Source organism: Cajanus cajan, chromosome 10 (assembly GCF_000230855.2).
Source record: "Cajanus cajan strain Asha chromosome 10, NIPB_CcT2T_4, whole genome shotgun sequence".
NCBI classification, from domain to species: domain Eukaryota; kingdom Viridiplantae; phylum Streptophyta; class Magnoliopsida; order Fabales; family Fabaceae; genus Cajanus; species Cajanus cajan.
This window is the reverse complement of record NC_138526.1, coordinates 40,667,003-40,739,091: the sequence shown is the minus strand read 5'-3', so window position 1 is coordinate 40,739,091 and position 72,089 is coordinate 40,667,003. Positions and strand designations below refer to the sequence as shown.

The 72,089-nt window shown below is 34.8% G+C and overlaps 1 protein-coding gene across 1 annotated transcript; it reads right to left on the bottom strand.

Moving 5' to 3' along the window:
* Window positions 1-35,238: 35,238 nt before the first annotated feature.
* Window positions 35,239-40,200, bottom strand: LOC145952667 (putative terpene synthase 2). The gene is made up of 7 exons (XM_083065544.1): window positions 40,028-40,200; window positions 37,678-37,960; window positions 37,190-37,562; window positions 36,864-37,082; window positions 36,602-36,743; window positions 36,276-36,521; window positions 35,239-36,089 (listed from the first exon to the last, which is right to left on the bottom strand). The coding sequence occupies exons 1-7, from the start codon at window positions 40,136-40,138 to the stop codon at window positions 35,793-35,795; spliced, it is 1,671 nt and encodes a 556-aa protein (XP_082921670.1). The 5' UTR covers window positions 40,139-40,200; the 3' UTR covers window positions 35,239-35,792.
* Window positions 40,201-72,089: the final 31,889 nt, after the last annotated feature.

The window sequence follows — 72,089 nt, the reverse complement described above, 5'->3', positions numbered from 1 at the left end:
GTTTGAGTAACAAAGAGTACATGTTGCCTCAACTGTTGAATGTTGCATGAAGCAATATAACATTTTACAAGCAAGATGCCTATAAACTTATTCACAAGGATGTTGAAGATTATTGGAAGGTTATAAATAAAGAGTATCTCAATTTAAATGATATCCCAGAACCGGTGCTTGATTTTATTCTTAATTTGACCCGAATGTGTGAGGTTTCATATGAAAACCACCAAGATAGGTTCACAAAATGGGGAATTACTGAAAGAATACGTCTCTTCACTGCTCGTGGATCCTATGTGCATCAATCAACACCGGTAGGAGAAACCATATATTTCACATATTATAAATGTGTTATGATCTTTGTGCTTTATGAGTAAAAACGTTAACATGTGATCCCCTTCAAAAATCTAGATATATAGATGCTTGGGTGTTTCATCAATCAACTACGCAATATTTTTCATAAAAAGTACTTTGTATAACCCAAAAATGTCTTCCAAGCTTTAACATTAATGTGTTTCAACCCAACACGCAGTACGTTATCCCATCTTTTAATTTGTTAATATATGAGGCACACCCTTTTAATTCCCATCTTTTTTCTGTTATTTATTTTTTCATTCGTTTATTATAAGCGATGCTGTCTTGTTTTAATTAGTATGTAGTGAACGTATCTGGGTCGATTCGGCATAGTTAAGTTTTATTTATTTATTTATTTATTTACTTATTTATTTTTAAGAAAAGATAATTTTATTAAAATTAAGATGAAACAAGTTAACCTCCATAGCACAAGGAAGGATTGCTAGTCTCAAAATGGGGCTTATTACGCTCCTGCAGCTTCAGATTTTAGGAAAAATAAACCCTAATTAAGAATGTAATTAGTGAATTTGCATATAATCAAACAGTTTTTGCTTTTGGGTTGTTATCACCGAAAGATATGAGAATATCTTTTATTCAATTTAGATAATTATTTGTAAAATATTTTTGTTAAATATTAGTATTTTAATTTTATCTTATTAATTAGTGGAATCATTTTAGTTTTAGTTGTTTTTGATTGTTTTTCTTAGTTTCGAAATACAATTAGGAGGAAGGAGCTAATAGTAAAAAGGAGTTGAACATTGAAAGTATTTGCTTAGAGTGAGAAGAAAGCAGACTTTGAGTGACTTTATACTCATTCAAAGTGAGCCATTTGGGTTTTGTGAATGAGTCAATTTAGAAGATATATGCTAAAACACCATGAAGAGTTCGCTTAAGTGAGCCAACTAGTAGCTTTGAGCAAGTGGACATCAAAAGTCCAATTAAGAAAAGCCTATTTAAAATCTTATAAAAATAGAGTTTGTAAAGAATAAAAAATTTTCACATATTGTATATCTTAAAGTGATTTGAGAGAATAAAGGGCTCGTTGTTGGGATTAACGTAGTAGACTCTACTTTATGTAACACTTCCTGTACTATCCGTACCACCATGCCGAGCTCGAGCTCAGCATGACAGCGTGGAATGACCTCGGAACATGCATTTGGAGATCTCGGTCTAGACGAGATCCGCAATCCAACCAGATCATGCCTGATCTCAGGAGATCTCGGTCCAGACGAGATCCGCTATCTAATTAGATCATAACTGATCTCAGGCCCAAGGCCTAACGCAACCCTAATTCACACTAAGGTACGTGCATTACTTATACAAGACATATACTCATACAAACCCTAACTTTGACATCGGAGTCTCTTTTGCAGGTACCACCCCCATCTTGGAGCACCAGCGTACTAGTGAAGGAGGCTCACCAATCTTACTTGGAGGATCATCTTTACGACAAATTCCCAATAAGAACATTTGGCGCCCATCGTGGGGCCGATCAAGAACAGCTCTTATCGGCCATTCGTATGGTTTTCACCAGAAGCCATAGCAGACGCGCAACAGATGACCTAGATCACACAACTACCATGGATAGCGAAGCAACATTAAGGAGACTGATCGACCAGGTCGAACAGATGCGGCAACAACACGCCGCCGATCTACAAAGCATGCGTGCCAAGCACGAAACTGACCTAGCGGCAATGCGTACCGCTAATGAAGCCGACCTAGCGGCATTGCGCGCCGAGAACGAGCGTATTCGCGCTCAACTCCCTCGGCACCACTTGGATCAACCCCCTCCGCAGAGTAACCTGAATGAGGACGAAGGACACTCGGTTTCTCAACCGCCAACAGCGGCTAGGGCACCGACTCCCAAGCCTGCCACACACCGGTCCCACGCACCGACGAACAGGTTGGCGCATGACATTAGCAACGCCCCCGCCCACGCGGGAAATCAGACGACCTTCCGCCGTCATCCTTTCATGGACGGTATCATGGAGACACCTCTCCCTTTTGGATGGAAGCCTCTCCACCTCGACCGTTACGACGGCACAATAGACCCGGATGAGCACATCGATCTATACACCACACAAGTAAACCTCTATACTAATGAGGATGCTATACTGTGCAGGGTTTTTCCGACCTCGCTCAAGGGGGTTGCACTCAATTGGTACACCCAGCTCCCCGCTGAGTCAATCGACAGCTTCAGCATTCTGGTCAGGCGATTCACGGCGCAATATGCAACAAGCCGTCCTCATCACATCACGTCAGCCGCCCTGGCCAGTCTCAGACACAACAACGACGAGCCACTCCGGACGTTCATGGAATGATTTTTCGCCACCTCGGTTAAGATCAGAAATCTGAATCCCGAGGTCGCCCTGCACGCCATGCTCATGGCACTCAAGCTCGGACCATTCGTCGACAGCCTACGTCATGAGGCTCCCCGCGACATGGGCGAGCTCCGCGCCCGCGCTGCGGGCTATATCCAGATGGAGGAACACTCCGCTTTCCGTGACCAGGTTCGCGGCAAGGGACCAATGAAGCCAGAACAGGGTCACAAGGACAAGGTCAAAGTCAACAATGACAGCCAGTTCAAGAAGTCGGCTAGGGTAAACAGGGGGGAGATATGACTTCTATACTACCCTAAACACGCCCCGAGTACATATCTTGGAAGAGGCCAGTAACAGCAACCTGCTCACCTTGCCACCACCAGGTCACACCCCCAACAGTATCAACAAATCCAAGCACTGTTGGTACCACAGGAATCACGGTCACACCACTGAGGAGTGCCGCACACTCCGAGACCGCATCGAAGAACTCATTCAGGAAGGCCACCTCGGCCAATATGTCTAGCGACAGCAGGGTCACCGAGGAGGCTATGGTAGACGAGGACGAGGCAAAGGTCGTGGTTCAGGAGCTCGCACGGACCAACCCTCTAGCTCTCAACAAAATGTCGGCGGAGCAGTGCAAGCCGAGGTAAGCCAGGAAACAGGGTCAGCTCCCCTACGGGGAGTAATCAATACAATTGCAGGTGGTTTCGCAGGGGGAGGCGCCAGCAGCTCGGCCCGGAAGAGACACCTGCGCAATATCAACAGCGTCCATTTCGCTACCTCGGCTTCGCACCAAAGCTCATCGCCGATCACCTTCACTGACGATGACTATGCTGGCGTCAGTCCCAACCAGGATGATCCCATGGTCATAGCCGTGGAGGTAGCTAATTGGGAAGTTCACAAGACACTGATAGACCAAGGGAGCTCGGCAAACGTCCTGTATTGGCCGACCTTCCTCAGGTTAGACATCCCTCACTCTCTCATCCAACCTAACACAGAGCCCCTAGTCGGTTTTGCAGGAGAGCGAGTACACACTCGGGGATACGTGGACCTGCTGACGACCTTCGGAACCTCCCCGGATACAAGGAGAATTATGGTCCGATACCTCCTTGTGGAGGCCAACACCTCCTACAACATCATCATTGGGAGGCCGAGTTTAAATCAACTCGGAGCAGTGGTGTCCACCTCGCACCTCACCATGAAGTTCCCAGGAAGTGACGGGAAAATCATCTCCGTCAAAGAAAATTAGAAGATAGCCCGGTAATGCTACGTCGAAAGCCTGAAAGTCTCCTCGCCCGACGAGCGTCGCCGCAGCGATCCTCCCACAGTGGCTTACATCAGTCACGTGGATATCACCGACCTAGATCCGAGGTGTGACTCCCGTGAAGAATGACCAAGTCCCATCGACGAGCTCGACGACCTCCAGATTGGGAAACTCCCCGGGTAGTGCACAAAAATTAGCAGGCAGTTGAACCCGGAATTACAGCAACAACTCGAAGCCGAGATCCTCAGGAATGCCGACCTCTTTGCATGGTCTAGTGCTGACATGCCAGGTATAAATGCCGACTTTATCTGTCACAAGTTAGCAGTCCACAAGGAGGCAAGGCCTATGGCCCAGAGAAAGAGGAAGGTCGGTGGCGAGAGGCAGGAGGCAATCGTCGCTGAGACACAGAAGTTACTGAATGATGGCTTCATCCGTGAGGTCAGATACACCACATCACTGGCAAATGTGGTTCTGGTGAAGAAGAGCTCGGGGAAGTGGTGCATGTGCGTCGACTACACCGACTTGAACAGAGCATGCCCCAAGGACTCATATCCCTTGCTGAGCATTGACAGATAATGATGTACCCACCTGATGAGGTGCATACATCCTTCATCACCGACCACGCCAATTACTGCTACCGGGTGATGCCTTTCGGTCTAAAAAATGTAGGGGCCACTTACTAGCGACTGATGGACAAGGTTTTCCACCAGCAGATTGGGCGGAACATGGAAGTCTACGTCGATGACATGGTGGTCAAGACCACCTCGGCCACTGACCATGCTACCGACCACGCCGAGGTGTTCGCCCAGATCAGGAGGCACAACATGCATCTCAACCCGGAGAAGTGCGTCTTCGGCGTCCAGGGAGGCAAGTTCCTCGGTTTCATGATCACTAGTAGAGGAATCGAGGCCAACCCTAAGAAGTGCAAAGCCATTATCCAGATGCAGAGTCCGCAAACGGTGAAAGAAGTCCAACGCCTAGCCGGGCGGTTAATCTCACTGTCCCGTTTCATCCTCAGACTTGTGGAGAAGGCAGGGCCAATCTTCACTCTGCTACGGAAGCCAAAATATTTTCGATGGACGGATCAGTGCGAAGAAGCTTTCCGAAGTTTCAAAGCCTTTCTCACGACTCCGCCAATCCTACAGAGGCTGGATCACAAAACTGACCTCCTCCTCTACTTGGCCGTAGCAGAAAACGCCATCAGCGCGGTGATAGTGCAAGAACATCAAAAAGTGCAGACACCGATCTACTTCATCAACCAAGTCCTCCAAGATGTAGAGAAACGGTACCAAATGATCGAGAAGTTGGCGCTGGCTCTCGTCACCGCAGCACGACGTCTCCGACCTTATTTCTAGAGCCACCAGGTGATAGTCAAAAACTGACTACCCCATAAAGCAAATCCTGAGAAAGCTGGAGCTCGTCGGGCGAATGATTGCATGGTCGGTCGAGTTGTCCGAGTTCGGCATCCAATACGAGAGTCGTGGCGCCCTAAAAGCTCAATGCCTGGCCGACTTCGTAGCCGAGCTCACGCCCACTACTGCTGAGGAACCCCAGGTATGGACTTTACACGTTGACGGGTCCTCCAACTCTAAGGGTGGTGGTGCAGGTATCATATTGAAAGGACCAAACCAAGTCACCTTGGAGCAATCCCTCAAATTCAGCTTCAAGGTGACCAACAACCAGGCGGAGTATGAGGCACTTCTCGCAGGACTGAGGCTAGCTCGCGACCTCGGAGCCTGAAGAGTGAGTTGCAACAGCGACTCGAAGCTCATGGTGGAGCAGCTCAGTGGGACATACCAAGCAAAAGATACTCTTCTACAAAGGTACTTCCACATCGCATCCCACCAGATCTCGTCCTTCGACGAGTTCACCATACAACATGTGCCGTGAGAACAAAATGCCCGAGCCGACCTCCTATCAAAGCTCGCCAGCACCAAAAGACCTGGACAGCATTGGACTATCATCCAGGAAACCTTGCAATCACCCAGCTGATGGAGCTAAGTTGAAGAAGATTGATGAACTTCAACTCCTCCATGCTTAGGACCGAAATGCCTTGAGGTTGACCTTATGATAAGTTCGAATTCTCCTTGAAGAAGTCTTCAATGGAGGAGAAGCCTTGGAAGGAGGTTCGGTTACTTCAAGCTTGGAGTAGAAGCTTGATGAACCAAAACAAAGTTTGAAGAAACTTTGAGGGAAAACCTAGAGTGGAGGTTCTCTACGGTTTTAGGGACTCTTGAGTTGAGAGAAAATATGATTTCAATTCTCATTAATGTCAAAAGTGAGTACAAGTGTAGGAAAATCAAATATATAGGATAGAGGTAGCTTCTAGGAGAAGCTAACCTTAACCATGGTTCACTAGGAACCATGGTAAGGTAGACTTAACTCCCACGGTTTAGCTAGCTTCTAGGAGAAGCTAACCTTGACCATGGTTCACTTAAGAACCATGGTAAGGTAAGCTTACCTTACTTGAGTTTAGAAGCTTGCAAGACAAGCTTCAAAACTCAAGAAGGATTACTTAGAAATTTCGGCCAAAGGAGAAGAATAGAGCTAGGCGGCCTTGAACCAAAAATGCTCCATGATTTAATTTGAAAATCCTTGATTTGGTTTAGTTAGGTTCATCATATGATGATGAGACCTAGCTAAATCAAATCTATGAAAAATTAGGAGCAAAATGAGTCCAATATGCAAAATTTTGCCTAGGCCCAACTCAGGCCCAATTTCTAAGCACACCCTCAAGCATTGCTAAATGTCACCCCCTTTTCCCTACTGAAAAAATACAAAATGAATGTATCAACTAGGGAGGTTAAATGGAGTTAAACTCTCCAAGTAACCTACCTTAAAATCAATATACAAACACTAGTTAAAAGTAAGTAAAGTGCCTCACAAATACAAAGACAAAAAGTGAACCTATACAAAGAAACTATGTACAAATATATGAAAAGGTCTTGAAGATCATCCCATTCCTCTTGGTTCTTTTAAGATATCACCTCTTGGATTCCTTGGCCTTGGCCATAGTCTATCACCAGCCTGGACGAAAAAGTTGTCAACGCTAGTGACAGCAAAGACCCGGGGTGGATGACAGGCATCTAGAGTTACTTGAAAGAAGGAATCTTGCCCGAAGATAAAAACGAAGCTCGGAAGATGAGGATGAGATCGGCCAAGTTCGTAATTATCGGCGATGAGCTATTCAAGTGTGGCGTTTCCACCCCACTGCTCAAGTGCTTGACCGCACCATAGGCAGCCTATGTCATCGATGAAATTCACCAGGGCATATGTGGCATGCATTCCGGAGCACGCTCAATGGCGACCAGAGTACTCCGAGCTGGATACTACTGGCCCACTCTGAAATCAGATTGCCAGGACTACGTACAAAATTGCAAAGAATGTCAGCAGTTCGGCAACACACACCGGCAACCGCCCGAAGCTCTTCACCATATGATGTCGGCCTGGCCTTTCTCCCAGTGGGGAATGGACATCCTCAATCCATTCCCCCCTGCGAAAGGACAGCTCAAGTTCCTCCTAGTGACGATCGACTACTTCACCAAGTGGATCAAGGCATGCCCACTCGCAAAATTCACCACCGATAATGTGCAAAGGTTCACCTGGAGGAGTATTGTTTGCAGATTCAGAATCCCTCACACCCTCGTTACCGACAACGGCCGACAATTCATTGCACAAGGATTTGAAGACTTCCTCCGCGAGCTCGGTATCAAGCATCTCCCAACCTCGATGGAACACCACCAGACCAACGGCCAAGCCGAAGCAGCCAACAAGGTCATCCTCCAGGAACTTAAGAAGCGGCTTGGAAACGCCAAAGGACAGTGGGCCGAAGAGCTTCCCAACATCCTCTGGGCGTATCATTGCACCCCCTAGGCAACCACGCAAGAGACACCTTATAGGCTGACCTACGGAGCTGACGCAATGATCCCAGTGGAAGTCGGAGAGACATCCCACCGACGCCAAGCCTTCAACAGCGAGCAAAACGCTCGACAGTTAGCAGCCGACCTCGACTTGGTCGACGAGCTCAGAGACGAAGCTCAAGTCCACGAAGAAGCCTGCAAGCTCCGAGCTTCAAGAAGATGCAATACGCGAGTGCGACCTCGCTCTTTCCGAGTTGGCGACCTGGTGTGGCGTTTACTAGGCGAAGCTCGAAAAGACACATCAGATGGAAAGCTTGCACCCACCTGGGGTGGCCCATTCCGAGTTGTCGAAGACTTGGAAAACGGAGCATACCAATTGGAAGAGCTCAACGGAATACCCATACCACGAACTTGGAATGCCACGCATCTCAAGTTTTATTTCAGTTAGATTTTGTACGAATGAGTTGTGCACTCTTTTCCCGCCTCAGTCTTTTATCCCAAAAAACAGAAAAATGGTTTTTGGCTGAGAGGGATTTTAACGAGGCACATACAAATAATCAATAAAATAACTCATTATGTTCCATCCATATCTTCGTAGTTTTGCATCATTTTACCATAAAATGTTTAATGCTAAATAGAGGTCGAGTCCGAACCTTAACACGACTTATTTTACTTTATACCGAGGCCAGGTTTGAACCTTGGTCCAACTTATTTCACTTTCATCCGAGGTCGAGTCCAAACCTCGATATGATCAACTCAAGCTTGAGTTCGAACCTTCACGAGAGTTACTTAACGAGAATCCGAGGTCGAGTTCGAACCTCGATATGATCAACTCAAGGTCGAGTTCGAACCTTCACAAGAGTTACTTAACGAGAATTCGAGGTCGAGTTCGAACCTCGGTATGATCAACTCAAGGTCGAGTTCGAACCTTCACAAGAGTTACTTAACGAGAATCCGAGGTCGAGTTCGAACCTCGGTATGATCAACTCAAGGTCGAGTTCTAACCTTCACAAGAGTTACTTAACGAGAATTCGAGGTCGAGTTCGAACCTCGGTATGATCAACTCAAGGTCGAGTTTGAACCTTTACAAGAATTACTTAACGAGGATCTGAGGTCGAGTGCGAACCTTGGCATGATCAACCCAAGGTCGAGTCCGAACCGTGACGAAATCTACTCAAGGTCAAGTCCGAACCTTGGCGTAACCTACTCAAGGCCGTTCGAACTCGGCACAACTTATTTTATTTTACGACAAGGTCGAATTCGAACCTCGGTCCAACCTATCTTGCTCCGAAACTCAGTCTGAGCATCACACAGTACAAAAGTACACAACAGACATTGAACGTGTCTCAAAACGCGCAAACAGGAAAAAGTCAAGCCTAAGCGCAAAGTCAAAGAAAAGCGCAACGGCAAATAAACAAAAATACGTATATACCCAGCAATGTTTGCAAAGTTCAACACTTGAATTCAATAAGAAAAATAAAGCAGAGAAAATTAAACTAGGCTATTACAAATTTAGCCTACGCAGAGGCATTCTCACTAGAGTTGTCCTCGAAATCATCCTCCTTTACTAGCTTCCCGAAGCGGACGACCTTCTCCATATGCATGGCGGAGAAGTCGAACCCTGGCGCAAGGAGCCTGGCCTAGCGAGTGGCCTTGAGGAAACCCCTCTTATACTCCACCACAATAGAACGCTCGGTCTCCTCGAGTTTCCTCTCTAGCCCCGCTTTAGCCTCCTCCACCTTCGCGAGGTCCACCCTCAGAGCGGCATTCTCCTCCACTTGGCCGCCAAGAAGCACCTCGTCACAAAGACGCTTCTCGGCCGCTGGCACCAGCTCGGCCTTCTGCGCGGTGACCTCATCCTCCAAGGCATGCACACGAGCTCGGGAGGAACTGGAGAGTTCCTGCAAGTCACGAACCTGAGCAGCATAAGTCTCGTTAGATCATAGGGCAATATCCAGAGACTTCCGAAGCCTCTCCACCTCCCTCTGGGCAGCTTGAAGCTCAGCCTCGTTACGCAGATTAGCCTCCCCGAGAGTGCCTGCCAAGGCCCGATTCTCATCCTTCAAAGCTTTGCTCTCCTCCCTCAAGGCCTTGGCTTCTTCCTTCAAGGGCTGAACTCGGCCCCTCAGTCTGACCAAGTCCTCCTGCTGCTTGAACCACTTATGCTTCCAGTGGTCCACAATGGCCATAGTCCTCTACAGGAAGACCTGAGCAGCGTCAAAGCCTTCCACGGGCCCGACCTCTTCTATCATCTCCTAGTCCTCCAAGCTCAGCGAACCCTGGGGGAAGAACTTCTCGGCGGTCACCCCCGCGCTCCACAGCGAATCCATGTCAGCTGAGGCACTCACATGGTCCAGTCGCACATCAGAGCGATCCTTCCCGAAGCGGTGGGCAATGTATCAGCTCCGGGAGGCTCCTTGTGGTGGACCTGACGATGGCACAGAAGCTGCAGGCGTAGCTGTTGGGACCTCAGAACTTGGCCCCTTGCCCTGAGCCTCGACAGCAACAGAAGTGGCAGCAGACGTCCCCTGCTCAGCAACAGGAGCACCTGCCTCAGGCACCACCGAGCTCGGAGCCGCCGGGGTCTCAACAGCGTCCCCCACCTACAAAAAATGGTCGTATAGAGGGCAAAAGAACAGCATAGAAAATAGAAGAAAAAGGAAAGGCAAAGTGCTCACCACAGCGGCCTGGGCGTCTTGCTCAGCAACCTGGGCCCCCACCTCGGCAGTGTCCCCTCCCTGCAAAGTGTGATAGCACCTCAACAAACCAAGAAAAACCAACATAGACGAAAAGATCATGAAAACAAGACACTTACCTCGGTAGAGGGAGCAACTTGCTCAGCAGTCTGCGCGACGACCGTTTGGGGAGCCCCTTCAGGCGGCGAACTCCCGGTGAGGTCAACCGCCTCAGCATCGGTAGTCTTAGAGGTCACCTCCTCGGCCTCTGGAGGGGCAGAGGTCCCCCCGACCTCCTTCTCGGCCCTCTTTCTTTTTCGGTTTGTTTTCAGAGGGGCGATGTCCTCCTCCCAAGGCTCGGGGACCTTGATCTCGGCAACATTGTAGCAGTGCTTCAGCTCATGCCACTTGTTTTTGCCCATTATGCCTGCAAAAAACAGAAAACAAATCACATCAGCAAAAGAAGGTTTCACAAACCCTAGCAACCTGAGGAAAACAGAGTACTCACTCTCTAAGCCCCTCTCCTTGTATGTTGAGTTCGCAAGCAACATGACGAGCTTGCAATCCAGCGGACGAGGAAGCGCTGCAAGGTTCTCAATGGCGGCCGCCTCCGAAGCCGTCAATTTCAATTGGCCCACCCCGTGAAACCTAGACGGCTTGGGGCACCAATAGAAGGGGAACTTCGGCAGCCCGCTGAAGTAGAACGCCCCATCCTCCAACGGGTCGACATCCACTAGGGCAACCCGGAAAAACTCTTGTTTGAAATTTTTGTATGACTGGGAGTAAAGAGTGAATAAACCTCCATTCCTACTCCCACTCAGGGACAGTATGCCATAAGGCGGAACACCTATCTTCAACTGATAAAAATGAATAAAGACGGGAAGAGACACCTCTATCCCTAGAGCCGAACACAGGACTTGAAAATCCCTAAAAAAACCCTAACTATTTGGGTGCAACTGGCAAGGAGCCTAGTTGATAAAATTCAAAAAATCGCACACGAATTGAGTTAAGGGAAGGCAGACACCTAAATCCCTAAAGAAACATTGGTAGACATAGAAATGGGGAGGGTCAGTAGACTTCCCCATGTACACGCCCTCTCCGGCCCGACAAGGTTCAAGCCGGATCATTCGGGAGGTGGAAGGGTCACAAATCCTGTGCGATTTCCAAACTGCATTGACCTCAAGGAAAGATCGAAACACACTTTGGGTTTCCCCATCTCGCGCCGAACCCAATCGTAGCCAGGGATGCCTGGAACGAGGTCCTTAAGCGGGTTCACCACCTTCTTCTTCTCGGTGGCGGCCGTTCCGGTAGCCACTGCCTTGCCCCGCGCCTTACCCTTGCCCTTGGCAGGCGCGGAAGATCCAACACCACTCTCTCTAGCCATCAAGAAAGAAAGAAGATTTGACAAGAAGGAGAAAGAAGATTACAGAAAGGAAGTACCTGGTACTCTCCCTCAGAAAACAACCCTAACAACAACGGGGTTACCGGAAACGAGAACGGGAATAGCAAGAACGAAGGCCCAGGGAGCAGTGTGCGCAAGGAGCCAAGGAAGAAAAAGAAGTGAAAAGAGTAAAGTGAATGAAGAGGCGCGAGAGAAAGAGAAAAAAGACCTCCTAAATTCAAACGGTCATGCCACGTGTCGGAGAGAGAAAGCATAACTAGAAACTCATTTAATGAGCCCCACAAGACAGTTATGACACATGGCACCTTGACAGGCAGGCGTATGCGAAAGGTCACTGCTCCCTGACGAGCTCGGTCTTAAACTCCTCGACCCACGATCTTCGGAGCTTGGAGGGCTAGTGTACTATCCGTACCACCAGCTCGACATGACAGCGTGGAATGACCTCGGAACACGCATTTGGAGATCTCGGTCTAGACGAGATCCGTAATCCAACCAGATCATGCCTGATCTCAGGAGATCTCGGTCCAGACGAGATCCGCTATCTAATTAGATCATAACTGATCTCAGGCCCAAGGCCCAACGCAACCTTAATTCACTCTAAGGTACGTGCATTACTTATACGAGACATATACTCATACAAACCCAAACTTTGGCATCGGAGTCTCTTTTGCAGGTACCACCCCCATCTTGGAGCACCAGTGTACCAGTGAAGGAGGCTCACCAATCTTACTTGGAGGATCATCTCTACGACAAATTCCTAGTAAGAACACTTCCTATTTTTATTCAATAAATATTTTTATTTAGTTAATTATTTTTCTTTTGTTCTTAATACTTGTTTTGTGATATCCTCTACCCCACATGTTTAATTAAATAAACATAATGATCATAAAAGGAAATATGAAAATGGAATAACTTCAAATAAAGATAAAGAGTATCACATTTGAAATTCAAATAAAATTAAACCAATGCCTAACTATTACAAATTTAAAGAATATATGTTTTAAGAAAAGTAAACTAGAATTCTTAAAATAGAAAGCATGAAACATAATCCAAGATCCCTTGATATCACATGTATTAGAGCTATCCTTTTAATCAACTAGATTCCTCCAAATGAAACCTCTTGCAATCATATATAAAACATCCATTAGGAAAATAAAGGAATGAAAACATATCTCACTCTAACTACCGGTATAGAATAAGGCTGGGTAGCCACACACAAATATTATATAAAATCAACAATTTAATTTCTCATTAATCCATACAATAATTGTAACTCAATTTATATCTCATTCCATCATGACATTAATCAAAATATAGTTCAAAAACGAGCTAAATGTTATAATCATACATAGACTAGACTTTCCTAAACTATATGCATGTGGCATCAATAAAAATACTTTTCTCTGCCCAAAAGCTGACTAGTCTAGGAGTACATGTCATGTCAGACCAAGTCATCACAACAGTCTCACTAGAAGGATATAGTATTAGGGTCTTATCGAGATAGTTGAGTTGTGTAAGATACGTCTCATGCACACAATGAGCAAGATTGAGACTTCCCAAACCAAGCTATCCCAAAGAATAATCTCCAAGTTTTTATACAAGGAGACATTCTCTAGCGGTGTATATCGCATCATACCCATCACAAAACACAAATGCCAATGATGCATGACATTCAAGACTCAATGTAGTTACCACACATAATCACTTATCACTTATAATTCATATCACATCACGTTTTGTGACTCATCAATCTCCTCAGGCACCGCCACGCCTGATCATATCATTTACATCACTTATGATTGGTGTCACATTATTAATCACCACTTATGGTCAGTGTATAAAATTCACCCTACCACTTATGGCAAGGGAGAATGTGTGTGCAACATGCACAAATTCTCATGTCATGTCACCTCATCCATTCATCATCTCCATCCATGCCAATGCACAATTAAATATCAAGCAACATCCACTCACATTTGTACATCAACACATCTAAATACACATCATTCTTCCAATAGTCGCTAGTAGACAGTGATAAATCCAGAAATTTTAGATAGTGGGGGCAATATTTATTTATGTATTTGTAGTATTAAAAATTTTATGTATAACTTTTAAAGGCATAAATATATATCATAACTATTTTTTTTACAAGCTTTTATATCTATGATTATAATTAAAGATGAAAATAAATTAGATCAGACTAGATTTTATTATAATTTAGTAGGTTTGAACCTAACTTTCTTTAAAAATATATATCCTAAGTATGACTTATTTATCTATCCAAAGTATAACTTATTTATCTATCATAGACATTTTTTAAATGTTTGGGTAGAACTATAATCCTAAAGACCTACTTTATAATAATTTACTATTAAAAATATAAAAATAAATATGTTAAATTTTATAAAAATTAAGTTTAATTTATTTATGATATAAACATGTTTTTAATATCTAATATATATTTTTAGATGATAATTTATTTTAAAATATATTTTATAATAACAATTCCAAATGGAACATAAATCTTTCGATTTTTTAATCAACGTATACAATAAATAGAAAGCACAAAAGGTAAACATGCATACTGCAAATTTTATTTTATCAAAATTTGATTTTTTTAATATATTACATTATATATGTGAGTATTAAGATATATATATATATATATATATATATATATATATATATATATATATATTATAATTAAACTTTTTTTAAAAAATTGATTCGTTATTAAGGAGTATTTTCACATAAAAGAATTAATCTCCTTTAAAAGTTTAACATATATTAAATAAATAAACATTTTCTCCGAATTTATATTTTATACATATGATAAATTAAATATATTTATTTTATTAGAATATAATTTTATTTTTTAAAATATATTATTTTTTAAAATAAAAAATTATGTATGTGTCAGATAGTAGTGGGGCAAGTGCCCCCACAGTCCAAAACGTGGATCTTCCACTACTAGTAGACATTATACCCTTCATAGCCATCATCAAAAGTCATCAATATATATAACATATTCATAGCCTACGTCGGGCTTCATTAGGCCGCGCTTGACTCTAAGTCACAACAAAGAGCACATAACATTTTCACGCCCGACCTAATTATAATTACGTTGAACGCTAATGAACCATAGAGAGCACACGACACTTTCATGTTTCACCTGGCGCTAATGAATCATAGAGAGCACACAACATATTCATGTCTGGCGTGATATGTTCCATGCCTGATGTAACCCTATCTGGGTTTCACATTCATTAGTATGAATGCAAGCTCGATGCGAAGGACTCAAGCCTAGCACCCATCGCATTTTCCATAAACTTAGCACAGACAGACCATCACCAACATTTATAATCAAACATACAAACATCATTTTATCAATCCAGTTGGTCAAAAACACTTATTTTTACCCAAGAACACATTATATAGTCTTAATTCAAGATTTACATACCAATTAACAATAATCAGATCACTCAAAAATTCTAACCCATAGAGACATTCCAGTGAATTCAGTTATCATTATTAGATCATCAATTTTAACAAACAATACAAGAAACACAACCATAAACCAATACAAAGCCTAATTGAATTGTTGGTTACAACATCAGAACAAAAATTGGGAAATCTTAGAAATCTAGGGATTGCTCCTGTTACCCATCCTCTCTTGTAATCACACACATGAATTAACTCATTTCCCTCCCCATACCTTATTGTGATGATCTGAACAATTTGATGTAGTTTGAGACTATCTGAGTACTTCTCCTTATATAGCTCTTTCCTTTTCTTCCTCTTGCCTTTCAGTCCTTCCAGAAATGTCAAATGAGACAAGTCAGGATAATTCTGCCTAAATCATCTCCTAAAAATTCACTAAACTGAGTCAACCCAGCCCATTTCCCCTTATCCCATTAAATTAAATAAATTAATATAATAAAATTGTTTTCCTCATGTAAAAATAAATATTAATTTTGACCATAATGTAACAATATTTTAATAATATTATTATTTTATAAAATAGGATGTTACATGTGACCTATTAGTAAAATGTCCAACTAATTAACCTCACATATTTGAATTTAAAAAATTACTTAGAATATTTTATTCCTAAATTAATTAATGAAATAATCTTTTATTAATCTATTTGAAAAAGTGGAAAGTTACATGTTTTGCCTTAATCACCTATTGCCCGATCTAATAAATTTAATTGAGGTTAAAAAATTCTTTTGAAATTAAAATCTTAAAAATAACACTAATAATGTTTATTACTAGAAATATGATAAATATTATTAGTTAATGTTGTAGTTTTAAACATATAATTTTAATGCGGCTTGCTTAATAAAAAAAAACACATAATAAAACTAAAATATGCTACTATAATAAAACTAAAAAATAAAAATATTGTTTGGCCAAAAAAAAAAACCCTAATTATTTGGTTTCCTATCATATAGATAGAGATAGCATAATAATAATAAAATATACTACTATAATAAAATAAAGTAAACAATAAAAAATAAAATATTTTATTTTTTATTCATGTTTTTATTTGCATGTTTTGTCTTTTATTTGTCATGTATATTAATTCTTTTCTTTTCTTTTCTTATTTGTATATATAATAAATGTTATCTTTTTCAACTTTCATTCAGCACGCACTTGGTTTTGTGTCATCTCTTCCGGACTTACGATTTTTTAATGTAAATTTGGATCGGATATGATAAGCACGCGGCCGAACACACAATTATTATATTTTGTCTCTTAATTTAAAATCTTAATTATACATTTTAATTCCTATCACGATTGTATAATTTTTTATATAATTTTTAACTTATTTAAATTACATATATTATATTTTTTATTTATTATAAGCTAAAAATCTATTTTGGTCCCTTATAGTAATTATTTATTTCAATTTAGTCCCATTTTTATTTTTTGTCTCAGGTCCCTAATAAATTAATTGGTTGCAATGTCGGACTTCCGTCCAAATTATTTAAACGAAGTTAACTGTTGGTCACGTGGATATCACGTGGATGCCACGTAGATGCATAAGTGGATGCCACGTGGATGCCAAATTCCTTGAATACACCTGGAACCAGAACGGCTCGTTCTAAAACTAGAACGGGTAGTTCTGAGTGCACTCTTGGTGTGTTAATTTTGCATCTAAAACGGGCCGTTCCAGATGCAAAATTAACACACCACGAGTACAGTAGAACGGTCCGTTCTGATTTTAGAATGGGCCGTTCTGGATTTAGAACGGCCCGTTCTGGATTCAGAACGACCCGTTCCAGAACGCCAACTTGTTAAATGAGGGTAATAGAATATTCTATATTATTTTTATTTAAAAAAATATAATAATTTTGAAAAATATTTTTTTACGGTAAAAATTTTAAAATTACTTAATTTTATAAAATACAATTGTCTTATAAATAGAGTGATAACTTTTCCTTTTTCTCCTTCTGTATGAAGAAATATTTAAGTGTCACTTTATAATTTTTTGCAATTTATTTAAAATTAGAGGAATAAAATGATAAAAATTAATAGGATAAACATAATAAAATTATTAATTTATTTTCTTTTAGTGCCCTCTAAATTTTTACACTCATTTAAAAAAAAATATTTTATATGTTATTTTGAATTAATTTAACGAAGTATCATATGAATTTTAATTTTTTAAAAATTTTTATAAATTTGATCTATACATGAAAAGCTTTTTAATTTAACAATTAAATTTTTAAAAATTTGATATAGAACATTAATTATTAAGTAGAATAAATCTATCAAGACTTACTCTTGAAGTAAGTAAATTTTTTATTCATTAACAATGAAGATAATTTTACCACAAAATAAAAAATAATTAAAAAATCAAATAAAATATAAAAAAATATTAATGTATTTATTATATTAGATATAACAAGATAATTAAAATATAATTAATAATATATATTTTATAAAATTATTAATATTATATATATATATAAAAAGAATGAAAAAAAATTTAGTGGGGGCAAGTGCCCCCACTATAATTAACTTAGATTCGTCCCTGCATGTGGTTATGTGGTGAAATGTTAGTCCTGTGTATCCTCTTCCTTTACTTCAGGTTGTACCTCCTCATGAACAGGTTGTTGTTATTGGGGTACATCGTTAATGACTTCAAGAAAAAATACCATGTCATTTCATCCTTTACTGTATAGTGTCAATTTGGTAGTAAGTGATTTACTCCAGTTTGACTAACAATGAAATAAAATCTGCTATCATTGTCTTTAGTAATACACTGCATTGTCCTTAATGATACACTGTATATCCCAAATCCAGTGTTTGAAATGTTTATACCTTGGATCTTTTTCCTTCCAAGATTCACAACCGTGAACTATAATCATTGACCGTTTGTGTTTGGCATTCTGGAACCAGAATGACCCGTTCTGAAACTAGAACGGCCCGTTCTGGTGTTTTTAAGAAATTTGGCATCCACCTACGCATCTATGTGGCATCCATGTGACCAACAGTTAACTCCATTTAAATAATTTGGATGGAAGTCCGACATTGCAACAATTAATTTATTAGGGAATAAATTGAGACAAAAAATAAAAGTGGAACGAAATTGAAACAAACAATTATTATAAGGGACTAAAATAGGATTTTAGCCTTTATTATATTAAAATTTAATTTAAATATAATTATTATATTGTAAGATTAAAATTGCATAACTATTATATACTTAAGAGATAAAAATATAATTAAATTTAATTTAAATTAAGGAGTGAATTAGGCTTTGTGAATTCTTGTCTATTTTAAAAGGGACATGAGTTTGAGATAGTATATAATTCTAAATATATTTAAAATAATTTGTATGATATTTTTTTATTACGTAAATTAATTTAGAGATGACATTTTATTGATCCTATAATTTTAAAAGAGGCATATAAGTTATGATTTGGTGATCTTAACTTAGTTTTAAATAATTTTGTTTTGTCGTGATTTATTTATTTTATGCTAAAAGGGTTAATTTAGACGAGGTGCCATAATGGATGTAGAACACCACTTTCTACATTTGTTATGACACATAACTTAGGTAAATTTCGGGGAATTATATGGTATTTTGTAATTGATAGATCTAATGCAAGGAGAATTATACTACGGGCCGGGAATAGATATATTTTTAATTAATATTTAGATTATTTTCTATAAGATTATTTTTATGAAAATATATTTTTATCAAGAATTATATTTATTTTATTTATTAAAAGGAAGAAATATTTTAATTATTTTAATTATTTTGTGAGAATAGAAGGAGGGACGTAATGATCTTTTGCTAAATAGTATTATTATTATTATTATTATTATTATTATTATTATTATTATTTATTTTTAAGAAAGGAGGTTGTCGAGAGTTATTTTCACGCTTCTCACTTTCTCCTTCTTTTCTACGCGTTGTGCTTTGAAGACTCAAAAGAAGCATAAGGAAGAGGTCAATGGGGAACCGTATGCGCTTCGTCTTCTACCCATCAAGGTAAGGGGGGAGTGAGAGACCTCACTTGAGGGTGCGAGAATATATGTTGGGTAGTATGAATATGTGTTTAATTTTGAAATTGGTTGTTTGATAGCAAGATTGACCCCAATCCTTTGCCTAATGTAAGCCTATGGAAACAGACACTTTATGAATGTTTTCTGTTTTGCTTTTTGACTGTTCTGTTGTGTTCCTCCTATGATTTTGAGTGTGAATATGTGTTTAATTTCAATAATGGATATGTTTGGTAGTGGGATTGGCCTCAATCCCTTGCCTGATGCATGCTCTTAAAAACAGACACTTTTTGAATGTTTTCTATTTTCATGTTTAAGTTTTCTGTTGTGTTCCTTGATGGTTTCTAAATGTGAATATGCGACTAATTTCAAAATAGACAAGTTTTGATATGAATTAGAGTGTTCTATGGATTTTTGTGAGAAACCCTATGAAGTGAAATTAGGGATATGATCTTTGGATGAATTTTGAGGCATTATATGTAAAATTGATGATGGATTCGTGTTTTGGGTAATATTTGGAGTGTTTTGACCGATTGAAATATTATATTAACTGGTTGGTTGTAAAAAATATGCATATAAGCTTCATGTGTTATGAATTGCGAATTGAATGTGTATGATGTTGGATAATTTCCTAGTAAGGTTTATGTGCTATTCTGATGTGTATGATAATGAGAAGTTCCTTGTATGAGACTATTTGAATATGACGTGAAAATGTGAAAAGTGAACATGTGACTTGTGATATGATATTATGAAATAATGTGACATGAGATATGATGAGACGTGATAAGTGAAATGTTGAGACAATGAAATAATGAATGTGTGATATGCATCATGTGCATATATGACTCCAAGTGTGCCGCTTAGGCTGCATGCTAGTGATGTGTTGAGTTATTCCAGGTGTACCTTGGATTACCAATGATGTATTGAGCTATTCTAGGTGTGTCGCCAGTGATGTATTGAGCTATTCCAAGTGTGCCACTTAGGCCACATGCTAGATATGTATTGAGTTATTTCAGGTGTACCTTAGGTCACTAGTGATGTATTTATGAATGAATGCGCCCCTAGGTATGTTGTTATAGTAGCATGCTACTGATGAGAAATGTGCAAATTCCATATGGCGTTACATGCATGCATTTATAAGTCGAGTCCATCACATCATTGCATTATAAGTGAATGTGCATGTGTTCTAATGTATCTGTAACTTGAGAGTTGTGCTTGATTATGTGTAACTTGTGTGGTATTTGTTATGATTGTGTGTGTTGCTTAACATTTATTTCTACATTTGAATCAGAGTGAGATGTTTCTCACTCCCTTATCGCTCTATGTGTATTTTTATTATGTTGTAGGTGATCATCAACATGAGGATGTTGATGATGAGGTTTAAGTCTCATTGTGGGGTGTGCTTTGATAGGACATGTGACATCAAGGCTTAGTAAGGATTAGCATAGGAGTTTCATGACTATTATTATGTTTTGGAAATGTTGATGTTTTATTTTGTCATTATTTCTGCATTAGATTACAATTTGTGAAATATGAATGTGAACCCTCTATCTATGTGTTTTGGAACCTTGTTTCGATTAAGAAAATTTTATTTACTCAGCAAATGTAATTTATATTTATTGTGTAATATGTATGTGGGGTAGAGGGTGACGCACAAGTATTCTTTCAACAAATCTCTTCATGCTCAACACCAAGTATTATTTTCAATTAATTCTCTCTAAGCTCAAACGCTAAGTATTCTTTCAACAAGCCTCTATCAACACCAAGTATTCTTTTGAACAAGTCTCTTTAGGCTCAACTCTTACAAATAGATTTGAAAAGAGTTATTAGAAGGATAACTTTGTATGTTTTAGTATGCTTCTCAATACAAATTTTTCAGCATGTGTCGATCTTTTTATTTTCACCACTTCTTAATGAATATTGCGTTGTTTGAAGGCTTAATCCTTTTATAGTAGCTTTAGAGAAGATGACCATTATAACAACTTTGAGTTGACTTTCAATTTTCTTCACGAGTTGCTTCGTTTGTCTTGTTTGTTGATCTTAGAGATTGTCATTGATGCATTTAATGCGAGAATTAAATGCATTTCTATAAGGTGTGTATCTCTTATCTGATCTTGTAGACTACTTATCATCATTTCCTTCTTAATTAAGCATGGCATAAGTAGTGTTAGCATAAAGTAGTTGAAATCAGCGTAGAGTATTCTTTTGCAACACCTCCGTGATATATGAGATTTTGCTTTTTCCTATTTATGTATATTTTGTCTTTTTCTTCTTTAATAAAATTTGAGAGTTCCAAATCTTCTTTTTTATTCAATCTATTAAGGAATAACACATAGATGGAATTTAATGTTAGTCTCATTTTGGAAGTATTCAATTTAATGTTCTGATAACAATTTTTGGAGAAAAAGATACACACTAGAATGAGAGGTTGTATAGTGTATATCAAAAACTTGCACTTTTAACACAATAAAGAGAAAAATAACTTTACAAACCAAGCGCTAGAATGCAACAGACGAAGAATGACATATTTTTTTTACTAGTTTGTCTCAAACCTAGAGACTACATCTAGTTCTCAATCCAATCAAATTGAGTTCCACTATCTTTCGAAAGATACAATTATTCTTTTAAGCAAACCACTTTTGGCTCAAACCTAAGTAATTTTTAATTTGCCTCTTCAAGCAACTATCCATGTATTCTTTCAACAAGTCTCTCTAGGCTCAACACTAAGTATTTTTTTTCAACCAAGCCTCTCTAAACTCAAACACTAAGTATTCTTTCAATAAGCCTCTCTAGGCTCAACACCAAGTATTATTTTAAGCAATCCTCTTTAGGTTGAACCATTAAAAATAGATTTGAAAAGAGTTACAAGGATAACTTTGTCTCTTCTAGACGTGATACTATGAAAATTAAGCACAAAATAGTTTACAAAGAACTATGTACAAGATTTACAATGAAAAGTTCTTTATAGTACTTCATCTTTGTATGTTTTAGTATGCCTCTCAATACAAACATTTTAGTATGTGTAAATCTTTTTATTTTCAACACTTAATGAATATTGCGGTTTGAAGGCTTGATCCTTTTATAGTAACTTCAGAGAATATGACCGTTACAACAACTTTTAGTTGATCATTTTAGTGTTTTAAGTAGATCCTTCCTCTCTTTCTCTTTCTCTCTCTATATATAAATATATGTTCATACACACACAAACACACACACACATACACACACACACACACACACATATGTGTGTGTGTGTGTGATACCCTCTACCATGCATACCATAAACACATCAATAATAAAATTCGAGTAACTTAATCTTTCATTATTAAAATACCAAACGTGTTCAGATAGAGAGCACCACATCAATAACTTAAACAAATAGCATAATCAGCGGAAATTACAAAAGAAATAAGGCTAAGGTTTTGAAAATAATTTAATAGAAATAACATCCTAATCTAATTCTATCTATGCACCGATCTATTAGAGCAAAACCCAATACTGAAGCCTAAGCTTCATCACCAACATTCCCAGCCTCATGTTTATGATCACCTGTATAACAACCAAAGGAAAATAATACAAAAGAAAAGGGAGTGAGAAACATCTCACTCTGGCTCACGATATAGGAATACACACCGGATAGCCAAACACAAACAAGACATATATATATATATATATATATATATATATATATATATATATGTATATACACATAGCATAGATAGATTAACAACAGTATCACACCCCACTCATCCATGACATAAATCAACTACTAACATATAATATTAAAATGCACATGTAATGGACACGGACTACATATTATCATGTATGTGGCGCCAGTAACACATCACATGGTGCATTGCCGCTAGCAACACACATAGAGTAGTCTAGGAGTACATGTCGGGTCACACCCTCTGCGCACTCTCACTATAAGGACATACTACCAAGGTCTAGTCAGGATAGCTAAGTCACGCAAGATACATCCCATGCACACAATGGACGAGATTGGGACTTACAAACTGAGCTATCTCCAATGTAACACCCCATTTTTCTTATTTCAATTTTATTTTATTTTAATTGAGGGTATTTTGGTAATTTTATAAAGGTGATAGGGGTGATTTAGTAGCTTGGAACGGGCTGTTCCGGAATTGGAACGGGCCGTTCCAAACTACAAAAAGGTATGTGATTTAGTAGCTTGAAACGGGCTGTTCCGGAATTAGAACGGGCCGTTCCAAACTACCAGAGAAAGTGTGAGTTAATAGCCCAGAATGGACCGTTCTCAAGTTGGAACGGGCCATTCCAGACTATTAAATTTGCCTTTAACCCTAAATGGGAACAGGCTTGGAACCGGGCATTTCCAAAATTATGGCCGTTGTGAGTAATTAATGCACACCAGAACGGGCCGTTCTGGTTTGGGAACGGACCGTTCTAGATGTGATTTTTACCCATGGTTTAAGGGTCCGGAACAGGCCATTCCAGATTTGGAACGGGCCGTTCCGGCGTAGAATGCCTATAAATAAAGTTGTTTGCCACTCCCAAAAAAGCACACCTCTCATTTCTGATTTTTTTCTTCTGCTCTCTCTCTTCTTTCCTCTACTTTCTGCTTCAGACCGAGGGAAACCCAGTGAGGGAGATCAACCAGATCTAGTGTAGATTCAGCTTTTACATATCTAGATTCAGCTTCTACATATCCAGGTACGGGGGAAAAGGGAATTATTTATATGTAGAGTTACATAAGAGAATTGGGTAGAAGAAGAACCCTTAGGATTATGAGCAATTTTATAATTATTTCTGTTTGGAGAATTATTGGTCTTATTTGATTCTGTATATATTTAGGACTACGAATATATGATTTATTTGTAAAAAAGATGCTTTGGGAGAGAGAACGAAATTATAGAAAAGTGCCTGTTAGTTAAGTTGTGAAAAATTGGATGATTTCTGTTTGAGGAATTGATGATCCCATTAGATTCTGTATGTGTTGAGGATTATAAATATGCTAATAATTTGTAAGAATGATGATCTGGGAGAGAGAACGAAATTGTAGAAAAGTGCCTGTGAGCTAAGTTTTGGAACAATTAGGGGTTTTACTGTTTATCTTGAAATTATATTAAATTGGTAATATCGTTGAGTATTATATTAATTTATGAATGTTATTGCTATATTACTTGATAAAAATTGATGACTTAGATGTGAATTGCTTGAGATGTATGAACCCATTATTTTGGACTTATCTGATATGTGTATGGAATTGAACTATGAGATGTTGTGTGGAATGTGAATGAGATGTGGTTGTGGTTCTTCACACCTATGACCAGGGGTGAGCACGACCCGAGATTGTTACATGAGTATCGTGACCTTGGTTAACATGTCAGGGGTGAGCACGGCGCTAGGTTAGGGGTAACGTGACCTTGGCACAATGTTATATCAGGGGTGAGCACGACTCTGGATTGTTACGTGGGTATCGTGACCTTGGTTAACATGTCAGGGGTGAGCACGGCCCTAGGATAGGGATAACGTGACCTTGGCACAGTGTTATATCAGGGGTGAGCACGACCCGAGATTGTTAAATGGGTAGCGTGACCTTGGTATAGTGTGAAGTGCAAGATTTGTGATGATTGGTGTGATTGAGAATTATGACGTGATGACAATGCATGATTGATTGAAATACGATATGTTGAAATATTTATGAATATTAAATTATAATGAGATAATATATTGCGTTTTCTTATGTGCTATATATATAGATGTTTTCTTTTCTCACCGTGCGATTTGTGGATATTTTAGGTGAGGAAGATTTGGCTACGAGTGGTATCTAGAATGCCAACGGTTGAATTGTCGGGATGCTCTGATATTGTGACATCGGGGCAAAGGATTTTTTTAGAACATAGGTTTTTATTGTAAATGTTATTTTTGAAAATAATTTGAAAACTCTTGCGTTATTGTGGTTATTGAAGGATAATTTTTAAGATGCTCATGTGAACCCTTTTACCGAAATTGAAAAATTTATTTATAAGTTTTTATTATTACAATATATATGTTGGGGTAGTAAGGGTGTCACATTTAGTGGTATCAGAGCAGGTTGATCCAATCGGCCGTGAGTTGTGAGTCTACTATGCTTGTTTGGTAGATAATTGATGGAATGATTGATTGTGGAATTTGTTGATATGTTAGTGTTATGATTGATTAAGTTTATTGTTTACTTATAGTATAATTGTTAACTTTTCTGGTGATCAGAAAAGTAATGGCAGGAGGTAGGAACGACCGTGCAATCGTTGATGCTTTACAAGCGATGGCTCAGGCTCTTGGTAATATGAACCAACAACCAGAAATAGATTGGTTGGAGAGATTCCAACGAAATAATCCACCAAGCTTCCGTGGGGGTTATAATCCTGATGGAGCTACTGACTGGATTTTTGAAGTTTAAAAGATATTCCAAGGTATGGGATGTCCTTTGATACAGAAGGTGACTTTGGCTGCCTTCATGCTTTCTGGAGAGGCTGGCATCTGGTGGCAAGGTGCTTTACAAAGAATGATAGCTGCAGGTACCCAAGTGAACTAGGAGAATTTCAAGCGGCTATTCTTGGAGAAATACTTTCCCCGAGATGTGAGACATAAGAAACAGGTGGAATTCCTTGAATTGAAGCAAGGAGAAGATTCTGTGGCTGATTATGTGACTATGTTTGAAGACTTGGTTAGATTCTGCCCTATGTATGATGGTGTGGGCAATGAGGAGGTCAAATGTGTGAAGTTTGTGAGTGGTCTTCGCCCTGAGATTAAAGAAGTTTTCAATTATCAAGGGATCACTCACTATCATGAATTGGTAAACAAGTGCCGAGTATATGATGAGGACAACCGTGCTAGGGTAACTCATTATAAGAGTGGAGGACCCATGAGGAATAATAAGTTTGGTTCATCTAGTAAGAGTAAACCTTACACCAAGTCTGCTGGGGACTCAAGTTCTAAAATGAATAATCAAGGTTCTGTGCAACAAAGGAGCCAAGCTCCAACGGCTAGCCAAACTTCTAGAGGAGGAAGTGTGGGTTCTGTTCCACACAACAACTGCTACAACTGTGGGAAGCCAGGTCATAGGGCATATGAATGTCCGTTGTCTAGAGTAATAACGTGCTTCAAATGTCAAGAGAAGGGACACAGAGCTCGTGATTGCCCCAAAAACAAGACAACAGAGGTTGGGGGGGAGTGCTAGCAAACCTCGAGCGACAAGAAGGGTGTTTGCCTTGAGTGGTGCTGAAGCTTCACAATCTAAAGACTTAATCCAGGGTATATGTTTCATCAATGGAACTCCTCTAATTGTTTTGTATGACTCTGGTGCGACTCACTCTTTTATATCACATGCGTGTGTGTCCAAATTAAAATTTCCTATTTCTTCCTTGTCTTTTGAGTTAATAGTAGAGACACCAACTAGTGGTTCAATGTCTACTTCTGATGTCTGTTTAAAATGTCCTTTGATTATTGAGGGTAGAGATTTCATGGTTGACTTAATTTGTTTGCCTCTAAGTCAGCTAGATGTTATTCTGGGTATGGACTGGTTATCTTTCAATCATGTCCTTTTGAATTGTGCTGATAAATCTATTGTTTTTGGTGATCCTGTTGAAAAAGTGAGTAAGGATTATTTGACTGCCAACCAAGTTAAGGTATCTTTGCAAGAGGATGCCCAAGTGTACATGTTGTTAGCTTCTTTAAATTCTGAGAGTAATATCTTGGTGAATGAACTGCCTGTTGTGTGTGACTTTTCGGATGTCTTCTCTGATGATATGTCTAGCTTACCGCCTAGAAGAGAAGTAGAATTTTCCATAGACTTAGTACTAGGAACAAGACCTATTTCTATTGCACTTTACAGGATGTCACCCGTAGAGTTAGTGGAACTTAAGAAACAAATAGAAGACTTGTTGGAGAAAGGGTTTGTGAGGCCTAGTGTATCACCTTGGGGAGCACCCGTACTCTTAGTCAAGAAGAAGGATGGTAGCATGAGATTGTGTGTAGATTATCGCCAGTTGAACAAGGTGACCATTAAGAATAAATATCCATTGCCTAGGATAGATGATCTTATGGACCAGTTGGTGGGTGCTGGTGTATTTAGTAAAATTGATTTTAGATCAGGGTACCATCAAATTAGAGTTAAGGGTGAGGATGTACCTAAGACAACATTTAGGACTCGTTATGGACATTATGAGTATCTAGTAATGCCTTTTGGTGTAACGAATGCTCCTGCAATTTTTATGGATTACATGAACCGAATTTTTCATCCGTACTTGGATAAATTTGTGGTTGTCTTCATAGATGACATACTAGTTTATTCCAAGACTAAAGAGGAACATGAGGAACACTTAAAGGTAATACTTCAAACCCTCAGGGAGAGACAACTTTATGCCAAGTTGTCTAAGTGTGACTTTTGGCTAGAAGAGGTGAGTTTCTTAGGACACGTGATTTCAAGTGGGGGTATAGCAGTAGATCCATCTAAAGTTGAGGCGGTGCTTAAATGGGAGACACCTAAGTCAGTTAGTGAGATTAGGAGTTTCCTTGGATTGGCTGGATACTATAGAAGATTCATAGAGGGATGCTCTAAGTTAGCATTACCCTTGACAAGTTTAACTAGGAAAGGAGTTGTGTTTGTATGGGATAGTAAATGTGAAAATAGTTTTCGAGCCCTTAAGGAGAAGTTGACTAGTGCACCTGTTTTAGTGTTGCCTGACCTTAGTAAGACTTTTGTGGTTTATTGTGACGCTTATAAGATGGGTTTGGGTGGAGTGTTAATGCAAGAGGGAAAGGTCGTATCTTATGCATCTAGGCAATTAAAAATACATGAGAAGAATTACTCCACCCATGATCTTGAATTAGTAGCTGTAGTATTCACACTTAAGATTTGGAGACATTATTTGTATGGTTCAAAATTTGAGGTGTTTAGTGATCATAAGAGTCTTAGGTATTTATTTGACCAAAAGGACTTAAATATGAGGCAAAGGAGATGGTTAAAGTTCCTTAAGGATTATGATTTTAATCTGTTATCATCCGGGCAAAGCTAATGTGGTGGCTGATGCTTTAAGTAGGAAATCTTTGCATTTGTCTTCTCTTATGATTAGGGAGATGGACCTTTTGGCTCAATTTAGAGACTTGAGTTTGACTTGTGAGGTGACCCCTAGAAGTGTGAGATTAGGTATGACTCGGGTGACTAGTGAGTTGTTGAGGGAAATTGGAGAAGCACAGTTAGTGGATTCATTTCTAGTGGCTAGACGTGATGCTATAGGACAAGGTGTTGGAGGAGAATTTGCCTTGGGTGTAGATGGAGTGTTAAGATTTAAAGACCGAGTGTGCGTGCCTAGTGACCCTACACTTAGACGTTTGATCCTAGAGGAAGGTCATAGGAGCAAGCTTAGTTTTCACCCAGGGGAAACTAAGATGTATCAAGACCTTAGAAAGATATTTTGGTGGCCTAGGATGAAGAAAGATATAGCTTAATTTGTGAGTGCCTGTTTAGTGTGTCAAAAGGCTAAGATAGAACATCAGAAACCTTCAGGACTACTTCAGCCTTTGAGTATACCCGAGTGGAAGTGGGATAAAATTTCTATGGATTTTGTAGTTGCTTTGCCTAGGACTAGGAGAGGTCATGATTCCATTTGGGTTATAGTTGATAGGTTGACTAAGAGTGCACATTTCTTACCTATTAACATTAGGTATTCTCTAGAGAGATTGGCTGGACTGTATATTGATGAGATTGTGAGATTGCATGGGATACCATCTAGCATAGTTTCAGACAGAGACCTTAGATTCACCTCTAGGTTTTGGGAGAGCCTACAACGAGCTTTGGAGACCCAACTTAGACTTAGTTCAGCTTACCACCCTCAAACTGATGGTCAGACTGAGAGGACTATTCAATCTTTAGAGGATTTGCTTAGAGCCTGTGTGTTGGACCGAGGGGGTAGTTGGGATAGTCTTTTACCTTTGATAGATTTTACCTATAATAATAGTTACCACTCTAGTATAGGTATGGCACCTTATGAAGCCTTGTATGGTAGGAGATGTAGGACCTAGGACCCCTTTGTGTTGGTGCGAGCCTGGTGATAATGTTATCTTAGGACCTGAGATTGTGCAATAAACCACTGATAAGGTTAGATTGATACAAGAGAGGATGAGGACAGCTTAGAGTAGACAGAAAAGTTATGCTGACAGGAGAAGGAAGGACTTGGAATTTCAAGAAGGTGACCATGTGTTCTAGAAAGTCACTCCGTGGAATGGGGTTGGCAGGGCATTGAAATCCAGAAAACTTACTCCTCGATTTATTGGTCCTTTCCAAATTCTAAAAAGAGTCGGTAGTGTTGCCTACCAAATTGCTTTGCCTCCTAATCTGTCAAATCTCCATGATGTTTTCCACATTTCCCAACTTCGGAAATACATCTATGATCCTTCGCATGTGATTGAGTCAGATCATCTTGAGGTTAAGGAGAACCTAACTGTGGAAGCTACCCCGGTGAGAGTCGAGGATCGAATGGTGAAGCAACTTAGGGGAAAGGAAATTCCTTTGGTAAAAGTTATTTAGGGAGGAGCTACACCTGAAAGTGCTACTTGGGAGCTACAGGAGAAGATGAAAGCATCATATCCGTTTTTATTTGCTTCAAGTAATTTCGAGGACGAAATTTCTTAAAGGATGGGAGAATTGTAACACCCCATTTTTATTATTTCAATTTTATTTTATTTTAATTGAGGGTATTTTGGTAATTTTATAAAGGTGATAGGGGTGATTTAGTAGCTTGGAACGGGCTGTTCCGGAATTGGAACGGGCCGTTCCAAACTACAAAAAGGTATGTGATTTAGTAGCTTGGAACGGGCTGTTCCAGAATTAGAACGGGCCGTTCCAAACTACTAGAGAAAGTGTGAGTTAATAGCCTAGAAAGGGCCGTTCTCAAGTTGGAACGGGCTGTTCCGGACTATTAAATTTGCCTTTTACCCTAAATGGGAACGGGCTTGGAACGGGGAGTTCCCAAAATTATGGCCATTGTGAGTAATTAATGCACACCAGAACGGGCCGTTCTGGTTTGGGAACGGACCGTTCTAGATGTGATTTTTACCCATGGTTTAAGGGTCCGGAACGGGCCATTCCAGATTTGGAACGGGCCGTTCCGGCGTAGAATGCCTATAAATAAAGCTATTTTCCACTCCCAAAAAAACACACCTCTCGTTTCTGATTTCTTTTCTTCTGCTCTCTCTCTTCTTTCCTCTACTTTCTGCTTCAGACCGAGGGGAACCCAGTGAGGGAGATCAACCAGATCTAGTGTAGATTCAGCTTCTACATATCTAGATTCAGCTTCTACATATCCAGGTACGGGGGAAAAGGGAATTATTTATATGTAGAGTTACATACGAGAATTGGGTAGAAGAAGAACCCTTAGGATTATGAGCAATTTTATAATTATTTCTGTTTGGAGAATTATTGGTCTTATTTGATTCTATATATATTTAGGACTACGAATATATGATTTATTTGTAAAAATGATGCTCTGGGAGAGAGAACGAAATTATAGAAAAGTGCTTGTTAGTTAGGTTGTGAAAAATTGGATGATTTCTGTTTGAGGAATTGATGATCCCATTAGATTCTGTATGTGTTGAGGATTATAAATATGCTAATAATTTGTAAGAATGATGATCTGGGAGAGAGAACGAAATTGTAGAAAAGTGCCTGTGAGCTAGGTTTTGGAACAATTAGGGGTTTTACTGTTTATCTTGAAATTATATTAAATTAGTAATTTCGTTGAGTATTATATTAATTTATGAATGTTATTTCTATATTACTTGATAAAAATTGATGACTTAGATGTGAATTGCTTGAGATGTATGAACCCATTATTTTGGACTTATCTGATATGTGTATGGATTTGAACTATGAGATGTTGTGTGGAATGTGAATGAGATGTGGTTGTGGTTCTTCACACCTATGACCAGGGGTGAGCACGGCCCGAGATTGTTACATGAGTATCGTGACCTTGGTTAATATGTCAGGGGTGAGCACGACGCTAGGTTAGGGGTAACGTGACCTTGGCACAGTGTTATATCAAGGGTGAGCACGACTCTGGATTGTTACGTGGGTATCGTGACCTTGGTTAACATGTCAGGGGTGAGCACGGCCCTAGGATAGGGATAACGTGACCTTGGCACAGTGTTATATCAGGGGTGAGCACGACCCGAGATTGTTAAATGGGTAGCGTGACCTTGGCATAGTGTGAAGTGCAAGATTTGTGATGATTGGTATGATTGAGAATTATGACGTGATGACAATGCATGATTGATTGAAATACGATATGTTGAAATATTTATGAATATTAAATTATAATGAGATAATATATTGTGTTTTCTTATGTGCTATATATATAGATGTTTTCTTTTCTCACCGTGCGATTTGTGGATATTTTAGGTGAGGAAGATCTGGCTACGAGTGGTATCTAGAATGCCAACGGTTGAATTGTCGGGATGCTCTGATATTGTGACATCAGGGCAAAGGATTTTTTTAGAACATAGGTTTTTATTGTAAATGTTATTTTTGAAAATAATTTGAAAACTCTTGCGTTATTGTGGTTATTGAAGGATAATTTTTAAGATGCTCATGTGAACCCTTTTACCGAAATTGAAAAATTTATTTATAAGTTTTTATTATTACAATATATATGTTGGGGGTAGTAAGGGTGTCACACCCAAACTTTTACACAACGGGGCCTTCCCTGGCGGTGTATCCCATATCGTACCCTTAAAAACATTTATGCAAATGATGCATGTAAATTAAGACTCTATGCATTCCCATATCGCATTATCATATAACACTATCATGTCATTCCACCATATCAATTTTTCTCACTTCACATGCTCATCAATTATATTCATTAGAGGATAACAATGAATAACACAAGAGATTCACATCATTGCATATCATAGATCACAAGAGAGAAGTAACACAAGTTTCATAATGCACTAATAGAACTAACCAAACAAAGAAGGAAAGAATCATAATAGAGCAACTGACGCTCAGCTCTAGATTGGGCACTCTGCGTAAGGCTTCCTGAGAGTAATTTTAACTCTTTCTGTCAATTTGATGCTTAGCGCCAGAAATAACGCTTAGCGTGATTTCTACGATCAGAACTCTGTAGATTTGCGATTTTTTGCATTTTGTATCCAAATCATTAATCTCTTCATACAATCGGTAAAAATGTTCTAAATCATGCGATAAACATTCAAAACAATATAATTTACTCGTATAATTACATCTTTAAACAATCTACTCATATAACTCCCAATATATTCCCTTGGGGTTTCCCATAGGAACCCATAGAGATCTCAAATCATACTATTACAAGTTTAAAACTAAAATTAATCATTCATTCAAGTAATTCATATAATTAATTACATACAAGAAGAAAAAAAGATGAATAGACACAATTGGGGAAAACCCCTCACACATGAGCATAAAACAATCACAGGATTGGGGGCCAATCCCACAACCCAACATACATTCTCAGTTTCTCACACCTAGAACGAGGTTTCTCACTCCCCATTACCTTGTTGAGCAAAAAAAGATGGACAATCAACTATGGGATGGTTTCCTCCTCCTTCAAGTTCTCCGAGTTCTGAAGCACGTACGTGAAAAGTGAAAACTTAAAATCTGATATGCTCTCTCTTTCTCTCTGTCTTAAAAACTTAACCTCCCTTTAATCCTTTAGTAAAAATACTTTAACCATGATTATCTTTTTCTTTTCCTCAAATATTAAAACTTATAATTAAATAATATATCTAATAAACATATTTCTTCCAATCCAAATAATTATAATAAAATAAAATATTTAATGATTAACAAATATATAATATATAAAATATATCTATTCTTCCAACGTAATTATAATTAAAATAAAATATATAACTATACAATAAAACACATAATTTTCTCCAAATACTTATTATAATAATAAATCATAAGAATACATAGTTCTCTAATAAATATTATACAAAATAATTTTCATAAATATTTATTATTTAATTAAAATACTCATAATTATTAAAAACCTCTAAAGTATTCTATACAACCCATTTAATTAATTAAAATAATTATAAGAAAATAATCTTAATAAATATTAAAATAAATAATAATTAAATTATTATATTAATAAAAAATTTGGAATGTTACAATACACACACACACATATTTGAATTAAGACAGTTAAAAAGTTAAACATTATTACATAGATAATTAAGCAATTGGCAATAAATGGATTGTACTAGTGTTAAGTCTCATTTATACATATGTTTAGATAGAAATTATTGAACAATTCCACTTACCCCATGCACTCTTGCAATATAATTATTCTCTTTTTGATTCAATTTTTGTACAGATATAGCTAACCCAAAATTTATCTAACAATACCTTGATACACCTCATTTTTTGTGCAGGTATTGAGTTAATGAGTTGAGTTTGAAGACCCATGGGATTAGAAATTTAAGGAGCTAATGAGCAGGAGAAGAGTACCTGTGTTGAGCACAAGACTACTCGCGCCAGGCTTGGTCAAGACAGAGAGCACCACTCTGTAACTCAGCACTGCACCGGGCACAAGATTATCCGCATAGGGCGTGCCTCGAGACAGAGAGCAATTAAACTCTCTGGAAGATATCGTCCCAGGCGCAAGAGTATTTGCGTCGGGCGTGTCTTGAGACAGAAAGCATCTAAACTCTCTGGAAGGCCATGCGTCGGGCGCTAAGCATAACGCGTCGGGCGTATAAACCCTATCCTGTCTCACCTAGCTCGTATTTGAGCAAAGCTTCGAGGATTTTTCCCTCATTCACACATTAGGCAACTTCTAGAAGCTGTGGAAGGGATTCCTGGTGCTTGGGACTGTTCGTGTGTGGGTCTTTCTTTCGGTTCTTCCATCTCTATTTTTGTTTCACCCTCATTGTTTTGAGCAGTTTTACCCATTGTTTTGTGGTGTTAGATGTAACCAACGAAACTCTTTTATAATCTTCACTTTATTAATGATATATATATGTTGTTTCATTCATTATTGTGTATGTTTCTATTCTTAATGCTTGCTTTGGATTGATTTTCCTTTGCTTGATATAGAGTCCATTGGGTATTGGAAAGTAGCCTTTTGAACTAGCTCTGAAACAAATACCTAGTGAAAAATGTATCTAAGAATGGAGCTTGGCCCATTAGTAGTCGTAAACCCTAACCCGTAATGCAGGTGTATGTATTGGATACTCAAGGAATTGATATTCATTATCTGCACCTAGGCTCTTGCTCTAAGGGATTAGGTTTGAGTAAAATTATGGGTTGACTAAGTAATGAATGTAACAAGAGAACAAAGATTCATCAGAGTAAAGTTCGATGACATCTGACCCCACAATCTTACAAAATCACAATACTATTTCTTATCCCTTCCACACACACACTAATTATATCATAGGTTTGAAGTTCTAATAGTCATAACCTTTATTTGAATTGCATGACAACCTATGAAAAATTGGAATTATTCTTTAGTCACAAATAGTCATTAAATGCTTATTTTACCTACTAGTCCCTGTGGGTACGATTTAAATTTACTACTTGAACGACCGGTATACTTATCGTGTTTGAGTCCGTTGATAGAATAAAATTGATTTATAACAAAGACAGAAACTAATGTCAACGAAAATCTCAACAACTAGAAACAACATTTTTCACAACTCACACATGGAGCATTTCAAGTAGTATGAATTAACTTTCATTCCCACACTTCACTCTTATTTCATACATTATTACATTAATAATTAAGAAAAAGGCAACTTATAGGAACTACTTGGAACAACTTTGTCACAATTCACACATAGAGCATTTCAAGTAGGATGTATTGACTTTCATTCCCACATTTCACTTTTATTTCTTACATTATTACATTGATAATTAAGAAAATGGCAACTTATGGACAATACTAGGAACAACTTTGTCACAACTCACACATAAAGCATTTCAGGTAGGATGAATTGACTTTCATTCCCACACTTCACTCTTATTTCTTACATTATTACATTGATAATTAAGAAATTGGAAACTTATGGATGATACTAGGAACAACTTTGTCACAACTTACACATAGAGCATTTCAAGTAGGATGAATTGACTTTCATTCTCACACTTAACTCTTATTTTTTTTACATTACATTGATAATTAAGAAATTGGCAACTTATGGATAGCATTAGAAACAACTTTGTCATAACTCACACATAGAACATTTCAAGTAGGATGATTTGACTTTCATTCCCACACTTCACTCTTATTTGATATTATACTCACTAGTATGTAGCATTATGATAGTGTGTCTTCTTAAAGTTGGACAAATATATGATGTGCTACTCATTTATATGTGATAGTGCTTCTTGTATTGGTGCTAATTGATGCACATAGGATCGACAAGTAGTGTAGAGATGTAATCTTTCATTAGTTCTGAATTTGTGAATTTATCCTGGAAGTCCGCATATAAAAAGTGAAATGAACGTGCCAAATTAACTACACAATCAAGCACAAACTTTGGGATATCATTTGACTTGAAACATTCTTCATTTATAACCTTCCAACAATCTTCAATGTCATTGAGAATTTTGTTATAAGCCTCTATTTGAGAAAAGCCATGTTGTTTCATGCAACATTCGATGGCTGAAGCAACATGTACTCTTTGCTGCTCAAACTGTTAACCAAAGCAAATAAATTTTTTTAACTAAGGATCATAATAATTCTCAATATTTATTAATTAAGCCAAATCTAATCACACATATATCCTCTTCTTTGAAGAATAAATAATTATGGATATATATATATATATATCAAATAACTAATATCAAATAACTAATTTCAATTTGAAATCAATTGATACCTTGTGTGAGCCTATGTCATCCAAGAATCTGCCAATAATTGATGCAGCTTCAATGATTTTTGAATCACTGAAAATCCAATCAAAAGCATCCTTTGTTGCAAATTCTCCTGGGCCAATAAATGATGTTACAAGTAAAGGTATACCAGTGGTTAAGATTCCATTAACTTTATATTCATTATATGTTGGAATGTAACTCTTATCGAGCCATTTTGCTTCAACCATATAGCCTTTTGTGAGGGACATAATCTGCAAGTAAAATAACCAATATACTGAATCTTGAAGAGAAAAGTATTCATTTAAGAAAACATGAACTGTGATAAACATACAGATTGTTTAAAACATGGCACCACAAAACTTGACTTTCCACTCTCTTTTGTCATCAACTCTATTTCTTCACACAACTCTACAAGCTTGTCAAATACTACTTTCATGCACTGTGGAAGAGATTCAATGAGACTAATATCCCATCTGAAATTTAAAAAGAAAAAAATTATTGACAAAAACTTTAAGTACTAGCTAAAAGTAAATAATGATGTTTTTAAAGTCATTTTCTCTTGACTATATATATAATGTGTGAAATGCATCAACCTCAAAATTGCTTCTGTGAAGAGTTCAAGTTCTTGAATTGTGCCATAAGCATCATAAGCATCATCTAGAATAGTCGCAAAAGCAATTGCTTTTCCCGCAAACATTCTCCCATTGCTATGTTCTGGCATGTGGGACATTGTCAATGACCAAAGATAGGACTCCACCAATCTATCTCTAGCAAAAGGGACCCTTTTCATAAAGTTTGATTTTTTCCAAGACCTATGAAGAAAAAAAAACTACACCTTAACAATTTAAATAAAGTTAATTTAAGTTTTTAATGAATGTTGTCACTATAAGGAAAATAAATTTAAAGATAAGGGACTTACTTGGTGATACTACCAATTTCTTTTTGATGCATTTTTTGAAGAATGTTGAAATCTACTTTTGCAAAGGTTAGCAAAGTTTCGTTATGGGAAGAATCTTGTTCATAGAGAGTCATGTGATACCTTGCCTCAAACCTAAGTACATTCTTGTTAAAAGGTTGCCTTAAGCAATGATTGATTTGTGCTGCAAGAGATGGGCTAGCTTGGTTGGCCAATAATTTAAGATGAGTTTTTGAGAAGTCCCAAGCTTCTTCCAATATATCATCTTCATGAGTTCTTAGATGTGCAGCTTCATACAAGCTGCACAAACCTTGAATATCATTGACAAGGATTTCATTGAAGTTTCCTTGCTCATTTTTGAATTTGTTAAATATATCTGCTCAATTAATAAATATATAAGAAATAATAGTTATTTAATGACTTTAATATATAGGAATATATAGTGTATTTCTCCTTATAATCTAAATATGAATGACAAGTTTTATACATACTTGGTGAAATTTGATATCCTTGTTGTCTAAGTATACGAAAGAGTAGAGCAAGAGAGTGATAATCAGCATCTTCACCAATATTCTTAATTTTTGCAAAAGTGCTAGAAATTTGTTCCAATGTTTGCTTAATTTCTTGTTGAAAATGATAGGATATACCAAAACGTTGGAGTAAGTCAATAAAACCTAGTTTTTGTATGATACTTTGATTGATTGATGACTGAAACATTGTTTTCACCTCCTCTTTTAGTGTTTGGGCTTGTTGCTTTGCACTGTCACTAACTTCCTGCAAACATTGTCAATTAATATTTATAGCATTTAATAAAGTTATATGTTTATCTTTGTAATATACATGTTTCTTATGTTATTAATTTCTACTAAAATACTTTTTCAATGTCCTCTTAAGAGTTTATATGGATAAATTTCAACAGAAGTACTTTTAGGAAAAAAGGCAAGAAGATTTTTTTTTATCCATAAACTAAAATTAGTTTGTGTATAAATTAAAATATGATTTTAAAGAAGTAAATAGGAGAAGGTCTTTACAAATTAACTTTTAATAAACTAGTTTTAACTTATAAAGAAGCTTTTTTTTTTCTTTTTTTTTTTCTCTTAAAAGCGCTTTTGAATAAAAATATCAAAACAAATATAACTCAACTTAATTAGTTAAACTCCGATACACAAAAACTGCAGTTAGGTAGGATGGATGCTCTAAAAATGTGCAGTCTCTTTTATTATTGGCTTTTCTCCTCTATTCCTTCCCTTTGGTAAGACATATTATAAGTCTATAAAAATAAAATAAAATAGTGAATCAAACCTGTTAACACCATTTATAAGATTTAATACTTATTTCAAATCTTATACATTTAATAATTTTTTTGTATAATAAAAATTTAATTGACTCAACCGTTGAATTATATGATATTATACTTAAGATCGTGGATATCAAATTTTACATAATTTCAAATTTATTTAGTAGTTCATATCACATCGTATTATTTTAACATATAATGTGATATTTAAAATATTTATAAATATCTATCCTTGGATAACATATATAAAAAAATTCCAATCATGTGAAATTTGATATATGTGATATATAATATAATATAATTCAACGGTTGAATCGATTAAATTTGTATCATACAAAACAAAATATTAAATGTATAAAATTTGGTGTAAGTTTTTTTACTTAACATAGTGTCAACAAATCTTAATTATAAATTAATACTCTAGTTTATTTATATAAAAAAAAATCAAAATTTACTCAAAATCTGCAGTAGTTAGCACTCACCTAATTAATTATTGAGCTTTTGTGTATGTGTGAAATAGATTCACATAATTTAAGAGTTACTTTACTCAATAACATAAAGTATACATTGAATTTTAAGAATCGAACCATTAAATTAAAAGTTCTCAATGAATAAATCAAGTTTACAAATTTGTACATAATTTGAAAATTATTTGATATTTTGTTATATTATTATAATATCAAATAGATTTTATGAATATATGTCCATTTAAATTAACGTAACAAAATATCAAATAATTTTTGAATTTTATAAAAATTTGTAAATTTATCTATTCATTAAGAACTTTATGTTTAATGATTTAATCGTTAGAATTCAATTTATATAATGAGTTATTAAGTGAAATAACTTTACCAAGATTCACTCTTTAAATAAATGGATGACTCTCCTACACACATAGCAACTACCACCATTGTCACAATCACTATCGTCACCATTGTCACCACTATCACTACCATAAAATAAAATAAAATTGTAATTAACAATAGTTGTAGTGGTGGTGATGGTGATGTCGACAATAATAAAGGTAATTATAATAGCAACATGTGTAGTAGTTTTATCTATAGTCTTTTAATTTAAACCGTTTATTTTAATTTAAAGGTTGAGATTGAGTATTCTCTTTCTCATATAAAAATAATATTCTTATAATATACATGTGCATATATATATATATATATATATATATATATATATATATATATATTCACACACTTACATGAATGTATGTGTGTGTCTGTGCGTGTGTATTCATTAACATAATTTTTAGAGGGAGTAAATTAGCAAGCTACACTAGAGGATAATATTTTAAAAATATATTATAGTTATAACTTGCTAATATATTCCTTCTAAATATGAATTATGTGTGTATGCGTGTGTGTATGTGAGAGAGAGATTTGCTAACTTACATCAAGCATTTACTAACTTACACCAACTTTGTTTTCAGAAATTGTAACTATAATTTGTTAGCATATTCTTTCTAAAAAAAGGTATTTGTAAGTTAGCAAACCCTATATCTATATATATATATATATAAAATAATAATGTACCATTGATTCAGAAGCATATTGAAGGAAAGTATTTCCCCATATGCTAGGAGCGTAATTGGCGGAAGGTCGCTTGACATCAGACACTGCAAGTGCTGAAGCTGCAATGGACATCTTTGCTTTATACAAACTGCTCTTTAATTTCTAAGGGAAAGAGTGCGTAGCTTATTGACGAAACACCCAAACATCTAGCTACATATTTATACTCTTAAACCAGCTTGCATGTGTTGGTCGCTTTTTACCATAATTTATGATGTCTATTAATTTATTAAGTGAATGGTGCAAAACGACATTGACCAGTTAATTTAAAAATAATGCTCAGTTTTTCACTATGATGGCTGAAATGAGAAAGAAAATTCATGGAGGTACCTGCACGAGGTGGGTTTGGTAATAAAAATAATCATTTCTGCCCAATATTATTTAGATATTTCATCTTCTGCATGTGGGAAAAATAAATACCGATGATATAATTAAAAACAAATATTTTCCTAAATACCGATGATATAATTTCTTTTTTGTTTGATGAATGATGATATGAATTCATTGAGTTGTTGAGTCAAAAGACTTGTTACTGGCACGAAGCAGGAACGGATGCAGGTTAGTTGAAGTGGAGGCTCTCCACTAACTTCAATTATTTTCTTAATATATATTATAATAAAATATATTATTTATCATATTAAAAATTAAGTATTTTATTATTTTTAGTGTTTTATGTTGTAAAAAAGTTAAAATTAATATATTACTTTTGAAGTATATTTTTTTTTAAAAAAATATGAGAGTAACTTGTTAACTTAATTTTTTTAAAATAAATAAATGTAAATTATTAAATATATGTGAAGTTTCTTAAAATACATCTTCTTCTCCTTTTTAGAAAAAGAGTATATTAATAAATTATAATCATAATATTTTTTAAAATAATGCATCTAAATATAATTTAAAATGCATCTAAATATAATTTGTTAATGTATTCCTTTTTATTATCAAATACTTTATTACTTTATTACCTCATTAAATATATTTTATGGATCCTACATTGACTAGAAACATATTTATGGCTATATCTAGAATCCTAATGAAACAAATATCTACGAGATATAAACTTATGTATTGCTATATAAATGGACTAAAGTTGCTGTTTTGATTGTGTTTGATGTCCTTGATTTTTTTTTTGTTTGTTTAGATAAGATTTTTTTAGAAACACTTCTAGAAAAAATAAAATAAAATATAATATATATATATATATATATATATATATATATATATATATATATATATATATATATATATATATATATATATATCAGGGATGGCAACGAGGCGGGTCGGGTACGGGTTTTATGATACCTGTCCCCGTCTCCGCGAGTCAAACCCATTTCCATCCCCGCCCCCATACCCGTTGGGTATATATTTTCATCTCCATTCTCGTTCCCGTTGGGTATCGGGTATACCCGTACCCGTACCCGTCAATTTTTTATTTTTATTTTTGTAAAAAAAATGATATTTTTTTAAAAAAATTATTATATTATAATTATAATTAGATTATTTTTTATCTTATATTATAATAAATAATTACATATAAAAAATATTAAATTTTTTTAATATAATTAAATTGAAAGTGAGTATTAAATTAAAAATGAGAACTAGGGGTACGAGTACGGGGCAGGTAAGTATATGTCCGTACTTGTACCCATACCCGGTCAAATTGGGTATTTTCTGGTCAAACTGGGTATTTTCCGTCAAAGTCAGGACGAGTTCGGGTATTACCTGCGGGTACGGGTATTACCCGCAGGTACGAGTATGTTTTTCATCCTTAATATATATATATATATATATATATATATATATATATATATACAAGAAGAGAAAATAAAATAAAATGTTCTATAAACTAAAATTAAGTTATTATGAATAAGTTCTTTTACATACCTTCTCCAAAACATTACAAATTAATTTATATTTTTAAGTTAGTTTTAATTACAATTTATTTTATTATTTATATTTTTTCTTTCAAAAATTACTTTTAAAGAAGTTTAAGACATATATTAGTTTTCCACCAACACTCTCGTAGTAGTAACCGCGTCTGGACTCTGGAATCGTCCGCAAAAGTATTTTTTAATTAATGATGTTGATTGAAAAGACTTATGAATGACAGGAAATAAAAGTAAAATTGGTCGGGCTGCTCAATCAAATCACTTGTTAGTGATTACAAGTAAAAGAAAAATTTGGACGAAGAAAATGACGCTCGTTACACCTGGGGAAGAAAAAGTAAAGACGAAATTATAAAAAAAAAAAAAACACAGATCAAATCAATCCCATAAATTCAACGATTTGATTAATTGGTTGGACTTTTTTTCAAATCAAATTAATTAAACTTGATATTAATAATTCAAATATTTGAAATTTGAATCAATTCGAATTTAATTAATTTATATATATTATTATTTTTTATTTATTTAATTAATTTATATCTATCATTTTGATTATTTTGAAGATATTTGTGTTATAATATGTAAATTTTTTATTTAATTTTTCAAATACTTAAATAAATTAAGAAGAATTATATTACAATATATTAAATGTTACTTTTACATATCGTAGTATATTAATATTGAAGTCTTTAAGTAATCTAAAGGAACAATATTATAAATGATAGATTCCTTTTCATGGTGTGATTTTTAACTTTCAAGGAAGAGTTCCCTCTTTCTCCATGGACTAGGAAGAAGGATGATGGTTAGATGTTTTCTCAAGGGTGATGAAAAATAATATTAGTGATATGAGAGTGAAAAGTGGACGAAAAAGGAGAAAGAAAAGTGGAAGGTGTTTTTTGTGCTATTGGCTAGCTCTCTCCACCAAGGGATGGTAGAGGTCACTCAAAGGAACTCAAACTCACTCTAAGGTAGAGAGGAGAGGAGATGGTCGTGAGGTCCTAGAAGAATAAGGAAGGCTTTTTGAGGCAACAAGGCTCACTGAAAATGCATATATTCCAAAGTGGCTACAAGATAGATGATCTAGAGTACTTATAAAGAGAGGAGAGCATCTAGGGTTTCTTGGGAGCATTTGACCAAAAATTTCAAGCCCAAATGCTCCCTAAATAAACCCTAGATGCAGCCCAAATGAAATGGCTCTCATCTCTCTAAAAGACTAAAGTACTCTTAGGCCTAGAAAATGAAAGAAATGGACTTTGACCTCACAAGTCAAGGTTTAAGTCCTAAAATAAATATTAAGACTAATTTTCCCCATAATACAAAGGTTAAATAAAAATATAAAATAAAACCCTAATATTTAATGTTCCCCAAAATATAAGGGCAAAATGGGAAAAGAAAACAACAAACTAAGGAGAGGGCTCAAAATCCACACACATGATGATCATGGCTTTTGGTGTGGTGTGTTCTTCATCTTCTTCCACTCTCTTAACCATGAACCTTGTGATAGGCCCTATATATATGATGTTTCAAGGATGGTCCTCCATTAATAAATCTATCAATTTAATTAATTTTTGATAATATATCAATTTAGTTAATGTTAAAAAATTTATTTTCTTTTTAAAAAAAATATTTTTTAATTTATTTATTTTTTTAAATAATTCATTAAATATTTGATGACTCAAACCAAACTATAATCAACATTGAATTGATTCAATTCAATTTAAATAAACAAAAATTATAAAATTCAAATTAATTAAAATCAATTAAATTTAATTTAAGTTGAATTTTTACTCAAATCTAAACCAATCTAGAAAATTGTTGCATCACTACAACAAAATTTATTTTTATAGACAATTATTTAACAACAAAAAATTAATTACCTTTATTTTATTATTAATATAAGTATTAATGATTAATATATAATGGTCACTAAAAATATATTTATATAATACTAAAATTTTTTAGTTATTAAGAAAAATTTTAATCTCACATTGACTAAAAATAAGATAATTAAAAAATATATAAATAGATAATAACTTTCACCTTAGAAATTTGTATAAAAATGCTTTGCCATCTAACCTGTTAACACCCTTAAATACGAGGTTACGTCCACTCGTGTATAGAAGACGTGTCATCTGTTTTTTATTTTTCACGTTGCAAATGTCATTATTATTTTATTTTTCACGTTGCAAATGTCATTATTATTTTATGAGGTTACGTCCACTGATGTAAAGAAGACCTGTCATCTGTTTTTTATTTTTCACGTTGAAAATGTCATTATTATTTTCTTACAAAATAAAATGTAGCCTAGTACAAAATATTACTCAATAAAGGATTGCAAAACAGTCGGTCTCAAGTCCTAATTAAGAAGAACAAAAAAGAATTAAACAATTGTGTAACCTTGCAGGAATATTGAAAATGTCATTGATAGTTAAAGTAAAAAAACAAAACTATGTTTTTAATTAAAAAAGACCTAGCTTAGGTTACCATTACCTAATGTGATTTAAAGTGAACCAATATATATGTTTACCGTCAAATTTATTAATGTTATATCTAATAGTTTGAGATTTGTTGAATGCAATCTTTTTTTCAACTAGTTACCACTTAGGTGGAAAATATATATTTTAATTGTTTTACATATTTACCCTTTTCACAAGTATAAATTAATTCTTAATTATCAAATCTCAATTATATAATATTATGTAAATTATGTTTATAAACTATAGTGAGAAACCTGATTTATTTGAATACACATATTATTGTTTCTAACTAGAAGGAAGGTATAAGGACTTGATAGGTCTTTAAATTTATCACAACTCAGTGACTAAGCAATAAAAAATATAAATTTTAACTAAACCATAAATTTCATACAAGTAATACCTGGGTATTTTATATATATATATATATATATATATATATATATATATATATATATATATATGTAAATGAGTAAACAACCAAAAACATAAAATCTTTTAATGAGATTACAACACAATCATGTACACACACGTATACAAACATTAGAAATACAAAACATAAAATGTTATAAGTTGTCGGTCAAGCAACACCTAGTTGTATTAGAACAACCTTCATTCAAAACACACCAACACTAGTATGGCTCAACATCTTGCTCACCCTAGCCTATTCCTGCCATACTCCCATAATAGTATGATCATCACAGTTTAACAACATGAAAAAGTAAAGGTAAACTTGTATGTAAATAATATATATACATGAGAAGGGGATCCACTTACTCCAAAAGTCAGTCTACTTAGACTTAGACTTACTTTACTCAATAACTCATCTAACCACTAAATAATAACGATTTAACCACTAAATTATTAAAAGTTCTTAATGCATAAATCAAGTTTGCAAACTTTTAAAAAATTTAAAATTTATTTGATACTTTGTTTCATTAATTCAAATTGACAAATAATCATAAAAATACATTGATTTGAATTAATGAAACAAAGTACCAAATAATTTTAATTTTTTAAAAAAATTTGTAAACTTGATCTATACATTATGAAATTTTAATTCAATGATTGGATTCTTGAAGTTTGATGTAGAAAATGTGTTATTGAGTGGAGTAAGTCTATGAAGACTTACACTGCGTAATAGTCAAATGATATTGGTATAACTTATACCAACTATTACAGTACTCAATAATTTTATATTAAAAATGAATTTTGTCAATTCAACTATTGAATTATAACTTCATATTACCTAGTATATTTATTTCAAATTTTGTTAAAATTTAACAACAATTAAAAGATAATCAAACTGTTCATATTTTAGTATATTTTAAAATATATATTACATCAATTTTGATTTATATAAAAGTGGTATCAAATTATTTTGGATTAATATAAAATTTTGTATATATGATCTAAGAGAAATCCTAAACCCTAAGAGAGATAAACTTTGAATCTAATGATTGGACCAAGAAATTCACTTTTAATATAAAGTTGTGTGTGTGTATGTGTGTGTGTGTGTTCAACACAATATCTTTATGCGTCATTATGTATTTCAACTTAAAGATCTCTTACAAGAAAAATGAGTAGTTTAAATGGTTTGATCCTACCGAATTACAACGTTTGATTCTTATAAAGGGGATCAAGTCAACAAAACAACCTCTAGCATACTAATGCGAAGTCAATACAATGTGTGGCATACAAATGCCTATTCAACAACTTTATTAATTTCTCGGATGTCGCTACGTATATTAGAAAAGTCTAAAACCACTAGCGATAGAACAGCTTGGGTGTAGGCCTACCATAACATTATTATGTGTTACACATTTGACAAGTATACCAATTACCGTAGGTAATAAATTCGACATAAGTCCAAGTCATATAATTTATAGGGAGTTTAGTTATAATTATTTAACAAAATCTTAGTACTAAAAAAAGGAACTAATGAAATTTAAGAATTGTTTAACTTGAAATATAAGAAATTTATAAAATTATGAATATAAAAACATGCAATAAACTACGAAAAAATTGAGTTTGTAATGAAAACAGTCAAAGATTAATTTCACTAACTTTTCCCATCTAAATCCTCATAAATTTCCATTTAATATTAGAAATTATACACTTACTTCAATAACACAATTATATTTAAATCCTAATTTCTTAGGTGAGAAATTCTAAGTTGTTTAAGAAAAATCACTATTCCTTGGTAATTTTTGTTAAACAACTCGCATTAAGGTTAGGGACCAAAAATTGACTGATAAGGCTTATCCTATTCTTATAAATAAGTGTTATCAATGTTATAATTATAAAAATATTTATCAACCTCAATTAAAATTATATAAAATCATCCATAGGTTCATTAAGCCACAACTGTAACGTAGAAAAAAAAAAGATTCAGTAGCCAGAATGGGCCGTTCCCAAATTGGAACGGGTCGTTCCGAAAGGAGAATGGGCCATTCCGGATGAGTCCCGGAACGGGCCGTTCTGATTTTAGAACGGGCCGTTCTGGAGGTGGTTTTTGTGCGTGTTGAGGGAATTCAGAACCGGCCGTTCTGGTATCGGTACAGGCCATTCTGGCCAGTCCGAAAAATCTATAAATAGGGGTTAGGGGCCTTCAGGAGAATGTGAGTTTTTAGAGAGAAGTTTTAGAGAGAAGGTCTCTGGGTCAGTGAACTCTTTTCTCTCCCAAATTTCTCTGTATGACTCTTTTTCTCCTCTAGATCACTAACTCCTGTCTTTTCTTGAAATTCAGATTAGAAAGCTTGCTTTGGGAGGATTGAAGTTCTGGGTTGAGCTTTGGAAGAAAATTCTATTTTGTCATAGTTGTTGGCTATTTTGAGCCAATCTTTAGGTGAGGGAAGCTAGAGTGTAGATTGATTAAGTTGTTGGGTGTGGATTGAATAGTTGCTGGCTTAAGTTTTTAATATGCTATGTGTTGATAATATGTTATACGTTGTAAAAACTAAGTTGTTTCTATGTTGTTTATATAAGTTGACATTATAGATAAATTTTAAATATGTTGTATATTGCTGAAGTTGTTTATAAAGTTGTTAAGTGCATTAAGTGATATTGTAATGACTATAGTTGTTTAATTAAGTTGTTTGCATGTTGTAAGGTGTATATTGTTGTTAAGATATTTATTGTTGATAAACTATGTTGTTCAAGTTGAATGTTGATTTAGATGATGAGTTTAAAAGTTGTATGTTGTTTAAGTTGTTAAGTTGATTAAGTTGTGATGATAAGTTGTTGATCACTAGGACTAGAGGAGATGTTTTCGAAGTTGCTCATCCCATTGTGCGAATTGAGATAGTTGTGGTGCTCTGAGAGCCCAATTTGCTGAAAACCCTCCTTGGGAAGTTGTCCCTTGGAGTGGACATTGTATTGTTCTCCTCTAGGACTTAGTTGATCCCGTGTATGGGCAAGGTCGAGGCACACGTGTACAAAGCGACCACAGTATAGGGGCTAGGCCGAGCTATACTGATTACAAGCGGCCAGAAGTTGAGATACATAGTACTAAGGTGATAAGTTGAAAGTTGTTTTAAAGTTGAATCCCTTAGCACTGCGTGGGCAACATGGACCTCCGAGTACTGGACCCAAACCCTTCTGTCCTGACAGTAGTACTGGACCTCCGAGTCTAAGTGGCACACCTGAGAAATCGCCTATTATTGTCTATACCTGGTTCTCTTCGAAGTTCCTAACGTTGTACTATACCTGACCTGGTGGAGATAGGTCAAACGTTGGATTCGGTAGGGTTTATGCCACCTAGACTGCTCAACTTCAGCTGTTGGAGATCTCCTAGTTGTACATGCGTGACGACGCATTAAATATTAAGTTGTATATTGTTGTTGTTGTTGTATTAAAGTTGTTTCTAAGCTGTATGAATGAGTTGAATTTTATGTTCGTTTGTGATGATGATTATTATGCATTTATAACATAATTGTTAATATGTTGATTATGTGGTATGGACTATTGTCTGTACTTGTATGATTGATTTTTTTTTAAAACTCTAGCTTACCCTTGTGTTTCCATGTGGTGGAACTGCGATGATCATACTTGGTATGGGAGCAGGTCAGGGCTAGCTTGAAATTGAGGTGACCGCTGCGAGACGGGGAGTTTGGATCCTCGTGTTAGAGTTGCCACCTTTGGTAGCAGTTTTGTGCTTGACCTGCACTAGGAGATAGTAGTTTTGGATAACTGTATAAATATCTAATACTTAAAAACTTAATGATTTATATATATATATTTTCATGTTTTTGTATTTATAAGTTATCCAATTTTATTATTTATCTTAGTTTACTATTTTTAGTGCGATTCCACTAAGTGTAGGGACCACGGCGGGTCGTTACAACAACAACCATTAAGTATATAGTAAAATGATTAAGTAAATAAAGACATTTTATTGAATGAAAACACAAAAAAAAATTACATAAGTGCAATAACTATCTCAATCTCCAATAGTGGAGACTTATCCACCCATATTTAAGGATTACACAAGAAAAGAGCGATCTCTAAGCAATCTATGAATACAGAAATGCTTCCTAACAAAATTCTCTTTGATCTCTCTAAAATTGTGTTCATAAAAAGTAAGATACAAAGACCTCCTAAAACCCTAATTTATAACTTTAAATGGGCTTCTATTCGTGTATGCTCGCTCAGGCCCATGTGATTCACTTAGGTGAGCTTGTTCGATCTTTCTAAAGGTGGTTTTCGACTTCATTGGCTCAGAGCGCTCATCTAATTGGTCTAAGAAAATTTCATCACTTAGAGTGAAAACTCCAATCACTTAAGCGAGATGATTCAAGGAGGAAATCTTTGACTTAACTCTCAAAAGCAAGATTCTAATTACTCAAAGCAATCACTCTACTCACTTAAGCGAGTTTGCTTCATCTCCCAAGTGTAGTCTCTGACTTAGCTCACTTAAAGTGAATTATTTTGTACTTTGAATGAATTTTGGTTCACCTATAGCACATCTAATTGAGCTTGGAGCGATAATTTCTTTTGAGACTTGTAGCATCAAAGTTATATTCTTTCTGTCTCACATCTCATCAAAGAAAATTATTAAAAATATATAATATTAAGCAATTTTATCCTAAAAATAAAATTAACTGTTAACTGAGTGTTTTATGACCAAAACAAGATTTTAAAGCATAAGATATAATTAATTATTATTAAAATTGAATAAAAATTGTATACATATTTGAGTTATAAATTATTAAAGAAAAAGAAAATAAGAAATTCATGATTAAAATATTTACCAAAATAAATAATGGTACGATCAACCCAACATAATGGTCACCCTGTAACCCTAGAAAAATCATATATAGTACATATCACAATAGTTACTTGATTTTTTAGAGGGGTATTTTTCGTTTCCTCATAAAAGGATCAAGAGTTTTGACCCAGGAAAAATGTGTTAAACTTTTCGATAAACCAAATAAAGCATTAGGAAGAGGAGGAATAATTTTTAGACAACTTTTCAAAAATGGTTTTTCTTCGAGGATTAACAACTTGGTTATTGTGGATGTTTTTCTGTAACATTTTATTAAGGGATACACAGGCATCAAATATAGTTTGAAACATATTGTTGAGTTGATAACAAACTTTAGCACTACAAGAAAAATCAGCATTATCTACGGGAAAAATTTGTAGATAAGCATGAAATACCTACAAAAATTTTCCGTAGGTAACGTTACCTAGGGAAAATTTCGTGGGTAATGTTATCTACAAAATTTTTCGTAGGTAAAGTTACCTACGAAATTTTTCGTAGATAACGTTACCTACAAAATTTTCCGTAGGTAACGTTACCTACATAATTTTCCGTAGGTGAATTCCATAGGTAACGTTACCTACGAATTTTTTTAATTTTAATAAATTTATTAATGTAACAACTCTCATATTTGGCCTATCAAGAATGCTATTTCATGACACTTGAATTCCGTAGGTAACGTTACCTACGGATTTTTTTTTAATTTTAATAAATTTATTAATGTAACAACTCTCATATTTGGCCTATCATGAATGCTATTTCATGACACTTTACTTTTCAACGTGTTTTGTCCTTACTGCACATTTTCTGGGAAACTTCCCAGAAGGTCACCCATCCTTATATTACTCCAAGTCAAGTATGCTTAGCTGTGGAGTTCTGATGAGAAAGCTACAGAAAAACAAATGCATGTTATCAGTATAAGTAGTACAAATTAATTCATTTAAGTCATCTTCAACTATATAATCTCATACTTATATTATTTTTGGATCCCTCTCATTTTGGTATGTCCAGACCACTATAAAAATATAAAAATATATATAATAATTATATTACCAATAATAATAATTATATTATATTTAATTAATTTTTATTTATATATATATATACTTGTATAATTAACAATCTACTTATTTCTATTTAAAATTAATATTATGATACAATTTAAATTATTTATTATAAATTTAAAGGTATAAATAATAATTTATATATTTTAAAATGATAAGGGCTATAATAACACCGGTGTAACTTTTATTAAGTATTACATCGCCCAATAACTTTATATTAAATGTGAATTTTGTAAATCCAACCGTTAGATCGAAAATTTATATCACTTTATATGTTTATATCAAATTGTGTTAAAATTGAACAACAACTTGAAGGTAATCAAAGTGTTCATATTTTGGTATATTTTGAAATGTATATATTACGTCAATTTTGTTTTACAAGAATGAAGTATCAAATAATCTTGAATTAATATAAAATTTTCTATATATGAACTAAGAGTAAAAAAATTTCAATCTAATGGTTAAATTTATAAAATTCACATTTAAAATATTATTTTTATAAATTAAATTTTAACATTGTAACGGGTGAAAGTTGTGGTTTCTTCTAAAAAATAACATTAAGTCACAATTGAAGAAGCCAAAGTGGACCAGATAAATTTTGAGGAATCTCATTTTTCAACAAAATCTATGAAGCTTTGCCCAAACTTGTATAAAGGGAAACTAATAGTAGTTTACTCAAACAAATATTTTTTTCCAAATAAAGAGACTAAGCTAAAGTATAATAGTACTAACATTACAAGAAAAATGTCAATTTCTGACGGAAACAAGTAAATTTCTGATGGAATTTGGTATTTTTGACGAATTTCTGACGGATTTAAATCCGTCAGAAAAAGTGTCGTCGAAAAAAAAAATCCGTCAGAATTACCAATTTTTGTCAGAAATTTTTGACAGAAAATTCTGTCAAAAATTTCTGACGAAAACATCTGTCGGAAATTTCTGACGAAATTTCCGTCAGAAATGTCTCTCAGAAATTTCTGACGAAAAATTCTACTAGAAAATTCTGTGGGACATTTCTGACAGAAATTCTGTCAAAAAATTCTGGGGGACATTTCTGACGGAAATTTTGTCGAAAATTTCTGGAGTACATTTTCTACAAACCTTTTCTGCACAGTATACCTTTTATGCAAACCTAAAGTAATGTTAAAAATAAATAGAGGGACTAAATTGTATAAATCAAAAGGCATGTATGTATGCATAGTATACCTTTTCTGCAAACCTTTTTAACAACAAGAATAGTAATCAAATCAGTCAAAGAAACTAGCTCCTAAACACATTCAAGGCACAACACCTAATGATCATTCATGATCCCATGCTTATTAGGTGTTTAGAAATATTTTGGATAATCCTAGACTAACACAATAGAAAACCCTTTTCCTAGGCATAAATTTTCACCTCTATAAACCTTAACCATGTTCACCGCACACAATTTTCCGGAACAACAAATGACCCTAGCAATTCAAGCAAATCATCCGGCTATAGTTTCATCCTTTAACCCTGGCATTGGCACGTAAATAATCTAAACCATGAGAAATTTTGAAAATTATACACCATGTCCATTTTAAGTGAATAATGTTTATAGAAGTGCATATAATCAAAATTGCGAGTATTTCTTCGTGCATTATGATGCAAAAAGTAAAACTCACTTCGCTTTTTCTTTTGTATCTTCGTCTGAATCCTCTGTTGCAGTAGTTCCCAATGATGTTATCTTCTCAAAAGATTCCTTTGCATCTCCGAAAAAGTCTTTCACTTTATCAAGAACGGTTTTTAGTTGATCTTCTGTTGGGAGCTTGAATTCAGAAAAACAAGCACAGAACCAGAAATTTTATTTTAAGGAGAAGGCATTTGAAACATTAATCAACAATTATCTGTTAGGAAAAACAGCAATTATCTTTATTTAAATTTATTTTCATATATAAATTAATTTATCTACCAAAATAAAAATAATCAAAACTTAACATAAAAAAATGAGAAAATATATTTATAATTAATTAATGCAATTAAAATTGTACCAGTAAATTTAATATATTTAAAAGCAATTAATTGACAAGCGCTAAAATTATATAAAAAAATTAAATTTTTAATGATGTTATAATTCATGTAAGAAAATAAAATAAATTATAATATAACGTATATTTTTTAACACAAAACAAAATAATTATAGTTAAAACCAAAATGAGAAATTAAAAACTACATTAATTAACATATTATTTTATCTATAAAATGTATAAAATTATTGATATCAATAAAACAATATCTGTTGTCACTACAAAAAATAATGTTATTAGTAGGGGTTTTTTTCTGGCGGTTTCATAAAACCGCCACAAAATATTATATTTCTGGCAGTTATTTTAACCGCCACAAAAGAATGACATTTTCAGCGGTTTAAAACCGCCACAATCTTTAAATACCTGATTTACCATTTCATGTCACACGTGGAAACCACTTAGGCACGGTTTAGTGTAAATGAAGGCGGTTTTAATTAAAAAAGTGAAAAATCAAATAAACTTACTTAAGTTATTCCTCCCTCACTTATGCTTATCTCACGTTTTTAAACATTAGTGTAAATGGAGCCTTAGTATCTCACTGCTTCGTTCCCTCACTCTCACTCACAAGCCATCACTCACTCACTCACTCCGAGCCCCTCTTCGAGTTTATGCTTATCTCTCTTCGTTCCCTCACTCACTCCGAGCCCCTCTTCAAATTTTGCCCTAGGTTTTTATTCCTAATTTAATTCCGCAAACTGAAATCTCTATCTTGCCAATGCTAGTGTCATACTTTGTACCTTGTTTGCTCTGCTCTGCGATGTGAAACAATTGAGGAATACGCAATTGAAAATTTAATGCACCTGAGTTTTTGTAACTTCTTGTTGCTACTCTTGATTTACGGCTTTGTCAGCGTGTATAGGCAATCGGTTTTGAAAATGGTTTATGTTTATGAGAAATATACTTGGAAATTGATTTAGGATTTATATGGTTGCTACAGGTTCAAGTTTAGTGTAATACTTCTTTTTCAATCCATGAGTTGAAACATGCATTGGTTGTTTCTTTAAATTGAAACATGTATTGATTACCAGCGTTGGGACTGTTGTGGTTGCGTTGCAGCTGTTTTATGTCTTTGTTAGTTGCATCTAAAAGCTTTCTATCATTACGATCTATTTTTAAGATGATAGATGCTCAGGAATGTGACTGCGTTGATCTTATTTTAGGAGGAAGTTGGGAGGCTCAAATTTGTATGCATTTAGAACGATGGTGTTGATGATCATATGATTTGGTATGTGTTTCTCCTTTCTCTTTAACCTTTATGTTGCCCTACCTGTGTCGCTGATTTAGTCTCTATTTCTATAGAATTTATGCTTTTTTATTTGTTTCCCCTCTTACTGCCCACTCCTGTTGCATCTGTCCTTTGGAGTTGAAATGATGAGTTTGTCCTGGTTGAGTTTGGTTGTGTTGGTGCAGTGAGGGAGGGTTTTTTGGGGATTAGCTTGGTTTGGGGCGTTAGTGGTCACATAGGAAATGACTTTGGTAATGTGAGTGAACTACTGTGATGCGTGATTGGAAGGGACAAGTGAGAGTGAACTACCGTGATGCGTGATGCGGATAAGGGTATGGTGTGGTGGACAAATTAAGACAAATTGCTGAATCATTGGATAAGTCTATAGTTTGTGTCAATCAACCTTAAGAGATAATTGAGTTTTTTAAAGTATGTATTGAAAGAGTTCCATTACATAGCATCTATATAAAACTGATTTTTATTAAGTAGTAACTCTAGGAATAAGGTCTACTATTTTTGCTGCCCTGTCTCTCACAAGTTTAGGGGAGGGATAATAAATGGCTATGGTCCCCGTCAAGGCATAAATTCTTATTTACATATAGTAAATTAGTGTATTTTGGGATTAATCTAACTAACTAACCCATTAATTATTAGGAATTTAAATCTGATCTCTTTGTTGTGCTGACCTGAGACCAAGAGCTAAGGAAATTCATGCCTTTTCCAACTAGGAAGTTCTTCTCCAAGAAGAGTATTCCAACTCATACAAACTTTGCTGATAGATAAGCAATCGATTAAGGTCAGTTTTTCAACAAACTTCTCAAGTATACCTTGAGGGAGAGTAGTCCAATCTGCAATTTCCAATTCTTTTTTTTTTTGTGGTGTATTTTTTTTTCTGCATTTGGCACCAAGTCTTCCCGTGAAAGCTTTCAAAGGCAATGATCATGCTAATACATCACCAGAAATCCTCACACTTGTAGTGTGTCTTCCTGTAGCAATTGTCAGTGGTTAATTAATGGTTAATTAATATGTAGACAATAAGCCAATCCTTTTGTGGAGAAGTTAATTCCCCACCAGTATATGCAGTTAATATGATGGATCATTTCTCAATCTTGTTTAAAAGAAGACCAGCGAGCAGTGCATTTGTGTTTTTTCATTGAATTTATAAATTTTTTCAATACCTACACTGCTTCCTTTGCTTGATCTTTTATTATCTAATTAAACTATCAACAAATATAAACTCTGTACGTAGTCTATATAAACTAATGAGTTTATATTAGGTTGGTTAGTAGAGTATTAAGTTGGAAAGGATATGATATTTTAGATGTGATTTGAATAAGTTGAGATAGGAATGAATTTAGAAGATAATTAAAATTGAGGTGTGGGATAAGCATGAAGGGTTGATGGTACAAGTAGAATTAGACGTGTGTGTATGAGTTAGGGACAGTGGCCAAAAGAAGCGGATAAGGCATAGCACATGCATATGGTGGCTTAATATGCTCTGACACGACAATTGAATTTCCCACTTTCTATTTCCTAATGTTTTGTGTGGTACGTTTTCCTCTTTTATACATGTACATTAACAGTTTCTTTTGAATGTGCCAATAAAGTTGGAGCAATTTATTGCATCTTCATTGCGTTCCCACATGTGTAGTCCTGCTCCAGATGACACCTAAACAATATTCCAAAAAAGTTTATGTTCCTGCACATAATTCTTATGGATCTGCTCTCTTATGGACACATATATTGGTGATGGTGGGACAAGTTTGAAACTGCACTCAAATAATAATTAAGTAGTTAACCCTCCAAAAAATAAGGAAAATGTTGTGGCGCTTTCAAGCCTCAACCCTAGTTAGCTAGCTACCTCTAGGTTCATAAATCCTTAATTAAGAGCTCCTCAGTGTGGTATATTTACAAAGGAAAAATACTTGGAGTGTGTTTAGTATCCCATCACTTCAAAGGAGTCTTAAAGTCAAGAAAACCATGTAAAAGGAGAAGTTATAGGAGTAACTTCATAATTTTCCCTTATTAATTTAACGTGAAATTGGTGTTATTATCTAATAGAGAAAAGATAATGAAATTTTATTAAATAAAAAATTGACAATGATATTTGTGATGCCTTGTGTTTTGGTACCTTATTCAAGAAAAACGTGATAATGAAATTTTTTGATCAATCATTGGTGCCTTATTTTGCACAGCGCATGATGATTCTTCATCAGTTAATGTGACACTCTCTACCCCAACATACATATACAGTAATTATAAAAAAAAATAGAATTTTTCATTAATAAAAATCAAATTTCCAACCACGTAAGGGTAAAGAGTTCACATTCATAAACTTAATCCAAATAACATGCCAGTAAAATTACAAAGAAATAAAACTGAATTTTCCAAAATAATTTAATAAGAACATTTTAAACTAATCCTATCTATGTCCCGATGTCACATGTCCTATCAGAGCAAAACCCAACATAGAAGCCTAACCTTCATCACCAACATCCTCAGCCTCACGCTGATGATCACCTATATATCAAACAAGAGAAACAACACAAAAGAAGGGAGTGAGAAACATCTCACTCTAGCTCACGGTGTAGGAACGCACACTGGATAGCCAAACACAAACAATACAGTTACCTCATAAATCAATCAACAACAATAGTTTATTCAATCATCCAAGTCATACAAATAGTAATTTATCATCATTTAATAATAAGGATGCACATGCATGGACACGAACTTCACATTATCATGCATGTAGCGCCAGTAAAACATCACATGGCATATTGCCGCTAGCAATACACGAAGAGTAGTCTAGGAGTACATGCCGGGTCACACCCTCTCCGCTCTCTCACTAGAAGGATATACTACCAGAGTCTCGTCAGGATAGCTAAGCTGCGCAAGATACATCCCATGCACACAATGGGCGAGACTGGGACTTCGAAACCGAGCTATCCCCAAGGACTAATCCCCAAAGCTTTTACACTAGGGGGCCTTCTCTGGCGGTGTATTCCATATTGTACCCTTAAAACACTTATGCAAATGATGCATGTCAATCAAGACTCTATGCATTCTCATATCACATTATCATTTCCCATGGTCATATCACATCATCGCATTTCGTCATCATATTTCATTATCACATTTCATATCCCATGTCTCAATCACATTTCACTTTACATCATCATATTCACAAAGCCTCCACAGAGCACTTTAATTTATATCAAAACTCGTTTATTTATAAAATTAAATACATATTTTTACATGTCATCAAACAAGGAATATAACAGAAAAATCAGAAATCAAAATAGAAAACATTCATATTTTGCCCGTTTTCTCATAGGGTTTCCCATAGGAACCCATAGAGATCTCAAGTCATACAATTAATTGCATATAAGAAAAATAATAAGCAAAACAGATACAATTGGGAGAAACCCCTCATACATGAGCATACATAAAAATACAGCAAACACAGGATTGGGGGCCAATCCCACTACCCAGCATACAATCCCACACCTAGAGCGAGGTTTCTCACTCCCCCCTTACCTGGATGAGCAGAAGACAAAGGTGTGATCTAAGGTCATTGCTGAGTACTCTTTCTTAGAGCTCTTTGTTTCTCCTTTTTTTTTTCCTAACCCTTCAGAACGCAAATGAGGTAGATAGGGTTAACGCTACCTGACTCCTTAAAATTAATCCATTGGGCTGGGTCAACCCAACCCATTTTCCTTCTCTTCTAACCCACTTCTCTTTTTCCTCAAAATAATTAAATAAAATAAATACATGTATATTATAAAATATTTTTCCTCTATAATAATAATATATTTCTGACCCAAAATATAATAATATAATTTCAATAACAAAATATCATATAAAATCAACCTTCTCTTAAAACATATAAATATTTATTTAAATATGCTAATAAAAAATACTTATTTAATACGTACAAAATAATTGTCCAAAACAATAATTATTTAAAACGTACAAAATAATATTCTTCTATAATTATTAAAATAATTATGACCAAATACCATATAATAATAATAATAATTATTATTATTATAATAATAATAACTTTATTGAAAACTGAGGTGTTACAGTTAATGTTGTTGTTCTTATTAAGATAGTTTCTTAATGACTGGTATTTTTTCTGCAGATTTCTATCAGCCATTTAAGGAAGATGAAATTGAACAGAGCATGAAGTTCCAATAATATTTTCAGCTGAGCCAAAGCCGGTTATTACATAGAAGAAAAATTTCCTAGTGAATTGACAGTGTTCTGATTATTTGGGATATATATATATATATATATTTTTTAATGATATGGTTGTGAAATAAACTTTCTTAATAATTTTTTCTTAACAAGATGGTTAGATTAGTGCACTATTTGATTTTCAAATTTGTATGTTTAATTATATATTGCTTTGTGCAGGTCTTCTGTGAATTTGATTGGGAATTAGATGAACTTGAAAATACAGTGAGTTCATATTTGTTTCCCTGCTTCAAAGTTTCAGCATGATGAAATGTTCTTTTTTGGTTTCATGGAAAACTCTTTTATTTCTCCCACTTTGCTTTTAGGGGAGTATCCAATTCTGAGCAAAGTCCAGTTATAACTCCTCCCGCTACGTGAGCATCTGGCATTTTCAAAAATTATTTTATTATGATGTTTCAAAGCATTGGGAAATATATGATCATCTTCAATGTATAAGTGTCTAAGATCAATAGAATGAAGAAAAATGAGTTTCATTTCAGATCGACAGAATAGTTCATTTCCTCCATTATAAGAAATGATTCTTAATTATGACAATCTGAGGTAGACTAATTTGAGTTTTTGGTACCAGAAATATTGATATTGATGCACTTTTAGTGAACTATTTCTGAAAATGAAAAAAAGAAAGCTTTGTTTATAAGTTATATTTACAGAAGCATGGTGAATTATGATTAAACAATTTGTATTTTATAGGATGAAGGGAGTGGATATGACATGCCAACACCATAAGGAGGATCTTCATTAGATAGTAATGTTCATGGAGTTTGACATTATTATTGTTTTTTTTTGTTAGACATGATGAACTATGAATTTGAACCTCTATTTTTATATTTGAAGCAAGATTAATTTTGGGACAATTTACATTCATGAATTTGATTTCTTGAGTTACTTAATATGTTGAATATGTTTTAGAATTGATGGATGTTAATATCTTAATAATGAAAAATATGTCATGCTAGACCTATGGCTAGATGTTGTCTTGATTTTTTATAATATTAAAAATTGTTAATTTTATGTATCTTTATATAATTATATTTGAACAAGAAACATACAAAACACATAAATATTATTATAATTATAGGTATAATTTATTAAAATAAATGATCCTAGAATTCGACAAGTAAAATTTTTATTTCTAAGTTACTTGAATTAAATAATAATATAATATAGTCATTATTAATTTTTAATGATTAATATCGTTAGTGATAATTTTAAATAATAATTTGATAAATGCCTAAAATATACAAAATATTATTTGTCAATTTATAATAAAAATATGTTTAAAATAATTCCAAATATATTTTAAAAATAAAAACCGTAAAATAAAGTGTATTTTTGACGGTTTAAATTGTTAGAAAATGCGAGACAAATAAAAAATATATTTTTTGGCAATCTAAAACCACGAGAAATTGTAAACAAGTTAAAATAATAATAATTTTATTGAAGTTTTAAAATCATCATAAACTTGAATTGGGAAAAATTAAAATGAATTTTGTGGGGGTTTAAAACCGCCAGAAAATGACAAACAAGTCAAACAAAGCTGCAATTTTGTGGCGGTTTTGAACCGCCAGAAAATGTCAAACAAGTCAAACAAAAATGCATTTTGTGGCGGTTTCAAACCGCCAGAAAGAGATTGAATTTTCTGACGCTCCAAACCAGCGTTTACAAAATATCCGCCACAAACGGTTTTTGGCGACCGTAGATCTAGCGGTTGTTAATGACGTCGGTAATGCAATTTGTGGCGGTTTTTAGCTGCCAAAATAACCGCCACAAATCGCACATTTTTTTGTAGTGTGTACTGTACAAATGATCGAATAAATATTCATTTTTTAAACTTTTGATACGAAATTAATGAGATTAAAACACTTTCTACATCTTGTAACAATTACCCATGAACTTACATTTTCTTATTAAATATTAGTAAAAGTAATATCATTAATTTATTACTTCTTGCTAAGGATTTATGTCAAGGGGTTATAAATTTGACTGAAGTGTAATTAGTTACGCCAAGATTTAGGTGAATATATAAAGTAAAGTATGTAACTAAGCACTCTACTAATTTGGGATTTAACTACCCACTATTCAGATCCATAAGGTTTATGCCACAGCCTCAGGCGTGTGCCTGCAGATTAGAAGTATGCAGATGTGGTGTCTGTCTCTTTCATATTTAGATGATAAATATTTTAAATTTTAATTAGTAACAAATTCATGAAACAAATTAAATGAATAGATGAATATGTAGACCTATGATCCAACAGAAAGATATGACGATTTATTGTAGAAGAAACCTAATTGGCTTAAGTAGATTCCTAACAAGACCACTACAAACACTAAAGAGCCCCAACGAAGCCATAAACCAAACGAGAGGCTTTGATAATGCAAATTCAATTACCAAAGAACAGAGGCACCAAAACTACTTTTCTGACAATTAACAATATTAACACTGTCAACATTGTAAGAGAGAAATTGTAAATTACCTTAATCAACACCAAATAGTAACTATTAAAGAAACATAATTGGATCAGTTACCTTCCCACCAAATAATTCTCCGTTGGCAAAATGATACGTGCATTCACACAGTCATATACCCACTGGGGTTGAATATATTCTCTTGAAAGGAACTTATGTCCTTGTGATTCCCTGTCAACAATCTAAACATGAGAAAAAAATAGATAAGTGAAGGTATGCTTAATCACAAACCTGATGAGTAATGCTCTGGTCAGACTCCCCAAAAGGTGCCCCTTCTCCCTCCCAAAAGCGAATTGTTAGAGAGAGAGCTCGAACGAGTGAGAGAGCTACCGCGCGTAAGTAACTCCCCTGCAACACACACCATTATCCAACACACACCAGGAGTAAAAAGAATGACGCATACCTCTTCGCCGATTTCGCAGTACTCTGCAACTCGATTCTGAAGATAGGTAGAGAGAAAGAGTGGTGATTTTGAGCTTTCTGAAAGTGTCGCTGCCCAAATGAACCCTCGTGCCTCTCTTCTCTGTATATTTAGGATTTAAACTCGTGCCTCTCTTCTCTGTGATGTTTTGCGTTTTAAAAATATATTTTTTATTTTGAAAAAAAAACTACCATTTTAACTCCTATAAATAATATGAAATAAATATCTTTAAAATACAATTATTTTTAAAATTACTATATTATATTTTTTATTAATTAAATTAATATATAAAAAATAATTTAATTTAAACTTGAAAATAATGATTAATATAATTTAATTTAAATGCAAAATAATAGTATTTCAAATTTAAAATAATAATATATTTATAATAACAATAATAATAGTTCAATTTTGAAATTTTAACAAAATCTTAAAGTTTTATGTATAACACTTTTTCTTTGAATATAAAAAAAATTATATTCTTTCTAAATAACTACATAAAATCTTCTAATATTCTATCTACCTATCATTATTAGTGGCACAAAATGATTCAACCTCTATAGTATTTATAAAAATATTTAATTTTTAATATTATTCAAATTAATCATTATTATAACATATCATTATTCGAATTCATTGAATGTTTAATGTTAATTATAAATTAAGATCTTATTACATAAAAACTTATTATATAATATCTTAAATAAGTTATTTCTTAAAATATATCTTTATTCATCGAATGTTTAATAATAATATAATTTGTTAAAATATTTAATATTAATATGATTCGTTGAATCTTTAATTAAAACTTACATGGTATAAAATCCAAAAAAATTAATAGTGGCGGTTAAAAATGGACTTTAAGTGTAAATCAAAATCACCATAAATTACAGAGTTAACGACGCTAACTTAATTAATTGGATGGAAAAGATGATATTATATCAATTTTAATTAAAAATCAACGATTATTAATAATAAAAAAATATCAAATCTAAACAAATAAATAAATTAAGAGATGAAGTAAGTGATTAAATCTTAATTTTAATTGAAGAACAACACTAAAAACTCTTAAAATATTACTAGGGTTGGTCCTTTTATTTGATGGGTTCGAAGTGAAACAAAAAACGATGACTATTTATGTACAAATATATATCTTAGAAAACATATTTTGTTATATTAGAAAAATAGTATTTTAACAAATATAAAAATATATATAATTATATTTTTCATTCAAAATACTTTTATATTATCATCTATCATCAATAAAATATTTTAATTTGCTCTTAAATATGTCACTTATTCCTTATAAAACAAAATATATATAGAAATTATCACAAAGTGAAACTTTTTTATAGCGTTCTAGAAGCAAAACGATTAATAATAATATTACTAACATCAATATTTTTCAACATTTTTTTATCCATATATAGATAAAATTGTTAAAGCCAGCTAGCATCAACGTTGATGATTTCAAATATAATTCAGCAAATAGATTTTATTAATTTTCTTGTAACGTTGATGATTTCAAATAAATTTTATTAATTTTAGCTTTCAAAAATTAGTCGATCCTTTTAAACACTTTGTTAAGCTTTTCACAATCTTTAGTTTTCTCTTAACTATATGAATCTAAGTTTAATTTAATCATATATATATATATAATAAAATTAATCCAACAATAAAATATTAATACAAACTTTAATATAAATCTTAATTAAGAATACTTAAGAGTCACTCTCCCTCTTTGTATGGTACTCTATATATATAGTTAACTTGGCCCGGCCGGTTCCCTCTAGCATTTAATATTACATTTAAGTTTTATCTAAAAATAAATATATTATCGATTATCTTGTCAACACATTTCTAAAAAGATGTTATATAACTAATATTATTGTAATTAATAATGTATGAAGATTTGCTATGGTACAAGGCTCTCTAAATTTGATGCATGCTTTTGTGGCTACAAATGAGCAGTTAGGGAATAATGTTCTGTTATCAGTGGTTCTAATTAATCAGCATGAGCATCCACTATTAATTAATATGATTTAATATTAATTAATATAAATAAGGCATGATTTTCGACGAAATTTATGACGGAATTTTTTGCCAAAAATTTCTGACAGAATTATTTTGTCAGAAATTCCGTCAGAAATTTTTTACGGATCAAAATCCATCGGTGGTCTTCCGTCAGAAATTTTTGTCAGAAATTTTTATATGTTGATACACTGTTGTTGTTTGGTGTAGGGGATGTTTGCACTAAAATTTAATTGTGCTAGTATAAGTGTTATATTGACAGAATTAGTGTGACACCCTCTACCCCAACATACATATATAGTAATTGTATAAAATAAATAAAATAAAATATAATTCTTCAACATAAGACGATCAAATCTCCAACAACATAAGGGTAAAGAGTTCACATTCATGAACTTAATCCAAATAACATGTAGAGAAATTACAAGGAAATGAAACTGAGTTTTTCTCAAAATGATTTAATAAAAATAACATTCCAATCTATTCCTATTTAAGCCCCGATGTCACATGTCCTATCAGAGCAAATCCCAACATAGAAGCCTAAGCTTCATCACCAAAATCCTCAGCCTCATGCTGATAATAACCTGTATGACAGTTAGAGAAAACAACACAAGAGAAAAGGGAGTGAGAAACATCTCACTCTGACTCACAGTGTAGAAATATATGCCAAATAGCCAAACACAAACAAGAACAAGTATAACATAGATAAATTAATAATAACATCACACTCATCCAAGACATAAACCATCACTTTATCATATAACATTAAGAATGCATATGCATGGACACGGACTACATATTATCATGCATGTGGCGCCAGTAAAACATCACATGGCATATTGCCGCTAGCAATACACGAAGAGTAGTCTAGGAGTACATACCGGGTCACACCCTCTGCGCACTCTCACTAGAAGGATATACTACCAGAGTCTCGTCGAGATAGCTAAGCCGCGCAAGATACATCCCATGCACACAATGGGCGAGACTGGGACTTCCAAACCGAGCTATCCCCAAGGACTAATCCCCAAAGCTTTTACACTAGGGGGCCTTCTCTGGCAGTGTATTCCATATCGTACCCTTAAAACACTTATGCAAATGATGCATGTCACTCAAGACTCTATGCATTCTCATATCTCATTATCATTTCTCATGGTCATTTTACATCATATTTCATTATCACATTTCATATCTCATGTTTCAATCACATTTCACATTATCTCATCATATTCACAAGGTCTCCACAGAGTACTTTAATTTATATCAAAACTCATTTATTTATAAAATTAAATACATATTTTTACATCTCATCAAACAAGAAATATAATAGAGCAATCAGAAATCAAAACAGAAAATATTTATATTTTGCCTATTTCTCATAGGGCTTCCCATAGGAACCCATAGAGCACTCTAAATCATATCAAAACATATGTATTCTCAAAATTAATCACATACTTACGCATCACATTCAACAAGGAACATAATAGAGCAATCAGAAATCAAAACAGAAAATATTTATATTTTGCCTATTTCTCATAGGGTGTCCCATAGGAACCCATAGAGATCTCAAATCATATAATTTATTGCATATAAGAAAAATAATAAACAAAACAGATACAATTGGGAGAAACCCCTCATACATGAGTATAACAACCCATTTTTCGTGGGCCAAAGGCCCAATTCGTGGCCCAGAACGGGCCGTTTCAATTTTGAAACGGGCCGTTCTGGAATAGTGAGTATGGCCAAAATTGTAGAAGCAGAACAGGCCATTCTGATGGGAGAACGGGCCGTTCTGGTTTGGAGAACGGGCCGTTCTGGAAGCAGAACGGGCCGTTCTGTTGGGTTTGAGAACGGGCCGTTCTGGTTTGGGAACGGGCCGTTCCAGTTGAAAAATTTACGTAGGTTTGAAGGGCCCAGAACGGGCCGTTCCGATTTTGGAACGGGCCGTAGTGGTAGGTGGGCGAAAAATCCTATAAATAGGCCTCAAATCCTGTCATTTCTACACACCTCTCATTCTCACTCTCTCTTCTCTTCTGTTCTCTCTTTCGTTCCTCTTCTTCTCTCTGAAGACCAAGAGGAACTCAAAGGATGAGGTTCTACTCCAGTTTTAGTTCCGATCCTTGTTTAAGGAAAAAGAGGAGGAGGTTCTGCCCGAGTTCCTATTTATCCAGGTACGGGGGGATGAGTTTCTTCATATGTGAATATAGGGGTGTTCGGGTAGTGAGGGCAATCCCTAAGTCCCTCTAGGAACTCTATTTAAAATTCTGAACGATTATCTGTGCAATCGATGTTCTAAATTCTTAATTCATTTGGAAGAACTTATTTCTTGAATTGTCTTTGAATTCCATTGGGGCTTTCTTGTTAATTCTTTATCCTTAAATTTGATGACTTGAATTTTATGTGCTAAGAAGAGTTTAGATTTTTTTTGTAAAACCAATGGAAACCAATTTTTGAGGCTTGAGATGTGTATGAATTAATTTGGAACGTATGAAGAATATAAATGGAGTTAAACTGAACCAACGGGGTGTAGAAGTAGTGAAAATTGGTAAAAACCTTGTTGGAACTCGTAAAACGCAGGTTTAATTTCACAGAGGGGAGTCTGGGCGGAGATTTGGGCGCTCAGCGCCAGTTTTGTGGCGTCGGGCGTCAGGACCCCGACATACGTTTGTAATTTTGCGATATTTTTCTGTGTAGTTATCCAAATCGAGTGCCGTTTGTTTTGTTAGAAACTATACATCTGGGGCTACCATTTAGACACAAGAATCGCGTAAAAATATTAATATTTGATCAAGTTATGTGAGTTGCAATTTGAGCCTTCCAATCTGTGTGCGAACCACAACATCAATTTTTGTGAGCCTTGAATGGTAACCTAAAAGACTTTATTAGGATTTGTGTTCTTCATGAAAGTTGTAGATATTGATGTTAGGATTCTAATGGAGTTGGGATCACTTAGAAAGGATATGTATATCTCGAGTTATGGTTAAATTATTAACTGAATGTCATAGATATTGTGATGTGTGTGAAGAATTATGTGAAATTTGTGATCTATGATGTCGATAACTTAATGATAGGTACCTAGCATGTGAGGATGATATTGCATGGATTGTTATCGACATGTGATGATGTTATATAATGGGGATGCATTAATTATGAGTTACGTGGGATGCATGAGTTGCATGAGACTTATGAGTTGCATGTGGTGCTTGAGAAGCCAGACGTGGCTATATTGCATTGGACCCTGGGCCCAGAGAGGGGTTGAGACAGGGGGGACCATGACGGGAGGCATTCCATGCGTGGGCCGTTGGGTGTTTAACTGCGCAGCTCACTGGCCACAGAGGGTTTAACGGTGGGTGGATTGCCTTTGCACGGGCCGCTGGGTGTTTAACCGTGCAACATACCGGCCCTGGGAGGGTGTGAGAACGGTATGCCCGCATTGGCAACAACTAAGGGAATTGACGAGGTACGCCCATTGTGCGGAGTGCCAAGTTGAGACTCTTAGGAGAGGAGATGTGTATGAGCATATAGTGAGCATGTGTATGAAATCTTGTATGATTGAAAAGAAAAATGATGTTTGGTAATTATATGAGATGTATTTGTTGTTTATATTTAATGATGATATTTTGGTGCACGGTGTGGGGTGGGAATTGGGTAGCTCTATGTTCATATATGATGTTATCTATCTCTCACCGTCCTGTTTTTATGTGGTTTTCTTTTAGGTGAAGATGAAGGCACTCATAGTGTTGAGTTCTAAAGGGAAAGGGTTCTGCTCTGATAGGATGTGACATTGGGGCATGAATTTAGGATACTTTAGTTATGAATTGTTATTTGTCGTTTGAGGAGACTTATTTTTAAGAGTTTTATATTCACCTTATATTTGTAAATTCTGGATTCCTTTCATTTTTCTTTAGAGACCTTGATAATTTTCTTTTAAGAGTAAAACTTTATTATTATTATTAATATTATTTCTATTTATTTCAAGACTTGTGAACCTATGAGTTTTTATTAAAATATGTGGACCCTTCTTGATGTTATATTTATTGAATTATTCTTATTGTTGTTACTTATTTATTATGGGGTAGAAGGGTGTCACATTTAGTGGTATCAGAGCAGGTCGATCCAATCGACCGTGAGTTATGAGTCTACTATGCTTGTTTGGTAGATGAGTAATGTGATGATTTGACTGTAACTTATTGATGTGCTAATGTGATGATTGATTTTGTTTATTTATTGGTGTGCATTGTGTTCTTAGGATTTATCTAGAAGACATGATATAGCTTAGTTAATGATTACTGATTGGTTTTGATACTTCTTACTTATGTAAGAAGTAGTGGTTAAATAGTATCGCTCGTGTTGCAAACATATGTGCCAGTAATAGTGAACGAAGCCTTGTGCTAGCCAACTAGAACTTTAGATGTGAGTGATACATTGATTTGTCGAGTGTACTAAGAGTTTGCGATTGGTGAAGTTTCTGACATCTATAGTTGTAGCGATTGAATCTAAGGTGATTGTCTCCTTGGCGAGAGATTGAAATGTTGGTAATTTCCTTGAGTATTGGTGTTGGCATGTTTACTGTTTATGGTTTAGGTAGCATGTGAGTTTTATTTTCTAAGTCTGTTGTGCTAAATATGTGAGTTTTTTTGGTTTAGGAGTGTAGTGGGAAACTTGAATATGAAGTTGAGGTGTGAGTTTGGAAGGGTTGGTGTATTTTTGTGGCCTTAGATATATTGATATACTATTGCTGTTTGGTGTAGAGGATATTTTGGCTGCAGTTTTGTTGTGCCATTATGACTACCATATTGACAGATTTAGATTTTATGGTCTTCACAAAATTTATAGCCTTGGACGTTATCTTTCCAATGGAACTGGAATTAGGTAAAACGAAGGTCTAGAACTCCAGTTATAGCTACTTTAGTGATCAAAGGTCTAGCTGTAAGTGCCGAATATATCTGCTGAGGTTTTTGAAATTTTTAGCTAAGAAGATGATCTTTTTGGAATCTTATGTCTTCATAAGAGTTGTATCTTATTTTCTTAGCTTTCTTTTGAGATAGGTTTCAGATCATTTGGATGAGTATAACTCTTTGTGTGTCATTTGCTTTGACAGTTATTGAAGGTAGGTATATGCTATAATGATGTTTTTGAGTTGTTAGGCATAGCAAGGATAAAAAAAAAAAAAAATAGATTTGGATATGATGTTTTGAGGTTTTGTCATTGAGAGATTGTTTAAGATGATATGATGGTATGTGGTAAAGTTGGTTCATGTACATGCTATATGGAGTAAATGGTGATTGATTCGTACATGCTTAGGAATGGTATATATATGAATGTTTAAAGTAGGTATTCTAATATGATTTGATATGCATGTATGTTGATATGAGGACAGATGACCTTATGGATCAATTAACAAGTATTTATGTGTTTAGTAAGATTGACCTTAGGGTGTGATATCATCATATTGGAGATGAGGATGAAGATGTATCCAAGACAACTATACGCTAATTTACCTAAGTATGATTTTTGATTGTATGAAGTGAGTTTTCTAGGTCCTGTAATTTCTGGCGGAGGTATGCCGTAGATCTATCTGATATAAAAGTTGTGCTTAAGTGAGAGATACTTGAGTCTATTAATGAGGTTAGGAGTTTCTTGGGTTAGCTCATTACTATTAGAGATTTATTGAGTAAATTTCTAAGATAGCATTACTCTTGACTAGGTCGTCTAGGAAGAGTGTTGTCCTTGTGGGGGATAGTAAGTGCGAGAGTAGTTTTCAAACTTTTAAGGAAAGATCGACTAGTGCACTAGTGTTAGCATTGGTTGATCTTAGTAAACTTTTTGTGGTATAGGTTGATGCTTCTAAGAGTGTTGATGCAAGAAGGAACAATAGTAGCTTATGCTTCTAGGAAATTGAGAATTCATGAGAGGAATTACCTTACCCATAACCTTGAGTTAGCAATTTTGTCATTTATACTAAGATTTGGAGACACTACCTATATGATTCTAAGCTTGAGGTATTTAGTGATCATAAGAACCTTAAATATCTTTTGACCAAAAGAGTTGAATATGAGATAAAAGAGATAGTTGGGATTTCTTAAGGAATAAGATTTTGATCTTATTTGTTATCCAGGCAAAGCCATTTTGGTGACCGATGCTTTGAGTATGAGACCTTTATATTTGTCTTCCCTTATGATTGGAGAGATGAATCTTTTTGGCTCAAATTAGAGATTTAAGTTTGGCTTATAAGGTTACCTTTAGTAGTGTGAGACTAAGTATGACTGAGTAACGAATGGATTGTTGAAGGAAATTGGAGAAGCATTATTAGTTGATTCATTTTGGTGACAAGATATGATGCTATAGGATAAGGTGATGGATAAGAGTTTAACTTGGGTGTAGATGGAGTAGTGAAATTAGAGATCTGATATGTATACCTAGTAAACTTACGCATAGGTGCTTGATCTTTAGAGATGAACATAGAAGTAAAACCAATATTATGGCAGATGCCTTGATTATGATGACCTCTGATATATTATTTTTGATGATTTAAGGGTTGGATTTGATTAAAGAATTTAGAGACTTATGCTTGGTGTGTGAGATTATCCTTAGGATCATTGAATTGATTATGTTGAAAGTGACTAGTGAATTAATAAATGAGATTAGAGGAGCCTAGGAGTCAGATCCTTTCTTAGGGAACCAAGTGGAGAAAATTGGTAGAAGTATAGATAACCATTTCTGAGTAGAAATCGACATTGTTTGAGGTGCAAGAACAAACTTGGGTGCTTAGTAACCTTGAATTAAGAAAAATGATCTTAGAGGAAGGACATAAGAGTATTCTTAACATTCGTTTAGGAGTTACTGAGATGTGTCGGGACCTTAGAAGGATGTATCAAAGTGGTGCAATAGAAGCATGGTGGCCTAAGATAAAGAGAGGAGTAGAGGAATTTGTATACTCGTGTTTAGTATGCTGGAAGTCTTTAGGAATTTTTGTAGCACTTAGACGCTCCATTTTGGAAGTGAGATGGTGAGTGGATAGACCTTAGTGGTAGGTTTGTCTAAGACGCTTAAGAGATTGATTTTATTTGTGTTTCAGTGGATAGACTCGCCAAGTTTATATGTCTTACCCTTAGAAATCCTTTGATAAAATTGATAGAGTTGTATATCAGTAAGGTAGTGAGGTTGCATAAGGATTAGAAAGTAAGAAGAGAGAAGTCTACCATTACAAAAAATTTCGGGGACGAAATTTTTTAAAGGAGGGGAGTATTGTAACAGCCCATTTTTCGTGGGCCAAAGGCCCAATTCGTGGCCCAGAACGGGCCGTTCCAATTTTGAAACGGGCCGTTCTGGAATAGTGAGTATGGCCAAAATTGTAGAAGCAGAACGGGCCGTTCGGATGGGAGAACGGGCCGTTCTGGTTTGGAGAACGGGCCGTTCTGGAAGCAGAACGGGCCGTTCTGTTGGGTTTGAGAACGGGCCGTTCTGGTTTGGGAACGGGCCGTTCTAGTTGAAAAATTTACGTAGGTTTGAAGGGCCCAGAACGGGCCGTTCCGATTTTGGAACGGGCTGTAGTGGTAGGTGGGCGAAAAATCCTATAAATAGGCCTCAAATCCTGTCATTTCTACACACCTCTCATTCTCACTCTCTCTTCTCTTCTGTTCTCTCTTTCGTTCCTCTTCTTCTCTCTGAAGACCAAGAGGAACTCAAAGGATGAGGTTCTACTCCAGTTTTAGTTTCGATCCTTGTTTAAGGAAAAAGAGGAGGAGGTTCTGCCCGAGTTCCTATTTATCCAGGTACGGGGGGGATGGGTTTCTTCATATGTGAATATAGGGGTGTTTGGGTAGTGAGGGCAATCCCTAAGTCCCTCTAGGAACTCTATTTAAAATTCTGAACGATTATCTGTGCAATCGATGTTCTAAATTCTTAATTCATTTGGAAGAACTTATTTCTTGAATTATCTTTGAATTCCATTGGGGCTTTCTTGTTAATTCTTTATCCTTAAATTTGATGACTTGAATTTTATGTGTTAAGAAGAGTTTAGATTTTTTTGTAAAACTAATGGAAACCAATTTTTGAGGCTTGAGATGTGTATGGATTAATTTGGAACGTATGAAGAATATAAATGGAGTTAAACTGAACCAACGGGGTGTAGAAGTAGTGAAAATTGGTAAAAACCTTGTTGGAACTCGTAAAACGCAGGTTTAATTTCACAGAGGGGAGTCTGGGCAGAGATTTGGGCGCTCAGCGTCAGTTTTGGGGCGTCGGGCGTCGGGACCCCGACATACGTTTGTAATTTTGCGATATCTTTCTGTGTAGTTATCCAAATCGAGTTCCGTTTGTTTTGTTAGAAACTAGACATCTGGGGCTACCATTTAGAGACACGAATCGTGTAAAAATATTAATATTTGATCAAGTTATGTGAGTTGCAATTTGAGCCTTCCAATCTGTGTGCGAACCACAACATCAATTTTTGTGAGCCTTGAATGGTAACCTAAAAGACTTTATTAGGATTTGTGTTCTTCATGAAAGTTGTAGATATTGATGTTAGGATTCTAATGGAGTTGGGATCACTTAGAAAGGATATGTATATCTCGAGTTATGGTTAAATTATTAACGGAATGTCATAGATATTGTGATGTGTGTGAAGAATTATGTGAAATTTGTGATCTATGATGTCGATAACTTAATGATAGGTACCTAGCATGTGAGGATGATATTGCATGGATTGTTATTGACATGTGATGATTTTATATAATGGGGATGCATTAATTATGAGTTACGTGGGATGCATGAGTTGCATGAGACTTATGAGTTGCATGTGGTGCTTGAGAAGCCAGACGTGGCTATATTGCATTGGACCCTGGGCCCAGAGAGGGGTTGAGACAGGGGGGACCATGACGGGAGGC

What these genes read in the sequence shown, in the direction of transcription:
- LOC145952667 (XM_083065544.1), bottom strand. Translation starts at nt 40,138, where the DNA reads ATGTCCATTGCAGCTTCAGCACTTGCAGTGTCTGATGTCAAGCGACCT. An exon ending in AGGATATCAAATTTCACCAA is followed by an intron (nt 37,563 to 37,677) that starts GTATGTATAAAA and finishes TTAATTGAGCAG; the next exon opens with ATATATTTAACAAATTCAAA. An exon ending in TGCCATGTTTTAAACAATCT is followed by an intron (nt 36,522 to 36,601) that starts GTATGTTTATCA and finishes TTTTACTTGCAG; the next exon opens with ATTATGTCCCTCACAAAAGG.